The following is a 72089-nucleotide window of genomic DNA, read 5'->3' on the forward strand; positions in this document are numbered from 1 at the left end:
TTATCTTAAGTGGCTAATGGCAAATATTTTTTCTTCGCATCTCTGCTTGTCAACATGAAAGATCTAAACAGCATCGTCTTGCATGACTAAAGACAAGTCTAAACTCTGGTGAAAAAAAGAAATAACTGTTCAAAGCTCTAATCAGAGCTATAAAATGTATCTTGATGCAGTGAGGATTTTAATTAGAGAAGAATTCCCACTGACCATGATTATTGAGACAACAGGGGACAGAAAACATAAACACGTGGCAAAACGAAAACGTCAGCTGCTGAGATATCGCGAGAGAGGCACTGGTTGTCATGGTAACACAACGCAACACAAACGCTCTTAGCGCGGACCGGAGCATTCAGCCCCTGTAAACGTCAAAGATTCAAATACAAAGCGCAAATTATTGTAATAATAGCTCGTAAGCGCATGACAAACTGAAAGACCTATTCTACCAGAATTTGACACGGTGGTAAGCTAAGGGTGTCGGTAAGTATAATATTCTTCGTAGAGTGAAACTTCATTCTAATATGTTTTAACTTCAGCTGTTACGTTAGCACGCATAAGCTAGTTTCATGTTTACTAGTAGCTTTCAGATGAATTTTTGTGTTCTTCACCTTTACCCCATTGTTTGTGAAATCACTGTGTTGAAGCTTTGAAAGCTACTGCTGTCAAGAAGAACAAGCTTCAGTAACGTTATGCCAAAGTGTGTTACCTGGAGGTGTACAATAGATCCTCCTCCCTGTGGACATTTTCACTTGTCATGGCAGGAAAGGTCAGCTATACTGTACTGTTTTACAGCCTGGTGGGCAGAGGTTTCAGATGAAATGTAAAGTCTTTGTTAAGAGCACAGCTTCCAGTAGCTAAAGTCACTTTGCTATCAGTTGAGTTGGCAGCAATGTGCCTGCCTTGCTAGCAATTTATTATATCAGGCTTACTAGCTAATTTCCTTAATTGGCTTATGCCTAAAAGAGTTGCCAGCAATTTGTCAAATGTATAAGTCTTCCAGACACAATTTAAACACACAGGATTGGTTGTTTTAACTGCCTCTTATACATTTGAGCAAATCTGCCCCTGCTGTTTTGCTCATTTCTTTGAGGCAGTATTAATTTATGGCAGTTTGTGATTTAGCCTGGGCTCAGCGTGATAGCCAGTTTTATGCTATTACTGTTGGCTTCTATTGCAGAAGAGACTCTTTGTAACAAGCACAGAGAAACACGCAGGAGGAATACCTGAGTCCACAGAAAGAAGAGACATGAATTTAAATGATTTTGTGGTGCTTCCTAACAACAAGGCCAGATCTGTGAAGCTCAGTGCCAGGTAAGATCAGTGATGTGATTCAAGACCATTAGGATTACTTGTGTTATTTGGATGCCAATATTTTTTCTATCTGTTCATATTCAGATTTTGCCCAGAGAATGTGCATTTCACATTCTTGCATGTGGACTTTTGGGCAAGATTAATCTTGTGACCTGGATTCTGATTTGATTTTAAGTGCAGTGTATTTGCTATCTTTGCTATACCCACTTTAAATTTGAGTCTTTTACTGTACTTTCTCATTTGCCAACAGTTAATTGGCTGAATTGACGTCTGGCTTAGTGGTATCCTGATCCAGTGACTAATTGATTAAAGTATTGATCAGTCATAGAAACAGTGATCTGCCATTAAAGCAGATGAATTGAACATATTTATGAAAAGCAGGCTGTCCAATCTGAGTAGGTAATTTATGTGACTGATTGTTACTGATGTAAGTTTGCGTTTCCATAGGAACCTTCAAGAACTGCATGTGGAGACTGTGACTCTGGCCCAGGAGAGCAAAGAGATGGAAGAGAAACTGCAACAGCTGAAAGAGAGTATGAGTAGAGAGAAGGAGGAGAGAGGGTGAGTATCAGTGTTACAGTTTCTATACTAGAAAAGGAAAACAAAGAGAGAAAGGTAGACATAAGGATATTGGAGCAGAACTATATGGGAAGATTAGAACTGAAGTAAGACAATAGAAAACAGCAGGCAGGCAAGGAGATGAGAGATGAAGGACTTTGTGAAAGAAGAGAGGATAGTCAATAAATATGTGCAAAATGGGGTGTGGCAGTTGTAACAGAAAACATCACAGAGATTCATATTCTGCACAGATAATTTTCTTGCTCCTCGTACTGTCTATACTCCCTCATGTGTTTTTAGTTTCTTGTGATTTGACTTGTGTTTTATATAACAAAACCTTCAAGAAACAGGACTCTATGGATCTGTTCATCTGCCAGCCTGTCCGACTGTCCAATGCTTTAACCTGGAGCTTTAATCAGCGCTTTAATTCAAAACTACAATACATGCCTAATTATGAGAATCAACTGATGCCTGATATCATTAAAAATTTCTGTACAGCCAGTAGTGGTTATGACAGACATGTGTTACCAAGTTAGGAATGAGTTAAGTTTATTCTGTCAGCTTTTGTTCTTATGCTTGTGAAGTATTTTCAGTTGATTCCAATGCTTTCCAGTTATGTTCTTTTGAAAATTCAATTCACTGTTGTTTTCCTGTCTGTCTTTGCCATCAATGCGCTACATTCTCCACTGTAAGCCATACCAAAATAGGCGCTTACCTAAGACAGAACACTGTTGGAAGGTGTAGCCGCATGAAACTGACTGAAGCGTTGTGACAACTTGTGACACCCACACAAGGAGAAATGGCAGATGATAGTGAGTTTTTAAAAAAAAAATTTTAGTCTGATATAAGAAAATAATGGTTGGCTGCATGACAGCAGCAGGATTATGACACCTAACATGTTGAGGTTGCAGTATTTTGAAAAAAGAAAATGCAGTCAAAAATAAAATAGTGGTACGTGACAGATGGGGAGAGATTAAAAGACAGTGGGAGCTCAGAAACTACAGCAAGGGATCAGGGAAGACAGAAAGCAAAGATTGAGAACTGAAGAGAGAAGGTGCTGATGGAAAGTCTATATAAGTAAGAGGAACTGAGGAATGAATGCGATTTGCAAGATAAGAGGCTTAAGATATAGGTGTACAAAAACATTAAGTCACGCATGCAGTAGGTACAGAGCAGGTGAATAATGGAGAGGCAGAATGCAGTCAGCCAGGTAGAAAGAAAGTAATAGAGATCGATGGAGGAGGATTCTAAATGAGAGTGAGGGGGAGGTCAGTGACATCTGTATACCTATAAAGGTCAAGGATGTGTTGCCATGTAAGATGAAGTAGGCTCATGGCCTTATAGTGGACTATTCTAAAGGTCAGCTGAGCCCTACAGATGCTGGATCCTGTCACCTTGTGTGCAACTGTATGCATGTTTTCCCTTGCTGCAATTGATGGCCATCAGTGTTCCCCATGTGTAAAAGACATTAATGTAAAGGCATGCTCAACACAGACATAAGACAATAGAATAATCAGTACACAACAATTTGAAGGATTATAGATACAAGAAACTTGAATTAAACCTTTGCACCAATGTGGATACATATTTATAATATAGAGTATTGTTTTTTTTCTCAGAAATCCACAGTTTACCTGTTTTTTTATGTATTATTTCCTGTATTTAAGTTAGATATGACAACAACAGTTAATAAAGGTTCATTCCTTTTGAGGTCAAAAGTGGACTGAAACAGGAATTTGACTCCTTCCCAGGCCACTTTGTAAATGCAAACAATATTAATAGACAGGCAGGTGGATGGTTGCTGTGCTCAATGGCTGCTATGTGCGTTGCTGAGAGATGTAATTGCGTCTTTTTTGGCACTGCAGCAAGAATGGTAGTCTTGTTTGATGCAAGGATCCTGAGAGGTCTGTTAACCCATCCTGCTGCTGTATTATAATAAATAATAAAGTGAGACGTTATGACTGGTGAAGTTGACTGGCCATAACAGGCAACCAGAAACTTTCCAACGCTCCTGTCGGTATGTCTGCCACTCTTCCAGGTAGACTTATTTTCTGCTATATAGGTCAGGCCCGCATGTCATGAGATTGCCCCAGTCATAGCACAAACTGATCATTAACAATGGAAACAGACTTTTAGTCTTGAAACTGATAGTTAGCAAAATTTCATTCTCTTTCCACATTCTTACTTGTGAAATAACCAATGTTAGGTGTCAGTGTGACAAAAGAGACAATGTTTTGTCTGTTATCTTGTTTTGATGATTAACAGGGCAGAATGCAGAAGCAGGCATGTTTTAGTAATAAACACTGTCTACAAAGTGGATGTAGATAAATGACAGAAACAAACCCATTGTCATAGGGCCACATCTATATTAACTGATTCCTGGGCATCGGAAAAGATGGCTCACAACACACAAATAGTCATGCTTCCATCACTTCAGCCAGACATTACATTGATTTACATTAATTTCCCAGATATTACCTAACGCCTAACTGTAACCACTACTTGCCTAACCCTTACTCTAAACCAAGTTGTTACTTAGTAAAGTTAGTGAGCTGCATTTTGAGATTCACATTTTCAAGTGTACATATACAGTAGTGAACTGGCACAAACAGAAAGGCATGCTACAGCACACACATTTATAGTGACCCAATAGTATTTTGTGTGCATCAGTGTGTGTAAGACTTTTAAAAATATATATATAAAAAAAAAAACTTGCATGGGCATGTTTACTTTAATTTAAAATGGATTGGCTTACTCACATCCACAAATAAAAAGCTGTTTATTTTCTCTCCCCTATTTCATTACATAGTATGTACCTGGCCCATTACTATGAGAATTATCCAACAAATTCAGATTGAGGGGCATCCCTGCCTGTGTGAATAGGAAATTAATTTGCTGAATGAAAACAAACACTGCCTTTTAATGTGATTGTTTTATTCACCATTCCCCCATTTACCTCATGTCATTTCATTAATACAGTAACTCCAATATGTATTATCAAATATGAAATTATAGAGAAATGTGTCATAAGGATGTATATCTGAGCACATAATTCACACAGACCTTAAGGGAGAACCAGAGTACTGTACATATGTTATGTAGAAGCTCCTTTATATAGTAACAGCCGGACAGGGACACGCAAACATGAACACAAACATACATTTACATGTACAGGCAGCACAACTAATTGCAATATCAGTGATTTAGAGCTAAGGTATGATGAGAGGCACTCTTTCCACTTGATATATTTCTGTTGGTTTAAATTCATACATCATCACAAACAACGACTGCATACTGCACATTATAATTGTAGTTTGATGTATTTATTGTTTTAGGAGATGTGTTGTGTATATGTATCTCCTTGTATTCTAAGTGCTACTTTTGTCTCAGTGTAGGCCTAGCCCTAATTAAGAAGCTATAGATCAGAGTGGGGAGAGGCCCATCTTGTCCAGGCAGCACAAACGATAAGCACATAAACATAGTGTTTTGTGTCACACTGAAATACTGCAACATTTACCGCTCCACCAACCCCAAGATACGACAAGGTGTGTGTGTGGCTGCCTGTGTGTATTTTTCACGCGAGTCCTCCATAAATAATGGCACTTGTGATTGTGTGTTTCTGAACACTTTGCAGGTTGCAGGCGGTACTAAACTTTATGGTTATGCCTGCCTTGTGTTCCTTAATCAGTAAAGACACTCATCTCCACTACAGGGTAGGAATCCCGCTTAAACGCCATGTGAAATATAACAGTATGTAAGGTTTTACAGGTGTAGCAGTAGAAAGAATGTACAGCACAACTCCTGTCATTTAGAAAAGAAAACAAGTTACACTTTTTTCAGACAGGTCATTGCTAATTATAATGATCTGTTGATTTGTTTTCATTTGCATTGGTGTCACTTATCAGTCTTGACTGTACACTGACTGACTGACAGTTGTCAAGGATAGCATAATAGTAGATTTTAACACCTTCTTTACTCTGTCACCAACATCAAGTTCTTTGAGACCTGTGAGATGGGACAGAAGATTTCTTGGACTATGTTTATTTTTAACTAAAGCCACAGATGTTTTACAAATGCAGTTTGTGTTGTATATTTGTGTTTTATGTTGGTAGAGGATAGGAAAAAAAATTGATGTGAAGATGAAAATGCATTACCTCAGATTGAAGAGGAGCAGCCAAATAGCAAATTCCATTATTAGGGAGTAAGAGAAACCAGGTAAACATACCCTGTCAGGCTTTTATAGTAGAACTCAACATTTATGTAGCTGCATTTTCCTACTACAACTTAAGTGATGCAGGATGCAGCATTGTTTTTGATGTGAAACCCAGTTTAACAATTTGAATCAATTAGTTGGTACACCTCCAATGAGAAGAAGAAACAGTTTCTAAGTAGTCCCACTCTGAATGACAAGAATGAGGGTTTGGTGCTTCATGAGGTGCTCTGGTGTATGAAGTGAAGGTTACCTGGGTTTTCTCTAGGCTACTACCTTTATCTGCCTTTTCCTCTCAGAACATGTGAGTGTATCTTTGACAAGCGTTTACTGTATATCTTCAAGCTGTGATTTATGCTCAGGCTGTTCAGTCTACTGTGTGTCTGTCTTACGCACCACTCTATTTTGCTCTCTGCTTGTTTCTTAGATCGCAGAGTTCCCAGAGTAGATGAATTGTTCATCTTTGTCAGGCTACACACACACACACACACACACACACACACACACACACACACACACACACACAAAGAATAGGTGGACAAATTCAGTTTGCTGAGAGGAGGTGTGGTATAATCAGTTTGCGAAGAGTACACAGGCGATAATAAAGCCAGACCGGCAGCTTGGGGCAAACGCAGTATATCATTCTCCGTTTTGGCCTGCCCGAGTCACAGATTTAATGTAGCTTTGTCTTTAGGCCTAGATGGGTTACAGACATTTGCTCTGGCCTTATCTAAAAGTACAGTTGAGGTTCCGTTATTTGTGCTTCCTTTGCTGTCTCTCTGCTGTGCTCCTCTTTCTGTTGGCTCTTTATTCCTTCCTTTAATCTGTTTCTTGTAGTTGTTTGAGTTGTTTTATTGGGCTCCTCCTAGCACCTGTTTCAGACTGTATGTCTGCATACACACATATGGGTTGATCCTGACACCTCTTGTGCTGGACTAAAATGGGTTAACATTTGTGATTACAAGATTCAATGTTTAAATGATTTTTTCGCTTTGGTAAGTTTCTCTCCTGTCTCAACCCTCTCTGTTTTGGCCCTGTCCTTTTGTCTCACACTGGGAGAGAGGGATTCGAGAGAAGACAAGCCTACTTTGGCATCTGACTTCAATGTGTGTGTGTGTGTGTGTGTGTGTGTGTGTGTGTTAGTGAGACACAGATGTTCTGACGTTACCCCTTCAGGTGAAACAGGTCAGCTAAAAGTTATAGTTCTGTGTGTGTGTGTGTGTGTGTGTGTGTGTGTGTGTGTATCATCCTTGTATTGGCCAGGCTTGGTGGAGGTGTTTACAGGTTGTGTTGGCTAACATTGAATCCATTTCTTCTTCTTTCATTGCGCTATATCTGTATATCTTTTAAAAATATGAGCAAATATATATATTGCTCATAGCTAAGATTCTGCTAACTGTACTCCTCACAATGTTTTTTCAAATAGATGAAGAAATGTTTTTTAATGAGTTGGCAATTTGTGTCACATTTGATGTTTCTTTTCAGAATGTTTTTCCTTAGTGTAACAGGTTGTAGTGAGTACATGTCACTATTGTTGTGCTGCTGGCTTTGTTTAGATTGAGGTCAACAAAAGCTCTCTCAATTATGCTTCAAATGGTCCTCACATAGATAGAAGTATAGTACACACACACCTCTAGTACTGTAACTATGTGTAACTGTTTGTGGAGAAACACAGACTGTGGGAAATTGTCTGTTTCCAAAAACAACCTAAAACTGTTATTATGTTGACGTGTGTATTTACTCATATTTACAGTATGTATTAAGGTGTAATTAAGAGTGGATCTGTGTGGGTTAGATAATGAGATCTTTTCTAATGCAACATCCACAGAGACACACAAACAGACACTTTATCTCTCTGGGTTACCTGTCCTGAGGGGACACACTGTCATCCTGCACCGACAGGGGTGTGCCTCAAATGTCTCCCCTAGCGACAGTTAAGTTGCCAGTGTGATGTTGCCAGGGTGATTACCTGACACCCACCCTCAGTGTCAGCACAGCACAACAACAGTGTCAGGGTGTTGGGAACTTTTGCCATCACATACACACATACAGAGAGACACACTCTTGCACACACAAATGGAGTCTGAGTTTGTGTGCCTTGACAGGCTGCCAGCTCAATCCAAAATAAACTTCTTTCAAAGACAGCCAGACATCACAATAGCATAAATAGCATAAATAATTCAACAACGCAAGCATGAATAACTCACATCTAAATGAGGATCCCTCTCGACTTCTTCGCTTTCTGCAACTGACGCAAATGTCCTGCATGAATGTGTATGTTTGTGCACGCTTGTATGCATCTGCATTCAAGTTCTTGCATCTGGATCTATGTCTGTGTGTGTTTATGTTAACCTTTCATGTTCTGTTTTTATGTGTGGCATTCAGTAGGCCTCCATTGTCTAGGATAAAATGGAAAACATCCATTTAGTCTTAGGACTGAATCATGTAATATGAAAATTTAGGCCCATATGACATTGTTTGCATAAAATTTTGTGTGCATTTGAAGGTGTGCCATGCTTTCGGTTGCTGTTCTCTTTACAAAACAAGGACCACGTTATCATAGATAACAGACTGAGTGAATTCAGTTATTATCTAGGCCTTTTGCCTTTTTTTTAATTCAGTGGGTCACAGAGAGGCAGACTGGAAATGAGTAAGGCAGAGAGCTATGACAAATGTTTTCTACTGTATATACAGTATGCTACTGTACATGAGCATTTAAGTCCCTAAAATATAAAGCAAATTGTCCTAGAATAATGAACAATCTTGGTTGTTTTTGGCTACCCTGCCCTGATATTGTCTGATACATTTTGGGGATATGAAAAATATATTTTTATGAAAAAATAAGAATAAACCAATCCAATTAGGGGCTGAAACAGATGCAATCACTTTTTCAGAAAAAAGCTGTTATACTATATATGGGCTTTGCATATTATATTTAAAGGGCTTATTTTTCAAGGAAAACTCTTGTTCTCCCTTATATCTCTATTTTTTAGACACTCAGGAGGTTTTCGATGGAAGTCTGGACAAAGTGGTTCTTTAAACAGCAATATTCTTAAAAGTATCCCAAAGAAAAACAAGGAGAACAGACTCCAAAAGGTACAGGACAACATTTTCTATATATCTGTGGATTATATAAGCATGTTGTGTTAATTTATCTGTGTATATAAACTCACATTTGTTTTTGGATCATTCTGTTAAAATCGATACCATATGCTGTGATATTTGTCATTGATGTCTGGTGATTTTTGATCTTGCGTATGTTTGCTTAAACACTTAGTTACATGATAATAATTAATAACAATATTAAAAACTTAAGAAGTGTGCCTGCATCCATGAAAATGAAAAAACACATACATAGCAGGCTTAGTAGCATATTGCCCTTTGCACCATGCCCCAGCTTGATTTGAGAAATGGATGCACTGAAGCTTTGGGGAGAATTCCTAATGTCTTTAAGTTTTCACTAAAAAAGTAGCTCCCTTTCTAAACATTAAAACTGCCTGGAAGTGAAGAAGAAGAAGAGTAAATTTTTCTTTCAGAAGAGACCAACTGTGGTCCTAAATGCCCACTTGTAAAATGTGGTAGAACTGATGAAAAATAGTTAAAATTTCTGAGCTGAGCTTCCACAAACACAAACTATTGCTCCTGATTTCTTTATCCCTGTCTTCTCAACAGCTGTCAGCAGGCAAGGTAAAGATCCAAGTGCTGAAGGATGAACCATTGACAGGTGAGCAGTTCACAGCCACAACCCAGCTTCTGCTGCAGCTTACCTGCACCATGTAGACTTGACACAGATCTTTATTCAAAAAACCTTCCATCCTTTAATACACTATCCTGTAGTGAAATCCTCGACATGGAGGTTAGTATTCAAGAGCAGCACCTAGACTTCTACAGGTTCAGTGTCTTACATACAGTTTCTTTAGTAAGGTGGATACTTGCCCAGGACTGTGGAGGTCTCTTGTTAAAGATTGATCTCTCTTAACAGTAGCTAACATTGGCAGAATTACTCATTTTCTGAGCATGCATAAATTCACACCTTGTATCAGAATGCATCAAAATGTGATGTTACATGTTAAATGTATACAGTAACACATAATAGAATTTTGTATTTACTGTGTTGTTGTATGTAGACAGTTATTCATAATTATAATAGGTAATGCGTGGTTTTTGTTTTGTTTACCATTTTGTTATTGATTTTTACACAAAAACCAGAGGTACTTCTAAGTTGCCTCAAATTATCTTTAAATGTCATATTTTTTGTGTAAAACATATTTCCAATAGTTGTCCACCGGTGTGTGTGTGTGTGTGTGTGCGTGTGCGTGTGCGTGTGTGCGTGCGTGTGTGTGTATTGTTTTTAGCCTCACCTCAGCCACTCCCTCCACCACCAGCCCCCTCTATTGCTCTTCCGATGACAAGGAAAAACCGACTGAGGGGAACAATCTGTGGACAGTGTGAAGTCAAGACTGCTGGGCTAGTATGTACACAGGCAAACACATTAAGTACACTGTGTGCCTGTAAGTCTTGTATCTCTAATGTTAATGATTGAACCATTTCCCTTCTTGAAAGAAATTTCAGTAGCACTTGGTAAATTCTCTCATGTCACTTATTGTCATTAAGGTATTGTCTCCAATACCTTACACTGGCAATGTAAAACTACAGGTGGTCAAATAACTGGACCCTGTCACTTTTCTTGCCTGCCAGTCACTCTCCCTCTGTCCATCTTTGTTTCTAATGCTTTCCTTCTGCCCTCTCTTTTATATTTATGTTCTTTCTCTACTTCTTGCATCAGCTGCTATCACCTTCTGTCATCCAGATGCCCTGTATCTCACATCCTCTTCCCTCTTTCTGCTTGCAGTGTTCACCTGTCTTTTCTTTCACATTTAACACCCTTTTTCTCTTTCCTTCTTCCTCCATTGTTCTCTGCCATATCTCTGTCTGTTCTGTCTTTCTTTCTCTCACTCTCTGTCTCAGCTAATCTATGTTTTTCTCTCCTTTCGCCTGCCTCTCTTTCACTGTGCCTCTGCTGCTGACCGATCTATTGGTCTATCTGCGTGTTTGTGTTTGCACGGATAACAGTTTAGCAGGATCCTTTCATTGATACACAAGACCTCAGAGGGCACCATTGTTTACTCTTTCTTTCTCATCATCCTTTGCTGCTTAGGAGGAACTGTGGCCTGCAACTGTGTGTGTGAACAGATTGGGGGGGGGGGACTTTACCATGTGTATACAGTAAGTGTCTGTGTATAATTGACAAGTGGCAAACGAAGAAGAAAAATGCATGCTTGAGGACCAGTCACTTCAACATTACCCCTTCTAAATCCTCTACTTATGTGCAGTTTCAATCCTATGTCCCTGTAAGGGCAGCAAAGTTTAGTCTTGAGTAACAGATGCTTCTGATAGACAGTGACACAGAGAATGAGAGGAATGGGGGGCAGAGAGAGACTGATAGGCAATGAAGGAGAAGAGGGAGCTGAACTGATTAAGTTGACAGCCACCATTTTTCTGCCCCTTTTGTTGCAGAATAAATGCAACACAAACATTGAGAGCTAAATGTAATGTGGTAATTTCCTTGATAGTGCATTTATTAATGATGGTGCTGAATAGTCCAATAAAAGTCCCAGTGCCCCCAGTGCCCTATAGTGATGGACTTAATGGCAATTCTGATAGTTATCTGGGCACATAGGCTAAGTGCACTCACAAATACACACAATCCACTCACACATACACACCATGTTTTAGATAGCTTTTGTGCCCTATAATGATGGCAATAATGGCAACTTTGTCTTTGCCTTTCTATCTGGAAATGCACTTAAGCATGCAAACACACAGACCCACACGCACAATCATATACACATCTGGGCTTGTTTTCTTTCGCACTATGACTCAAACATAATCAAAAATCAAAATCACGTGCAAACCCTGGAAAAACCTGTGCTGTATTCCAGAGTCAGCCAGGCAAAGAAAGGACCTCAATTCATTTGCAAGGCAAGGGAGAGCACAGCGATATGCCACTTGCAGCCTGACAGAGATGTTTTGTCCCTGGGGAGTGGCTGTATTTTATCCTTAGGCCTGAGAGAGGAAATGAGGACCTACTTTATGATACCATTAAAGGACAATTTCATAGCTACAGGCTTGCATGTGTGTGCACATATAGACACACAGTGTTACAAATAAATGCATTAATTAATAGATGATAAAGAACTAAAAGGGAAAGAACATGAGATAAAGGAGTGAAAGGTGCATGATTAACTGGTGAATCTGCTGCTGTAGAAATTTGTTGATGAGCCACAGTAATTTTTTACTGAAAAATAATTGTTATATATTGCTTAGTTAAAATTTGTACTTCATTAAGCAATACACACGTTAGTAAGCAAGACAGGTAGCAATAAGAGTAAGGTTCCAAGTTGTTAAAATTGGAAATATGTCACTGTTAAATTGTTAAAGTCCCATATAAAAAGCAGAATTTGTACTTTAGTTCAGAGAGTGTACTAAACTTTACTTTTTCAATTTGACATAATATCAATGATGAAACCATGGGGCATAACGAAAATACAACCTGCATAGAAAGTGAATGAAACCAAACATATGATAGCTGCTTCTCTGCTGTTTGTTGTTTCTTGAATTTTAAGTAGCATCAGTCCTTTTCTCTTTCCCATCCTCCCTTCCCCATACCCATACTCTTCCTGGCCTCGCCTGTGTGCTCTGTCCACCCGGTCTAGGCCTCTCTCCCCAACCTGCTGATGCAAGGACTTTTCCCCACTAATAAGACTGGATTCTTGTAGATAGAAATGATAATGACCTCCCTTAAGATGCATTCACTCACACACACTCATATACACAACTTTTGCACACATACAAACACACACCTAGCGCAAATGCGTACATGTATATACAGGAACTCTCTCTAATGGTGTCTCTTTCTCTCTCTTTCAAACACACACACTCTTTCACACACACACACACTTACAATACAGTATCCTGCCAGAGAATCCATTTCAATATTCATCCCTCCAGTCAGAGTTTGTTTGGCAAGGTTGAAGTTAGAGGAAAGGAAGAGATATCTAGCTTTGGGTTTAGCTCTTACTCTTAAATAGTACAAAGACTTGAACTTGTCAGTGTGGATAGATTCATACATATGTACATGCACATGCTGTACATAAACATTCTTATTCACTCTAAATTCACACACACAAACATTCGCTAACTGTATTCTTCACTCTATTTTAGATGTGTGCTGAATGCACAGAGAACTACTGTGTTGGCTGCTTTGCCAAATTTCACCAGAAGGGGGCACTGAAGCTACACAGAATGATCCCTATTCAGGTGAGTGTGGTACCATGTCATTAAGTCTGTCTCCTCAGTGTCTGTTTCCCTCTGTCTGTCTTTTTCGTTCACAGATACTTCCCATAATCTCTCTTCTCTCTTCTGCTTCACTCATTTACTTTTTCATTCCTGACTGCAGTATCTACTTATCCCTGACTCTTTTCTATCCCTTTTTCTGCTTTTGCATTCCATCTCACGTTTGTAATTACACACAGGCACACAATTAACTGGAATGAAAGACTGCACTATACATGCACTATATGTGTGTGTTTGTGTATTATGGTGTTGTAGTTCCGCTGTGTCCTGCTACCCGATAAGAAAATGGATGTCCCTCATTAGCAAATGCCTTATTCACAAAAGCTTATTCTGGTCACATGCACACATTCACACACATACATTTAGACCCAATCACACAGTCTCATTGAGACAGAGATCAACCCTCAGGCAGCAGTCCACCTAAGACCAGCAACAGTCTTCAGTCAAAGATAAGACGGAGAGACAAGACGGCAGGTCAATGGCACAGAGTATAATTAAGCCAACACACTTGTGCTGGATCCACAGCATGGAAAAGGTCTGCATTACACCTGCCTGGAATATATCTATTAACTAGATTAATACCAGTACAAGGTCATGGTACAAGGTGGTATGTATAAATTAGTTATGGTAAAGAAGGAAATAGAAAGTTGATAAATCAGTAGGAACAGACATTAGTATAATGTTGGAAATGTTTGTAGTTATAATAAATATATTGTATGCTATACTATGCTATGCAAAATATGTTTGACAAATGTGACAGTGCAGGTACAAACTACACAAAACCTGCAATTGTCACAAATGTTCAGTCAGAGATAACATATACACAAAAACTCAGCCTACTGTAGTCAGAATAAAATAGAGGAAACAAGCAGCTGTAACCACATATGCACAATCACATGCTCAAACAATGCGTTTGCGTATTTGTAAAACAATGGCCTATTAAACTAAATTTGGATGGAAAGCATTTTTATTAGGGAAAACTAATTTATCCAAAGCTATACCAAGCCCTCATAACAAGATAGAACATGCAGTATTGTCAAAACACACTTTAACTTTATGGATTCAAATTATTGATCAGTTAAATTGAAATCACATAAAATCTTCTCAATAATAAGAGTATTGTGCACATATTACCCATGTTTTTATGGCTTATTTTTCATTGCAAAATCTATGCCTGTTAGTAGAGATAAAGGTTTTTAACAAATTACTAAATATCCTTTTGCCAAATTGAAATCAAAAGCTCTAACATACTGTCTTAAAGGAAAATTGCAGTATATTTCATATTTCAATATGTGATAATCCATCTAAATATGGCTATTGTGACTTTATAACTCATGCTAACTTTGTACTCTCCACCTCCATAGAGATTTATGGAAACAAGGACTCATACTGCTTCCACTCATACGTCTTTATTACAACACACTACTATATATTGGGCAACTACCTTGGTTGAACAATACTCTGACAGAGACAAAAAGTACACACATTGACACAACTCTATGAAACCACATAAGACAACTCTTTCTCTCTTTGTATATCTCTTCATTGTTCATCTTTGCTTCTCTCCTCAATGCAGTATTCAGTAATGCACTCAAAGTTGCAAACACATACATGTATACGGTTATCCAATCACACACACAAAACTGTGTATTTTGGCAGGACATAAAGACTAGGGATAATACACATGCAGCTGACACAGGCAATCTCTCTCTTTCTCACTCACTCTCTCTGTCTCTCTCTCCCTCTCTCCACTACTAATCCTATCTCATTTGCCTTGGAAAAAATGTGGGAGAGAGAGACAGCATGAGAAACCAAAAGACAAAATGAATATTAATTTCATCAGTACGCTGTGTTGAGGATTTCGTCAGTGCCTCATAGGCTTGTGTGTCCAGCCTCACACACTTACCTAGTTCAGTTAATGTTTTCAAAGAGTTCTTGGTATTTGATTGAGCCTAACCTGTGTGGAGCACCAGATGGGTAAGGTATGCTGTATTAAAAGACATTTCATGTAATGCTAGGTAATTTTTAGTACATCTCAAATCTCATTGTACTCACCCATCTCTTTCTCTTTCAGTCTCCCTCTCTTTCTCTCTCTCACACATAAACCGTGTATTTACATAATTAAAGTATTCAAAAACAATACAAAGAAATATTTATTGGGTAACACTATAAAAAAAGTTTATTATACAGTATCTTTTACATGTATACTTATTTTAGTACTGTACCTAAAACCACAAAAACTGTAGTTAAGTTAAATAATAGACAGAGGGTGTGACTGCAAGCATTTAGTTGCACTGCTGTGCATGAGAGACACAAGCACAAACCCTGTCCTTTATCACTTGCATGGTGTGGAGTTCCAAAAGGAAATATTATTTTCCTTTGCCTCCTAAAAAAGCGAGTAAAAGGTGCTGGATAAAATGCTGATCAACATCGTGGAGCTGGTATGGTAGGGGTTGTTCCACTTCAATGCGGTTCATACAACTGCTGTATGTGGATTTTTGTTTGTGATGGTGCACTTTATATCCAGTCTTAGGTGGAGGAGGAGGATGAGGAAGACATTTATTAAGAGGATAAACCCCTTGAGATGAGGGGGTCTGTAATAGATAGTTGAAATGAATTCAAAAACTCAGAAGGGTCTGCCATTAGATAAAATAATGTTAGCCTTGTCCTGCTGTTTTCATTTATGACTGTATTATTTTTATTAATACCTCTAATACTTGCCTTTAGTCATATTAATCTAGGTAATAATTACTTGAAATGAAGACGGAATGAAGCCAAGCCAAATTCGATTTTGCATGACTGTAACAGAGGAAACAGCACGTCATCCTGTATTCAAAAATAGAAGCTCCATATAAAACCTGAAATTTACTGTTTTAACATCTCAAGACTGACACATTTTTCAGCGCTTGTAAACATGTGATGACCTTGAAGACATTTTTCAATTGGCTATATATCCAAAATAACAGAAGTTGTCTGAAAAATTAAAAAACAGAGCTTGAGAGAGCAGTTGAAAGACACACCTAGTTTTACTTCTTCACTTTTTGCCATTGAAGTTGATTGTTTGATTGTATGTTTTCGGAATTCCAAACAATCGTCGAAGTCAACCCTGTCTAATTACGCCATCCAAGTTTGGGGCATACCAAAGTTGTACATGTCCATTAATGTGCGACTGTAAGTAAAGATGACCAAAAGGAAACAGCAAGAACGGTTCCCTCAGCAGTTGCATTGTTTAAATTTTGTGGGCATTAAGAAGAAAGTAATGTCCTCAGCCTTGGGGGGCTGTTTGCACAAAATTACGATTCTTAAACATTTTCACAGCCATGGGCAAGTTTCCTCCCATGAGAAGCTAAATGAACTAATTAAACACATGGATTGAGTGTCTCTGAATATGCTTCACTCTGCTTTCATAACTGATGATACCAGAGCTTTTTCAGACTGAGAACAGGTTTCTGTTTTCACCAGACTGGGCATATATAGATTCCTCATTCTATAATAACATTATTAAAGTGTGAAACTGCTCAACATCATCTGCACAAGACATTGCAGGCATAAACAAAGGACTTCCAAACAGGAGACATTAGACAATACGATACAGTGGTGCTTTGGTCCAAGGATAAATATTTTATTTCTTGTTAAAAGAACTGATTTTATGCTACCTAGGTATGCTACGTACAAATGTATGAAGGTGCTACAGGAACAATCGTTAAAATCCACATATACCTACCATTACAGCACTGAGTTAACCCAGGCCAAACACTGCAAGATGTGGTCCTATGCAGCCTGGATGGCAGTCAGGTTTCACACAAATGGCTAAATCTAGAAGAGTTCTCAGGGATGTGGTTTTATCAGGTGGTTGATCACAAAAGAAGTGAGCTAAGCTGCCGTTTTGACCAGCCGACTGTGAGCTTTTAAAGATTGACAGTGTACAGCTTAATGCCATCAATGATCCATCAAATCTTCCCTCTGTCATCATCCCACATAGTTACAGTATACCATGGCATTGCAGACACAGGAAAATTGTCAACCCAGCCTTCTGTGATGTCAAGGATTTTGTGAACTATGTCCAACTATGAAAAGTGACAACATTATGCACTTTCATCAAGTGTTGTCAGCACATGCGGGGCCTTGCTTCCTATCCAGAGTGGTAACCTGCAAGTTCAAATTCTAAAAGATAAGAAATGTGTGATAAAAATCACACACAGACATGCTGTCTATCAAACCGACATATTGTTCTGTGTCTGGATCTGATAGTCACCATGTGACATGTCACAGCAGAGTGCAATTTCTCTACCCATCAGTAGCTGAAAACATGGCTTAGGCCTGTTGTTTAATCGGCTAGTCTTTTGTCTGCATAGACAAACTGAAGCTCACAGACCAACCTAATGTTAAAAACACAGTCTTTAGTTTTCACTTCACTAAAGCAATACTTATGGAAAGTAAGCCTTTTATCTTTCGCATGGACACAGCTTTTGTTGGTTCCGAAGTGCCGTAAGCCAGTTTCCCACTATTACTTATGTTTCCCTCTGACAAAGATGCTGATATAATGACCACAATTGTCATTTGTGGTTTATGCCTGTGAAAGCAATTGATGATTAAAGAATAAGTGAAAAGACAATAGAGGGAGTGAAAGTGAGATAGAAATTCACCAATAGATGAAACAAGACATGTAAGAAACAATCGTTCTTCATGAACTATTGGAAAAGCTTAATTCTGGTGAAAGTAAGAGAAAGTGGAGTCAGTGAGTGGCAGCAAAGGGAACAAAAAGTGAAAGCCATCAATAAAATGTTTCATAAAATGACCCCAATGTAGTTTTCTAGTAGAGTCTGAACTCTGCATCTGTCTTTCTCAAGTACTGTGTCTCTGGTTCTTCATAATTCCATGACTACATATCTGTTTGTGTGATTCTGCTGGACACCTTCAAGGATCGGATAACAGTCTACAGACAGGTAAACCTCAGCAGTGCTACTGGTCAGCAGTGATTAATGAAACTCAGTATTGAATTCAGCCTGTGGTATAACGAGAATCAATCAACACTTGGTGTGCTTCTCATTTTCTTACATCCTAAAGCTATGGAGAAATCCAGTCACTGAAGTTTTTCAAGAAAACAAAGGATTGGTGTATGTGTGTTGCATTAATGTATTAATATTCTTACTGCTTTATAACTAAAATGGGATTAATGTGAAGACATTTGCCATGAAGTTTGGTGTACCATAGTTTCTTTCTGCATATTTCTTTGTGGTTTCAGTTACATAAAATAAATGTTCATACATTAATTCTGTAAAATGAACATCATTGTGACTTCCAAGGTTATGTCTGTGATGTAGGGATAAGCACTTAAAATGATTAGGTTGTATCCTCTAAATTAACTTCAGCTGTCTGCAGTGGCCTCATCTCATTGCCTTTATGTCATCAATGTATGTCAAGTATGACTTGCTTGATAATATATTGATTACCTCCATTTGTGGAAATGTTGTGACTGACTGTGCTCTAAGATTTAACAATACTGACCCTTTGTTATTGTTGTTGATCACAGTTGAAGGCAGTGGTGACAACACTGGTGATGGCTGTGGCTTTGTTTTCTAACAAAATGCACAGCTTTGTCAGCTGTACAGTGATGTAAACAGTCCATGGAAGATTGTTCATTTCTGTGAGGGCTCTATAAGATGAAGAAGAAATTGATATAGCTGAATAAATTCAGTCTTTAAACTCACCTAAAACTCAAAAAACCCCACATTTGTATCAGTTTGTATTCTGAGATATTTTTAGTCATTGCATTTACTTTGAATAATAGTAATCATAAATTATTTCTACATGTTTTTTGCAATGAGTGCAGTTGACACATTTCTTGTGATTTACTTCATTTCTCATGCTGTTTTTTTGTTTTGTTTTGTTTTGTTTTGTTTATATTTTGGGTAACATGCCACATCTCTCTGCTGCTATTTTGTTCACTAAGAAAAATTTTGATCTAATTCTATTTACTAAGATGCCCTTGTTTTACAGACAGACTTACGGACCCATGTGAGCACTCAAGACGTTGTCAGCTCCTTCCAGAAACAGATGAACCCAGTACAACACCAGTACTATCCCAGTACATCTGCAGTTGTTAATCCCAGTCCTGATTCCCAACTCAATTACAATCACACCTTCATGTCCAGTGAAAGGACCAGACATCGAGACCTGACTCAAGAAAAAGGAAGGGAGGCCGTGACAAAACCTATGCAATTTTACCCTTATACCAGCCAGGTAGGTGGCATCCTCAGCTGTTACTTATGTTCTACTGTTACTCTTTAGTCACACATGCCTTGCATGGGTAGTCAAGGCCTGAGTTCAGGATGAAAAGATGCTGTTGTGTTAAGATACCTTGACTTATATATGATATGAAAGGAGAGCAGCAACTGACAAATACCTTCAAAGAGTGAGGCAAGTCCAGAGAAGTCAGCTGAATCGGAAAAACAAGGTCCGGGCTATCAACAGCTACGCCCTGCTGGCCATCAGCTCCTCACAATGCACTGAGGGTTAAAACCCAAATGACTGTTTGCTAAGCGGGAATGAGGCTGAGGACTACTAAGTGTCAGAGCCTTCCAGGATGAAACAGCAAAGATCCATGAGTACCTCACAAAGATGGCCCCAAGTGATGACGTGTTTACACAATCTCTAAGTTCAAGATCAATAAAGGCTGGGGTCTACCACACCAGGGAGGACCCCAGATGTAGGCTGTGCAAGAGACCCCTGAGACACTCCAGCACATAAGAGCTGGGTGTAAGATGCTAGCAGACAGGCCATACATGGAACGCCACAACCAAGTGACCGGCTTAGTGTACAGAAACATCTGTGCCGAGTATGGGCTGAAAGCCCCAAGATCAAAATGAGAAATGCCCCCAAAGGTGGTCAAGAACAATCAGGCTAAGATCCTGGTGGACTTTCAGATACAGGCTGACAAACTGTAATGACAGTCATGGCCTAATGGATAGGGAGTCGTACTTGTAACCTGAAAGTTACAGGTTTGAGTCTCAGGACTCAGGACAAGTCTCGAATTGTTGGTGGGGCGGAGTGAATAGCCACCGCTCTGTCCACCTTCAGTACCATATGAGGTGAGTCCCTTGAGCCCCAGTTGCTCCCCGGGCACCGCAGCGATGGCTGCCCACTGCTCCGTGTGTGTGTGCACTTTGGGATGGCTTAAATGCAAAGCGCACATTCTGGGTCACAATACTTGGCGACACAAGTCACTTCACTTCATTTGGAGCTGTGAGCCCCAAACTGGGAGAGTGGCTTTATCAGATCTCAGGAACAACATCTGAGATTTCTGTCTGTTTTTTTAAATATATATGTGTGGGTTATTGATGCATCTGGAATGAAACTTCCCTCCATTTATTGTCCACTTGCTGTGACAATACAGCAGAAACATGTCAAACAAGCCTCTGCACTGTGTTTTACCTCTACACCCTGCAAGTCAATTGAAAGGCTTCATACAAACCCTAATTGATGTTATATCCACAGGCTGTATCTACAGGCAGGCTTGTGAACCCCATGTTCCTTTGGACTAAAAAATCACCCCCAACAGTCTAGGTCTGGCAACAGCAGTTAGATTGACATTTCAAACTCTTTATACTACTGAGCTCAGTTGACCTTATTCACACAGCAGTCATTTCAAACGGCTTGGGTCGAAGGTACTGAGAAGATTGGTATACTGTACACATCAAACTAGTATTCATTTTTAGCTAAAGATCCCAGACAGAGCCGAGACCTATCTAAGTCCACCAACCTGAGAAGTAACAACTGCCTGACATAACGGTGAAAATCATATAATTTAAATCCTGGTAATTAGCATTGACAGGCTGAATATGTAAAAATATGAACCCACTGTATCCAGATTGCTGAGGTGTTTTTTTTTTTTTTTTCAATATAAAAATGAGGATACATTTACCCAATTTTACTGTTTTGTATTTGGGTAAATCTAAGCTGTGTGTTACTGTTTTCAGAATAGGGGAGCTTCTTAGCAGTACATCACATTTTTACTAAACCAAGTGAGAATACTCTTTTTGTTTCAGCTTTTTGTTGTGAATCATGGAGAGGAGAAGATGGTGGAAATGACTGAGGGGCACCCAAAAAGCGAGGATGAGAACGGATTTTCCACTTCTCTTCTTAGTGGAGTATACAATGAGGAGGAGTCTGCAAGATCTTTCCAGGAAGCTGTCAGACAGTGGAGACTAGAGAAGAATGATGGAGCAGAAGAACCCATGAATGAGGAAGCGATGTGGATACCTTTCCAACCAGGTGAACCTGCACAGACATAGTCGCAGACACACAGACTTTTACATATACGCAGGTAAAGCTGGGTGAGGGAGGCAGGTTATGTCACAAGCTGGCAACGATCATTCTTCAGTCAGAGGAACCAAGAATGAAATCTTATGTTGGCAAGCATCCACTGTCCCACTAGAATTAACCATACCCAGTATTTTCAGAATAGGATGAGGATATAACTCCAGTATTTTTCTGCTTCTGTCCTGTCCTCCTTTAACTATCATTCACTTTGTCTTTACAAAGGGTAGGGGTTTAATTGTATAGGTACTATGGCAGAACTGTAACTAATCTTTTTCTGTTCATCATATGACCATGCCCTGTATTTTTTCCTTCATTTATATTTCTCTGTCTTATAGTATCATGTCCATAGTATGTTCAGGTTTCTAATATTTAATGAGTTGTTTTTGTTTTGCTTGTAAAAGCAAATTCTACAAAGTAACTATGGCTCTGAAATGAAAACATCAGAGTACAAATTTGACTCCAGTGTCTGCTTCACAAAATACAACACTTCTAAGTATATATACAATAGTACTTGAGTAAATATTTTTTATGTTTTCCTTAACTTGCACATTCCAAACTCCTTTTCTTAGGTCTTCTTCTTTGGCCTTCTTCTCGTTCCATTTCCATCTACTCCTTAGCATTCCTGCTTCCCCTCTCCTTGTCTGTGCTCTGATCTGTTAAGGTCTTATAGAAAGTGCTTACCACTGCAGTAGGAGGGTAATCCATGGCTGTTGCATACTGAGATAATGAGAGGAGTGTGAGGGGTGGATGTACTCCACACCACAGCACTAATCGCCTAAGCTGTGTGTATGTATACAAGCTCCACTGTATAAGGCATTTTTCTACTGTTTCACATGTGTGTCTCTACATGCATGTTTGTGAAACAATGTTTGTGTGTCCAGGTTTATGTAGTTGTGTATTATTAGCACCATTATTCCAGGTTCCGAGTGGTTGTGTCTAGGTGTTTGTGCTTTTTATTAGGCCTCCTATTTTCTCTGCTTTACTGCTTGGACAGGCGCAGCTCCTCTCTCCCTTCGCTCTGCTCTGCAAATTGCTGCTAGCCCCTCCAGCCCTAATTATTTCTGTCAGGCCAATGGCACCAAGGCCCAATTTAAAGCTACCACAGTGGACTGCCAAAGTGTCTGGAGTACAATCATAACATTTCTCTTTCTTATCTCTATCTTTCTTTTTCTCTCGTGCGCTCACTGTGTACCTTTTGTATTGTGTACATCTTTTTCTTATTCCCTGGGGGCTCTCTCCTGTCTGTTTGTGTTTTGGCACTCTTGGCGTGGTGACAAGGTGTTTCCTCACTTCTTGGGTGGAGGTGTTTTGAGGAAGGTGTTTAGAAGGTGGCAGACGATGTTTTCATGCTGTCTTTTCTACCTTTGCCTGTCTTTTTCTTTCCTTTTGGCTATGTTTTCCTCCTCTTAGCTTACCTTTATTTTTGTGTGATCTCCACCTCCCCACATTTCTCCAGTATCAGTGTCAGCTATAGCGACCCAGGCTGACCTTCCTCCAGACAGAGGAGCTGAAGGACGTGGAAATGGAGGTGGTGAAGGGAGGGTACCTGTCAAGGTGAAGTTCACAGAAAACAACCTCACCTACATGGACAGATTGCTTCTCAAAAAGCACCGCAGGTAACACAGACAGACAAACAGACAACAGTGTGCATGCTGCACACTTATATATTCTAAAACATGTAGAGTTTTCTGTCATGGATTGCAAATAATATTTTCTTTGAGAAGTTGTGTTCTCACCCATTCATTATTCCTGACTATCTTTTTGGTTCAAAATCATTCTTTCTTTCACAAAACCAAGGTTGTCCACAATTTTTTTATGATTCCTTCCTTCCTTTTCTTTCTGGTGTTAAGCAGTTGCAAATGCTGATTCACCATGTGGATTGGTTTCAAAGTATGGTACTCTAGGACAGATACGTTTTTTGTTAAAGGATGCTATTTAGATATACATTTTAGCCGACTGAAGAAGATTTTTCACACAAAATCTCAAGTAACTTATTTCAGGTAAAAGTAAGAAAGTGTTTAATATGGTCCACACAAATTAGCCAGGAGTTACAGGTACAACACAAGAGTGATCCCATTGTTGACATGTTGTGGAACTTATAAACAGGTGGGAATAATAGTGTATTTGTTCCTTTGTGTTACATGTTAAAGTGTGAAACTACGGAATTTATGGGGAATAATTGACTGTGAATTTGTTTAGCAACTACTAGATGAAACTACTAGTAATGTAGTAATGTGAAGCTTATAGTGGTCACCCTATCCTAAATACTGTTTAGGATAGGATTCTTTAATCCTTATAAAACAGATAAAACCATTGGGATGTAAATTAAACTGTACACATTGTTTAAATTTTCTTCACACACACACACACACACACACACACACACTCTTACACTGTCAGTTTAGGTCAGTACTACTACATCCACACGTGCACCCACATACAGTTTTCACATCACACATAGCTTTTATTGCCACCACCAGCCTACATAAGCCATCAGTGTACAAAGCAGTTTCTCAGCACTTACTGTGCAGCAGACCGCCTGAGGGCCTGGCTTCAGTAGGTCCCATTATTACAGCCCTTTATTTAAGCAGTTTCTTTTGGGCTGAGTAGACCACTGGAGAGCAGGCCAGAGGAAAGGAGAGCAGAGTGCAGTTTTAGGCCCAGGCTGACTGCTTGAGCTGGAATGTGCTAAGTCCCCAGCTGTAGCAGCCTTTAACTGTGGAATAGACCGCAGAGCCAATCTAGAGTGCAATAAGCCTGCAGCGTTGATGGTAGCAGAGTGACTGACTGGCTGGCAGAAAGAACGAGTGAGAGGTTGGATTTTAACAACCTTCTATAATAATAGGAGAGTAAAGGAAGCAGGGAGTGTGGATGAGGAAGGAGTTTTAAAGAATTTGCTAAAAGTGCTCAGCTATATTAGAGTCGTAAACTCCATCACCTTGTTAGATTTGTGGGTGGCTTGCGGGTTACAAGAAGCAAGCCTTTGACCAGGGGTGCATTAGTCTGATTTCCTGAGCTGGCTGTGCAGTGTGGGTGGAGTAAGTGAATACTCACTCTTCCATCAACTGCCAGAGTCAAGGTATCTGTGATCAAGGCACCGAACCCTGAAATAAAAGTCTGCACAGGCACAGAGCTGAGATCCGAAGTGGCCTTATCCACAACTGTAAGACCTGACCTGACAGTGCCCAACTTGTACTGCCAGATATAAAACCCGAATTTGACCCAATGTGACATTTTATTTTAGATTTATATTATTATTATTATACTTTTTACACTTTGTCCTTTAGTGTACAAGGTATATATTTTTGTTTCTGGGAGCAACAACAGTAGACACGTAATAAAGCAAGGTGGTCTGCATGCAGAAAATACACAGTTGCTTGCAATGACTATAGAATGGCCATGTTGTACCATGTGCCTGGAAAAAAAAGAACAAATGTTGGGGGGATTAGGGAAAGAGAAATCAGATCTTTTTTTTTAAAACTTGTCCTGTTTGGCAGCTTGAGAGCACAAAATAGTAGGTCTGAATGCCTTGGTGTGCCAGACAGAGTTACTCTGTAGGAGTAGTCTCCCCCTATAGCATGTTATTTATTTATTGATATATTCATTGAAATACACAGGCCAGGTGGGTTAGGGAAGAGAGAATAGGGGAGAGGAAGAGTATAGTTCTGGGGGGACAATACAGAACAATACAATACAAACAAAACAAAAACAAAAATGATAACAAATGCTTTAACCAATGGTTTTACACAAACCTAAAAACATAACAGTCATAATATAACTGTCACATACATTTGTATATGTATGCTTAATAACTGTGTGTGAGCATGTGCATCTGTGTGTGCATATATGTGTGTGTTTGTGTGTGTGCGTGCGTGCAGACCTGTGTGTATGTGTCTCCGAGTGCATCCTTGTGTGCTTTATGTGTGAGTTTATACACCCAGTGTGCAGTACATCTACAGGCAAAGGATAACAAGCAAGACCAATGCACCAGAGCTATACCAAGCCCACCTGAATTGGAACACCAGACCCATTTGTGCCACTATATTCTAGTCAGCAAACATACCAACATTCCTTCCAGGAACCGCAGTGTCTCAGTGGGAGTGAGCCCCTCATGCAGTTAGTCTCATGACAATATCTGTTGTTCTTGCAAGAATTCAGCATCTGGGGCAACAGCAAGCCCAAATAGAAAATCACAGCTACACCTGTCTTAAGCAACCGGCAGTTGAGGCACCGAAAATTCAGAACAGCCCTAATCCCCCAGCAGCCAAGGACCCAGGCCAAACTCCAGGGGGAAACCAGGCACATGCCCCGACGGACAAAATCACGTGATGGCCTGGGAGGAAGCCCCAGGAAGAGAGCACACAGAAGACCCCAAGGCCCACCCTGAGGCCGCCAAAGAGAAGCCCAGCACCCCTAGAACCCCCCTGGGCAGCGACTCACGAAGGGGCAAAGCACACCCACCACCACCAAATGACCCTGAAGCCCATCAAGAACCAGACCAACAACTGGAGCCCATGCAAGTGCCCAAAACCCAACCCTAAGTGAGCCAGAACCTCCATGATGGTACCTTCCACCCTAAATGACCCCCCTTCATATTTCAGACACACACATAGAATTTTAGAGTTAGAAAGAACATTCAGACGCAGTGTGGCACTTGAGCATTTATAGATATCAAAATGCGTCTAAACAACTCAATGACAAAGATGTTAGATCTACTCTTCACCCTGGTTATAGAATAAGCGGGTGTAGATACCAGATGATAGATGGATGCTAGATCCAGTGGATTACTTCCTTTTTTGTCTCAACCATTTTAACTATTTTTATATTCTTTCTTTGATGAGACCATATATGTTCACGCTTGTCTGAGTTGTTTATTTTTCTTAATACAAGTTGCCAGTTGTGTTCTGAAGTACAGACAGTACTGACAGATCTGAAGCAGCTAATTTGACCTGTGCCATTGAGTTACTAAAAGTTTTAGCTTTGAGGACAGAAAAAGAAACTTGAATAGAGTGATGGCTTGAATATCACCTCTGATAGATTTTGGTGACTTCCATTAAGCACTTCTAGCACAAATGTCAAATATGATTGCGCTAACCTCTGGACACAGAGCAAATATAGCAGCAATCACAGTCCGTTTGAAGCATTCTTCTCTGTTAAAACCCAAAACCCATTATATCACACCTTTCCATTTTACAGAGATGTGTAAATAATTTGCCACTGTATTAATTACTGTATGAAGACTCTTCTTCTTTTTTTAAACCATGGATCACCAGTGACATTAAACCAGAAAAAGAGGGCATTCCAGGACAGGGATAAGGAGAAGCTGAGGAGTATACAACAGGAGCTTAAAAAGACACTGAGGTGAGCTAAGGTGGAGTACAAGAAAAAGTTGAAAAAGTTGGAAAAACAGCTGGAGAACAATAATACCAGGGAGGTGTGGAGAGGAGTGAGAACCATCACTGGCTACAAACTGAAGAACTCTCAGTCTTTGGAAGGTGATGTGGAGAGAGCTAATACCTTCAACCAGTATTACATCAGGTTTGTCAATGTGGCTATTTCCACCAATATCTCTGCAGCTACTCCCTCCACCACCACCCCAGCGGTTGCTTCCTCCATCTCTGTAGCTTATCAATACACCTCATTCTCTATGACTTCTCCCTCCACCTCCACCTCTGCTGCTGCTCCCCGTACCTCCATCTCTACAGTTGCTCCCTCCACCATTATGCTGCTGTACATGCCCCACAGGGCATATGCCCATGAAGATGTGCCTAGTTCGAAAGTGAGGATTATGTTCTTCAACTTTTCCAGTACTTTCAACACTATACAGCCTCCCATACTAAGAGATAAGCTTCTAAGTATGGGGCTGGCCCCCTTCATGGCATGTGTGTGTGTGGTGGACAGGAGGGGGAGTACAGGGATGTAGTGGAGGCCTTCACTGACTGGAGCAAAAAGAACTATCTTCTCCTGAACACCACCAAGACTAAGGAGCTGGTGGTCAGTAGTGGTCAGCCAGTCAGTCTGCATTGATGGTCAGGAGATTGATGCTGTGCAGATCTTCAAGTACTTAGGGGTGGTATTGGATGAAAAACTGGAGTGGTATGCCAATGTGGATGCAACGTACAGGAAAGGGGGTGGAGCCACCTCATCTTGAGATGGCTAGGTTCCTATAATGTCTGCAGTGACATGCTGTGCATGTTCTACCACACTGTCATGGCAAGGAACTGTTCTATGCTGTTGTCTGTTACAGGAGTAGCAGATATGGAGGAAACCGCTTGCTATAATGGACAATAATAAACACCCCCTCCACGGCATCCTGACCAAACAGAGTAGCAGCTGCAGTGAGAGGCTCATCTCATTGCGCTGCAGAACTGAGAGGTTAAGGAGATCCATTGTCCCCACAGCCATTAGGCTTTTTAACATTAACTGTTGATATTGTGTATAATGAAATGTCTGTGTAAAGTAAATATTAGATCTGCTGGACAATCGCAATTTACCCCATGGAGGATGAATCTATCTATCTATCTATCTATGGCAACAGGGTTGTTTGACACTGTGGATACTTAAACCAGGCTAAATTGAATAAAAATCTCTATATCTTCCATTTTGCTCTTCAAAATATTTCACTGTTGTTTATAACATATATTTTGTATTATGATAGATTCAAACACGTGTCTCCTAAATTAGGTAAAAAATGCAGGACCAGAGGGGACCAAAAGAGCAACATGCCTCTTTGTACTTCACTCTGGCAAAAGCCTAGATGCAAACAGCCTAGGGCTAGTGAGGCTTCTGCCTATGAAGGACTGTATATGAAGAGAAAAAGAGATGGATGGATGGAGCAAAGGGATAAGGAATGGGATATGAGGGATAGGATTAAATATGACCCACTGGGTACATTAAATAGACAGAGAAAATTTGCCAAACTTTGCTTGGTTTGAGGATATGGGCTAATTAAGAGTAAAGTATATGAACTGCAAGTAACTTCCCCTGGCCACCCCTTATGACCAGTCTAGAGCTGCTTTTAAAGTCTCTCTCACTAGCCCTGCACTTTGGCCAGATTAAACTGGGAAGGAGGGAATAGTGTGGGGGTAGGGGAAAATGGATAAAAAAGGGACAGTTTGAAGGACACATGTATGTGTTATTTAGGTGGGGCTATAGTAGTAAAAAGAAAATATATATATCCAGCAAATACTTTCATCCATCCGTTCAAAAACCCAGGCTTCTAGTATAAGGGAGTAGAGGGCTAACAAGATGCAAATTAGACAGCTGTTACTCAGCCCATAATTTTTTGTGTCTGGGCAAGTGTCTATAGTTGTATGTTTTATTTTAAACTGTATTTATATATATGTTTTGTTATCAGAACACCATTTGAAACCTATCATACATCTATGGCCTTGGATACAGATTTAAAATCACTACCTAACACAAGCACTGAGGAGGACACTGCAGGCACCCTAACAGGTAAAACACATGTATGTGCACAACCATGTACGTCTACACACATCTGTACATCCATGAGCACCTTTTGACACTAAAGCAGAATGCTGACATACAGCCTTGACAGTTGAACACACCACCTTTCTAATACACATACCCAAACTCTCAGACCAAAGAAACAGCTAAGAACAGAGTAGTTTGACAGATGACCTGCACTCACACTTGCAAGCACGCACACACACACACACACACACACACTATATACTAACACACGATAGCAGAAGTGAAAAAACCTCTCCCTCTCAGCGGGCCAGAAGTATCAGTGCCTGCCCATTCATCCATGGCTATGTGACGGGTAATCACTGGCTGTGATTGTGTGGGCAGAGGTCTGTTGGAGGCGGCTCATGCCTGACAGGTTGCACTCTGCCTGGGTAAGGAATGGGGCTGGGAAAGGGGTGGGGGTCAGCCTGTAGTCTGTAGGGCCTGGAGCTCATCAGTCAGGGGAGTGTCCTGGCTGTCTGGCCCCTGGCCGAGGCTGTCAGGAGATGGGTAGTCTGGAGTTATCTCTCCTCTTCCAAACCTCTGGACCCTGGGGCTGTCACCTGCCTCTCATCACATCAATCAAGAATCACTCCAATCCTGACCTTGTTAGGATCTGCAAGGCTTTGCTTGCCCCCTTCGCACAGCTGTCTGTCTCAAATAGTTGTTTCTTTCAAAACCTTGGACATCAGAATAGTGCCCCCTTCTCTCAAAAGACATGTTTATTTTGTGGTGAGGCAACTACACAATATGACACAGTAAACTGGAGTATTCACTAATTTTTCTTAGTAACTGTCTCTTCGTATCTCTGCTCTTCCTGGTCTAATAAATCATAAATGATGTGACAACCATTTGAGAAGTAACACTATACTGCTCAAAATAGCTTGTGTCCCAAGTATTACAACTTTTATAGATTGGCAGCTTTTCATTTTTTTCACTTTTTGTTCCCTTTCTCCCAGCATCTTCAATAATGCTTGTGCTTCAACCACAGCTTGCACTTTTATAAATCCCAGTCCAAAAACAAAATTCACACTCTCTTCCTGCATTCTAGACAAATGTTTAGCTCCTAGTATGACCTGAAGATTTCATTACACAGCAATGAGCTTTTAAGTGAATTCCTTGTTTGTCGCCAGACACACAAACTCCATCTCATGATCTAGTTTAGTTAGTAATTACCCAACATTGTCCCTGAAAGTTTTTCAAGAAAATTTTTTTTAAAATGTGTATTTCTTACATACAAATTCAATTTTACATGCCAACACACAATTTAATGAACATAATTGTTGATACAGTTAGTTATGGTTAAATGTTTTGCTTTTTTGTGTTGACTGCTCAGTGTTTACCAGAAAGGCAAATACTACAGCAGCTTTACGTTGTACCCAGGCAGCTTGCACGTTTATGTACAACACTTGAAGGCAAGTTAGAGATTCACACAAGTCAGTCACATCTCTGTGGCTTTCTTGAACTGTTCAAGTAGTTATTGTACTCCAACTTTTAAATGTGCCTAACTTTGCCTAAGTTATTCACATTAAGACTTTAATATCTTTGTTCCTAATTTAATAATTGATTCTATTGTTTTAGTGATATCCAGAAGTGAGAAACACAGCAGTGTCTTTGGGGAATGTAGATCTCTTTAGCAGCTGATAAAGTATTCTTTCCACCTGCTCTACACTTTTCTAGTGCATACCAGTTACAACAGGTTGCAGAGTTTCTCCTCCTCTCCTGACTTTGAATTTGAAAGGGTGTGCTACATGTGTCCATGAATAATAAACAGTGTTTTCTGACATTACATGGGGAGTGCTTCCTTGTTTTAAATTCTCATTTTCCTGAGCTGTCAGACCCCTGTAGTGTTAGAAGGATTGTTAGCATGAGAGAGAGAGAGGTACAGTAGGTGGCATAAATGGGTAATGTGCAGTTGTAAAAACAATGATAGAAAAAAATTAGAAAACAAGGAAAAAAGATCTCACCATATTATTATTTTCATTGACAGGAAGAAATTGTTAAGTATTATAGGTCAAATTTGGAATAGTCAGTATGCATTTATGTGCTTATTCAGGTAAGACATTATGAATAAGCATAGAAACTGAAATAATCAGATATTTGTCTGATATCAAAACGTACACACAGATAATCACATAGACATAGAGGAACTGGAGACCACACGTCTGCTGTCCTTTGAGCAGCAGGGTAGTGTCCTCAACAGATCACCATTCATCTTCTGCTCTGTCGGCAACATCTTCAAAATGAAACAAGATAATAAATTAATACAAACCCAGACAATTGGCAGCTCTCTCTGACCCTGTCCTCTTATCCCTGGAGGAGAAGGGTTTAAGAGAAGATATTTCCCTGTTGGTAACCAGACGTGGCCAAAGTGATAAGAGGTATTGAAAACAAGCACAAGTTGATTTCATTCTCATACTCATTTTTAATAAGAGCTGAGTTCAACATTGGCCATTCAAGTTTGAACTCGGTCACCTTCAGTGCTGCCAAAACATAATAAAAGTTCAACTGACAAGTTGGCTAAATGCCGAAAGTTGAGAGAGGACCTCAGGGTCAAGCACAACGCTGACGTGTGGTTGGCATGCCCTGTGATTGACACATTGGCCAGTATGCATGTTTAATGATAAATGCACCCATCATTGTAAACGTTAAATGATAAATGCCCTGCACAGTTGGGATTTCTTAAATCAACTGTAATGTTATCTTTAAAGCACAAATTAATCTCCTTGATTATACATTATATAGTGATTCGTTTGTTAAGTTTTTGTGCTTTTCTCACAGTTGCTTTAAACATAAAATAACAAATGCTCATTACAAGTCTTTCACATTGCAACACATAAAATGACTTTCTCTTTCCTGTCTTGATTTGTGTGTCTGAGCACTTGCAGCTAAGGAAGAGGATTTTCGCCGTTACTGTGCATCATTGTTTGCTGTCCCTGTCAGCAGGGGCAGGATTGAGCCTCTGATTACTACACCTGAATCGTGTCTTGTCATACATGTCCTGGATGAGGTGAGAATGATTGAAGCATTTTATTCTAACCGGAATGTTTTACATATATGAATTCACAAAGTGAATCTGGACAGAGCAAACGGGTGTAGACACATAGTGACATAATCCTGCACACAAGGTTCCACAGACACCAGGATTTTTGTCTGTTTCCATTGCTCTCTTACTGTGTTATTCACATATGTAACAACCCTGATACCTTTTGTTTTCTATAGATAGTCAGAGACATAAATTGAATCTATGTTGCTGTATGTAAGACAGACAACAACATGAAGTAAGCCTCAGTTTTAATAAAAATGTATCTACGGTGACATTACAGATCCCTACCACACTCCCCAGCAAGGGAAGAACACTGGTGCCCCAAACCACCTTCAGTCTTCAGGCTGCACAGCCCGAAGCAGCTCAGAAGCTCCATACGTCTAAGCCTCAGACTTCACGAACAGAACAGTCAGTGAAATGTAAGATGTGTATGTGTATTTTTTTAAAGACAGAAAAAGAGAAGCACTTTCTCAACACTTGCAGCTACAGTGTTAGACTGGTGCACTCAATCCAATCAGTTTTGACTGATTTAAAGGAATACATCTAAACTATGTAAAGGTGCACTGTTTAAATATAAAGCAGATTTTTTACAGTATAAATACACACATCCTGAAATCAGTCATATTGTTGCACAAATAGACATATTTGAAGCTTACTGGGTAAAATGATGGTTTTATTTCAGTAAGTTTAGATGCATCAGTGGAATGATAGGCTCTTTACCTCAGAGAATAGTAATTTCATGTAGTTTTATGATATTTACTAAAATTATAGAAATTAGAAATGACTTAAAAGTTTGGCTCTTTATAAACTTTGATTGTCTCTGAAGAAATACTCCTTTAGGTATGGTTATAGGCTGAAATTAAAGAATTGACATGTAACCATAGCATGTTATAAAGCATGTAAAGTAAAGACAGATGGCTAAAAGAGGTATGTGGCTGCAAAATCAGTATAAGCCTAAAAATTAATTTTTACGAAGCCAAAGAAATGACTGTGGCTCTATCCATTTTGCATTAATCTAGACTGTAATTCATGAAATAAGCACTTAGAAACAGTGGCGGTGTGTAGCGACACTGAGTTCACATTTGTTATGAGCATTGATAATGGTGATTTGATTACATGTATTAATTATTGGCCACACTGAAAACATAATGAAAAAATCTGGATATTAATGGTAAACCTGCATAGCTTGTGGGTGTGTGTTTTTTCTTTAGATTAAAAAGTATGACCACATGCCTGCAAAAGCAATTAAAGTCTGTAATATTATTTGTATCTTTTGCACAGCACTGCCCTCTAAAAGTAAGCCACTTGCTTGCTCTACTGCTGAGACTCCAAGGACTTCAAAAGCATCAATTATGGCACCAACCTCAAAGTCACAAAAGTCTAATGTCTCTCCCATTGCTCTCAAATCAAAAGATGACCATGGATCACCACAGCTTTTGTCTTCTCTCTCATTACCACACTCCCAAAATGAGATCCCGAAATTCTCACACTCCCCTCCCACATTTTCGGCCACTGTTTCTCTTGTTCAAAATGGCTCAGACTCATCTCTGTTGCCAGAACCTCATTCTCCCCAGTTATTCCCAGAAAAAATGTCATATCCAAAGTTGTCTCAGTCACCACTATGCAATGTGGAGTCCCCAGAACAGTCCCAACATTTGTTGTGTGTTCCAGAGTTGCTCCCCATAGGTCATGAACTTGAGCATCATCTGTCGCTTGAGTCTTCTAAGCCAAACCCTCAATCACAATCACTGGAACCAAGTGCATCAAGTTTATTTCTCTTTACTGAGTCTCCTCCGGACGTATATTCTAGATATAAGTCAAGTCCAGAATATATGGATGCCCCAGTTTTTATGTCATCTACACCCACATCTGGTGACCAAGAAACAACTCTCTCCCATCAGGATACAGGCCATAGCCAATCACTTCCATTACATCTCTTAAATCCCATCCAGAATCCTCCTGCAGATGAGAAAACAGAAATGGAAGAGATAGGGGTGTTGTCAATAGGTAAGTGAATTTTTAATAATGATCTCTTTTTGTCCATGTGTGAATTGGTGACAAAAACACCAATTATTCTTGCATGTGGTTTAGAGTCTGTTCTCATTATGTTTGTGCTAGCATACTTACACTTCTTAACTGTATGATGCTCCACTGCTGATGGTGGTTTGGATTGGACTTCAGCCACAGATGTTGAAGTGCGCGGGCCAGCGGCTACAACTGCAATATCTTTCCTGCCACTAATAGTACAGACAAACCTTCTCATTGTTTGCATAAATAATAACACATGCAGAATTGCCAGAATTGCAGCAATAACAGTAATAACAATGAATGCAGTAATCAGTCCTCTTGCATTCAAGTTTGTTCCAGTGGTACAGTTATCAGTTGGTTCCTCTTGAGGTCCAGTTCTCTTTATTGAATATCCCTAATTTTTCAAAAAACATTTCCATGTACATTTCTTATTGCACAGATTATCATGGCAGTGTTCTGGTATAATTTCACACCACACTATAAAGATGGAAATGGGAGGAAACTGTGAATGTGAAAGTGTCTAAAGAGGGATGCATGAAGATTAGCTTCCAAACAGCCAGTTTAAAATAAGGGCAAGTCTAAACATCCTAATTTACTTTTGCATATTACTATTTTTACACGTAGCAGGCTTCCATCATTCAGTCCATTTGTGGTAGTTTCTCATGCATTTGGTCCATTTTGCATTTCAAGACAGTTGTATTTTGTGAGATTCCCAGAGACAAAAAAAATGTATAAAAAATGCAGATAAGAAGAAAGAAACATATTCATGTTTATGGATGGGTCTTTGCAGTAAAGCGATTCCTGATAGAACACTTTGTCATGCTACATTTTGCCTGAACACAATTCTCAGTGGCCAGGCAGTTTATATGCATAAAATGCTTGTGGATCTCAGCAGTAATGGCTTCCTTTTATTCCTCAGGGCTGTCAAAACCAATTTAGATCCAACCATAAAAAGTGTTCTTTATTTTATTTTTTTTTAATATTGATTAGGGTTTTAAGTAAGAACCTGACATAATGCTGCAACAGACAGGAAGGCAATTACACTGTAAAGAATAACCCTGAATTCCCTTAGTATACAGCGTATACACACATTCATCCCTCATGAGGACTTTACACTGACTTTGATTCATTTCCTGGAGACTTACGCTACCCTTAACAACTTCTTGCCTAACCCTTAACCCTAAACCTAAACCAAGTCACTGCCTAACAGTTCAGTGATTTACATGGTGGGAATTAGAATTTACTCCCCACAGAGGGAGTAATACCAGGTACAAACACACACATTGTTCTTTCCTTTTTTGTGAGCACACTCACTGACGTAATGTTAAACTAAATTACTAACTTAATGCCAATTCTACCATTAATCAAATTCTAGGACCTATGAATGACTCACAAAAGTGATGCTGAAGCAAATTTTGTCCACACAAACATAGGAAGACACACATCCACACACTCTCTAGGATTCATTCATACAGTATCCACAGGTGTGCACACACTCAGACACAAGTACTGTAGATACACATGAGAGCAATTTATTTAAAGTGTTTTATTTTGATTGTGTTTTGTTTGCACATATTTAGAGTGTGTGTTATTAGTGAGTGTATGTGTGTGTGTGTGTGTGTGTATGAGCTATGGTTTCGAAACATCTGTGAATGTATTAGTGTCTCTGCAATATAAAAATAAAAATGTGCTAAAATGTGGGCTTTAAAAAAGAATTGTACTTCTTGTAAATTGTGATGACCGTTCAAAATTGCTATTTCTTCCTAACTTTACTTTTACTTCTCCAATTACCATTTGATATCATCTATATATTCTGTGATTTTTGTCATTTCCTTCACTTCCTAAACTTTGTCCAATCTGACTATGAATGTCTGATTTATCAGCTTAACATCTGGCAATGTTAAGAACACTAACATCCCACTTTAGATTTTTCTTTGAATGTTGGTGTTGCAAATGTTGCTTCAGTGGTTCAAAGCATAACAAAATAAGGACAGCCAATGTCATCTACAATTTACCTTGAAAGTCGAAACATTGAGACATATAAATACAAAAATTGGAAACTTGGATTTTTTTTTTTAGATTGTTTTGTCTATTGCGATGAGAAAAAGTCTATGTACATCTTGAATTATTCAAAGTAAACCTTTCATGCTTTAAATGTGTGTTTATGTTTTTCATGTAGACAGTCCAGACGAAATGTCCAGTGATAGTCTGGGGCTGGCTCAGAATGAGGGAGACACTTCAGATGAAGAGACACAGATTTACAGGCATTTAAAAAGAGAAGAACAAGAGAATCTTGCCATATCTCATCTAGGAGATTCCTTTGTTACGGCAGATAAAGAACAAGAAATAAATTTGCAGACTGATGAGCCGGAACAGCTTGTGGAACCATCAATGGTAAATGTTTCCATATTCCCACTTGCTTTTTGCTTCGTGGAGGGGGAGCCTTGGTCTAGGGAGCTGCAATACCAAAATATTACATGTAAAGTTACCCTACTAAATTAAAACTAAAATTTTGTCCATTCGGCACTTTCAAAAGAAAAGGAAACCTAGTGAAGTAAATAATAGAAAGCAAGGAATTACCGTCCCTGTCTATTTCAGTGTTATCACATAGTTCAAGTGCACTAAGACAATATTTGTCACATACATCTAACATCCCCTACCCAATTGCAACAAGTGTCTTTGGTTTATGATTTAGAGGTGTACAATGCATCACTGATACAACAAAATTACTAGGCACACATTTTTTGGTAACATAAATATTGAATGTCTTTTAAGAACAGCAAACTTTTTACTTGATAAAATATAAAATTGAGTTGAGCAGCAGATTTTTTACTTGATAAAATATAAAATATATAAAAATATTCCACATTATTTCAATGGTGAGAAAAATAAAGTTCTAATCTCAAGGCCAAGAAATAAAAGGGATAAATGGAAAAGTTAGGGAACTCGACATAATCACATAGAATGAGAAGACTTCAGTGACATACAGCTAAGTTTTTATTGCAGCTGATCTTATCCATTAGATCATATTTGTATTATATGAATTACTTTACATTATTCATCTACTGCACAGAGACACCTTAGGCTTGGTGCTAAAGAAAAAAGAAAGAGAAAAAAGAATTAAAAAGACACCACTTTGAATGGTCCCAAATGACCTATCAGCAATTTAATGGTATGAATCCTTTATACTGTGACAAAGAAATGAAATAAGGGGGGTAGTGCTTTATTAAAAAACTGAAGCAAAATGAGGATTGTGGTTGTGAAGATGGTGGTTATCCGTGGCCTCTAGACCTGAATCAAACTGCTCCTAAAATGATTAGATAGTGTTTTTTTTTCTAGCTCTGTCTCTCTCTCCCTCCATCTTTGGGCCCAGCGTTTTCTCCTTTCTTGTTTTCCATGTAAGGTATTTCTTTTACTTTCTCTACCTGTCTTTCCTTTGGTCGGTCTTTCTGATTCTGTACCCTGTTCTTCTGCTGTTTCATCTTTTTGTTTTACATTTACCCTGTAGTTCAGGGAAGTAGTCAGTAGCTGCATCTTTTTTTTCTGTTCAACAATGTCATTGTGTTGGGTCACTTGCTATTCTATTGTTATAGCTATATCAGCTGCCTGTTATTGCTGTATTGTGTTGTGCACCTATAGACTGTTGCTATATACTATAATTATTTAAGACAGTACAGTACTGTAAAAGATAAACAGTAACTTGATGGCATACAGTTGCCTTCCACCATCATTTATTTAAATCATTGTAATAAGTATTGACAATTACTGTTTTTTATCTTTAGGACCAGTACAACTGGTAACTGGCAAAGACTGGTTTGACTGACCAATGGCTAACAGCCATGAAAGTGTAACAAAGAAAATCATGTAGATTTACAGTGAAATCAATCTTTATTTTGTTTTTTCTCTTACTGAACAGTGTTCCAGGGTACATGTTGGTCAGGAAAATAGTACAAAGTAACCCAAACATGATCAAAGTAATCAGACATAATGGGCAACAACTCAAATGAGAAGAGAGGCTCATAATCAGCAACATAAAAAGAAAATGAAATGGGTAATAGATCACTTATATAGAATGAGTGTTTCCAGGAGGCTGCAGCAGAATGAGTAGACTATAGAGCAGTGTTATTAAAAAATTATCTTATCTTCTAATTTTGTCCATCAAACTATCAACTATTAAACTTACCAATGACCTCTGAGAGATTTTTTTAAACCTCTGGTGTAATGAAATGATACAAATCAGCTGGGCTCTGTACTTTAGGAACAAGCATGGCAATCAATCACAATGAAACTTTGACAAGACATCCCCTGAAGAATGAGTGAAGATGACTACAGTCAACTAGAGTCCATCAATCCTGTGAGTGGGACCTATAAAGTCTCACTGTTCTCAAGAAGAGTGAAAAAATATGTGTCCATTTTGATAAACACCTTGTACATGCATTATTAATTTGCATGGTTATATGGTTTCTGACAATTCTGACATTAAATCTGCTTTAAAATATATTGTCTATGTCTCAGAGTTTAAGGAAATGCAGGACATCAACTTAAAATATAATGAATAAAAAACTATCTTCCAGTACTATTGCTACAGTACCATGTTAATGCATCACATCTAATCCTAGCTAAATACAGCTTCCCCATTTTAGCCTTGTCTCACAGGCGGTCACTTGTATGGGGATAAAGAGCTAACTTTGCCATCAGACTCCACAACTGTCACTAAATTTATTATTGGTTGCCTTTGTATTCATGTTTAATTAGACTGACACATCTGACTGACTCACCTTACTGTTTTATACTCACATAGCTGTATATTATTTCTATTATGTCTTATTATGTCTATTGTATTATTATCTTTTTTTGCTTACTGCTGAAACACCTGAATTTCCCTGCTAGGGGATCAATAAAGCATTATCTAATCTAATCTAATCCATCACGCTGCTGTGAAATGCTCTCACCAGCTCCAGGGGTTAACTAAAAATCAATTCATCAAATAGAAACAAAGGAAACAGGGAGACAGGGAAATCATCTCCAGTGAAAGACACTGGTCGGCTTATTAATTTGCATTTACACAGTTGAAAATGGAAAAATACAAATTTTAACACTCTTACCTTAATAAAAGTTAAATAGATATTGAGTTTCAGCGTGTCTTTTGAATTGATTATATTAGTATTGAAATGAATCTCAAGCAGTGGAACTAAAGTATTAATTCCGTACTCCCCTATGCTCCTTTCATTCCATTTCCATGTTTCTCTTTATTTCCACCTCCACTATATCTCTACCCTCCTCAACCCGGTTTATATTCTGTTTATTATTTTCATTTTTTTTGGCTTCTCTTTGCATATCATCCCTCCATCTTATGCTCATATCGTTTATATTTCTGCCTCTTTCCCTTTCTCCCCTTTCTTCCATCCATACTGCTTCCCCTGCATCCCTCCATCTCTTTCACTTTCCCCTTAGATGATGTATAACCAGTGTGCCAGGCCTGAATCAGAGCAGCTCCATCATCTGGGTGGGTTAACGCCTCTGGATTTGGACTTAAACTCTGGTCACTCTAACAAACCAGAACATGCACACTGTGACCCACAGCACACATGCCAAACTTTGCTACATGACTCAGACCCAGCAGGTACGACAGCTACTGTATTTTAATGTGTATGTTTGTCTGCACATTTTTATGCTTCTATTTATTGAGATTTTTTTTTTTCTTTAAACAGTTCATGTTTTCCTATCAACTAAATCAGAAAGTGCTGTTGCTGTTTTTGTGCTTCAAGAGATTAGATTGTGAAGATTACCCCTGTGTCCAACTTTTGCCTGGAGATACATTCCAATTTGCAAGCGTTATTCATATCACAAAGGCCTCATAATAGGATTTAGAACAAATATGTAAAAATGTAGAGCTTACAAGAGAGATGAAAATGAGTTTCAAACCCAGAGGAGTGCTGGCTGCTTGGTGGAAAACGAGAGATGGGGGACAACACTGATAATTTACTACTGGAGGGTCCAGGGGGAGCTTTCCTGAGATGCCTTTTTTATTGTGTGCATTTTCACCAGCACATTCATTTAAGCTTGTGTGCTTCTTTTCCACAGTACCTACATTTAATGCCTCCAATTTCTTAAACTGTAAGTGAACATCATCTCCCTTTCTGAATGAACATTTTTCATAATTTAATGACAGACACGTGCAGAAAACACAGCCATTCATTGGCCACTCATTTCTTTTTTTTTTTTGACCAACTGAAAGGTACAGATAAAAATGCCCTATATATACACGTGTCTCAATAAAGTAAAATATCGTGGAAAAGTTCCTTTATTTCAGTAATTCAATTCAAAAAGTGAAACTCCTATATTACATAGAATCAGTACACAGAGTGAAATATTTCAAGCATTTGCTGGACATCTGTCAAGTCAGCAGTCTTCCCTAGGATTGTGTAGCTTTTTGGGTTTTCATTAACTGTAAGCCATTACAAGCAAAATGAATAAATGCTTGAATATTTCACTCTATAGGCACTGAATCTATATAATGTAGGAGCTTCATGTTTTTAATTGGCCTACTGAAATAAATGAAATTATCCACAATATTCAGATTTGCCTGTAAATCCCCATTGATTGCCTTCCAGAAAATGCAGACATTTAATTTAATGTTTTTGCATTTTTTTCCTCCTGCTTTTCTTTAATTGCCAACTGTCACCTTGAACTACACCAGACAACTACTGCTGTTATGTTTTAAAGTATTCTCACATTAAGTGCGTGTTAGACCAAGCTGTACCTACTGAAGTGTATGAAAGGTACATGATAAATTTCCATGCTGTGACTACAGCATTGGCAGTCAAAATAATTTTTTTAACACTACTTATATGCAAATGGTTATGTTTTTCTTTCTACACAGGATAATGGAAATAGAGTAATAATATCTGGATTATTCAGAGGAAGCCATAGTACCTGGAGAGAACCCACACAGACATGGGGTTTGAACCTTTTTGTTGTGAGGTGACAGTGCTAACCACTGCTCCACCATGCTGCCCTCATTTTCTTCATCAGGTCTTAAAACCCAGCTTTCCAATGTTTCATTGTCAAGCCTTTGTTTAATGACGTTGACAGTGAGAGAATCCCACAAGGGCACCACTACCCTCCTCGCACCATGCAGCCAGCCGCTCATCAAACCCCACAGTCTCTTCCACCATCGTTAAGGCTCCAAAGTTAATGAGAGAGAAAGGTTAGAGAGGAGGAATATCACCTTGACAACACTCTACACTCATTTATGTCCCTCCATCTGTCTCGCCAGTTTTTCTCTTTTTTTTTCCCAGGCAGGGCTGAGATCCAACAGGTTTTATACATCACCTGCTCTACCTTTCCACCTCTCTCTCCTTTCTCCCTCTCACCCGGTCAGTCAGAAAATGAGGTTGTTAGTGTGCAGTTTCTGTCTCTGGCGTATCCAGTCAAACAGAAAGAGAGAGACAGACAGGAAATGACCACAGGGAAACCTACTGTATATACAGAGAGCGTGAGAGCGAGAAGTTATACAGGCAGCTGTATGTGGACGGTAGCAGTAAGATGTGCTGAAAAGCAGACAAGTGAAGATAAAGGAACAGGCAGAAAGATGTGTAGATGAATAGACAGCCACCCTGAAAGATAAAAGGCACGAAGAACAAAAGAATTCCAGTGGTATCTCTGTATGCATTTTAAAATCTGTTTTGTTTTTGAAAAGAGCTTCAACCCTCTCCATTTTCTTTAAGAGACTTTAGAAGCTGGCAGTCTGATGCCTCTTCTCCCTTCCTCCTGTCATTTGCAGCTGATTTACACTAGTTAATAGATTCTTTATCCAGTCAGTGGTATTAATTGATTGGCTAACCACTGGCAAGAAAATATAAAACAGCAGTAATTGCATTGCTGTCAGGATTGGCTGAACAGACTTGTTTTAGCAGTATCAGTTTGATACAGATGCTCCTGCTGGATGGAAAAATGGGTTACAGCAGCAAATGTAATTAACAAAATTCAACTGAATTTTATAGTTATTAGCATTAGTAGGCTATTAGATGTACTGTATAATGTAGATGAAATATGTCACAGCCATAGTTTTTACTCCTTTCATGAATTCTTTGCTTTAATTTACACAGTCTTTATTTGTAGATCTTAAAAATTCTGGCTTGTGTGACTCCTGCTAGTAGACTTCAAAAAGAAACTGAGTGACCCTAACTCCTGCTGATAGCATAAAATCACTGATGCACTATCAAAGTCAAAATGTTATTCCATATATTGGTTCTGTATACTTTTTTTAGGGTCCAAGGCTCATGGGCCACACAGCAGTCGCAGTGCCTACAGTGAGGAACACCTGGCTTTCAGATTGATGCAGGACAGCCACATGCAGCCAACTGGAATTAAGAGTCACTCAACCACACACACCAGGAGAGGAGAAATATCAGCCAGTGCACTACAAACATCTGGTAAAAGTGTGCGTGTGTGCGTGTGTATGTGTGCATGCATACTAGTATATTTATTTTTTATGTGCCTCTATTAGAATTACACTAACTTCTGCTTCTTAGTTATTTACTGTCATACACACAGAGGTCTACTTAATACATATCATTTTAGCCAGAGTTTTGGATTTCTTGAAGAGATTATTCCGCATAACTCTTAAACACAAACTCATCATATACAGACATACTGTACACATGCACGTCCAGGACTGGGAGTCGGTCCAGGAATACAAACTCTTATCACACTGCAGTAATCTGCTTATGTTGATACGCACGCGCACACACACACACACACACACACACACATACACATATATTGGAATTTACACACACATACACAAACGGAGACACCTGAGAGCTTAGAGATAATCTGTTTTACTATGTGATATATCTAACAGGCTTAATTTCCTCTTTTCCTCCTCACAGAAACAGCAGGGTTTCATTACTATTTCATTCCTCCACTTTCTTCTTAGCCCTACTGTTTATAGTGTTCTTCATGAACCTTACCTATTCTTATTTGCCACATTCAAATGTTTAGTTGTTTGTTGATTCTTTATACACTTGAAATAAAGAAAACCATGACGAATAGTTTACTTACCTAAGCACAGAAGTTTTTTCAAATTGTGTGCCTCATTGTCTCATCAGTGTGCCGCTTCAGTGTGCTCTATGACAGCACACTGAAGAAGGCTACTCACCACAACATTTGTGCTCAGATGCCTTTGTGCCATTAATGAATATCTGGAAATAGCTTTGTGATCCTGAGTGTGTTTATGAGCAGGGAACTCCTTTAGGAGTTCTCAGCATTTGGTTCACCCTTTGTTTTTCTTAAACTTTATTTTAGCTGTGATGATCCAAAGCATGGGTATTGCATAATACATGGAACATATCATCCACTGTATGAAAAACAAGCATATGTTACCGCATCTTAATATGACTTGAAGCTATAAATATATAGAGTGCATGCAGAAATACTAGACTAAATCAGATCTTCATAAGAAACTCTTGAGGGACGCCTTTTGGATAGTTTAATTTGCTCTCATTTTACACTGAACATATTTCAAATCTTGGAGCTTTATCAGTACCAGAAATGCAGATATTTAAAATTGAAGTAACCCAAATCTATGAATATGTGTATACGTGAGTGTACATGTGTAAGCAGCACTGTGTTGTGTGCATCATTCCTCCCATGCTGTTTAGTTTGACATTGCAGGTGGCTATGAAGCAATAAGTGGAGGTTTTGTGCCAGTTGAAAGACAGAGAAGGCGCTGAGAGGGGAGGGAGGGAGTGAGTGGGAGAAGTAAGGAGACAATGGAAGATTGAAAGAATGAGAGACTTAACACTGGAGCTGAAACTGGTTAGACAGCACGTAGCATAAGGAATTTGTGTGCCACACACATACACACCTACACCATCATAGCTTCTCAATGGGGGCCACGAAGTAATTTACAGTGAGCAGGTGGGGATGGATGTTCAATCTGATTCAATTTGATGTGGCTCGCAGTGTAGTGGGATGAGACACCACTCATTCTACTGACTGTTGTGGTGGTCTCTCAACTTCTGTCCCTGAATTCCAAGCTGCAAAACCCCTCCGCTTCTTCCTCTTACTTGTCTTCCTCCGCATTTTCTTTTATTTTTCTTGCACTCACAGTTTTTGCAGAGGTTTTCATAAAATAAACTTCACTCTGTCGTCATACCTATTGTTACAACCATCCCTCAATGCACTGACACAGCCATCTCTTTACATACAGTATCTCTGTCTCCATTTTAATTTTTATACGCTTTATCACCCTGCAAGGACAAACTCAAATCCTCACCCTGCCTTTGTCCTTCCCTATGTCTCCTCCTTTCTCAGCCTGCCTGTCTTATCCCATGTTGGGCTCTGATTTGGGTCCAGCATTTCGTCCGTTGTCCCGGGCAGCCCGAGAGATCATGGAAATCTGCAATGTGGACCAGACAGGCTGCGAAGATCCTGACTTAGACACTGACACAACTGCTCACGCACTCGATGGTTTGGAGCAGGAGCTCAGGTTGATAGCAAAGGGTACAGACACAAACAGTAAATAAGTTATGCATGTGCACACATTATTATAGAATGTCCAACACATAACCCATTTGATTATTATTACCCATCAAGGGTGTGTTGATGTTAATTACAGTGATGTTTGATGAATTATGAGCTATACTAGTGATGATGGTTTAAAAATAATGCCACAAGCAATGACCTCTCTTGATATATGCTTCAGAAACAGCAACAAAGACTTCAGTGACTGAAATAGTAAACAGTGGAATTCAAGATCGGCAGGGGAATCTGCATTTAACAAAGTTGGTAACACACACACACACACACACACACACACACACTAAACCCAGTCCCTCATAATAATTCTGGTTGCTTAAGGCAAACAATATACATGACCTCGTTGTCAAGGGTAAACTCCTGTCCATATGTTATTGTTACTAGACCTGGAAAAGTAAATATTTTAAAATCTACACTATTTTGGACATGTACATGCAGTATAGAACTTAAAGATCCTAGTTGCTGCTTAGGCAGCTGTTAAGGTTTCCACTCTAATTTGAGCTCCGAGGAGCCAAACAAGCCCTTTTCTTTTTGAGAACCTGAATGCAGTCGTGTAACTTGCTGTTTTCATACTTGTCTATTTCTTTACACCATGATCAGCATATAATCCATTGCTTTCTCACCCCAACACTTCCCTGCATTTCTTTACCATTCCAATGGTCACGATGGGGGGTAATCCTTTTGTGTGTGTGTGTGTGTGTGTGTGTGTGTGTGTGTGTGTGTGTGTGCCATCAGTGCCTCTCTCTGTTGGATATGTGGAGTGTGTAATGGATCGTTAGCCAGCAGAACGACTTTAGCTTTGACAGCATGTTGGGTATCGGGCCATAATGTGCTGCTTAATGTGTGTATGTGTGACAGAGAGAGAGTGTCATTTTTCTTGTATATCAGAAACTGAGTGTGTGGGTGTGTTTGTGTCTATGTGTTGTTGATGTTTTGTGTGTGTGCGTGTAGCGGGCATAATCTGTGCTAGAGGCCTTGTGCTGAGCAGAGCACTGTGAATATCACATTGAGACGTGTAATAACCGGATTAACACATACTACATAGAGAGCTCCCAAAACAGCTCCTTACATCCTTCAAACATGACACACACGCAAACACATGCACTAAATTGGACTATTTTGGCAAAGCTGTGCAGGTATTATTTTTTGTTTTGAATAGCCAGTAGTTCAGTAGTTCCACCTTCACTTTGTCATTAATATGACTTTTCCTCCCATAATGCATTTTTTGATCATTGTGAAAATGCTCAGCTGAAAGAATAATCAAAAAGATGAGGTTCTTGGGATAACAGGAACTTCCATCCAAAGAATTATATCAGTTTTTATAACATCATCAAAAGAGGGAAATACAAATGACATTTCCATTAATCTATATCATATACATAGTCCAAATGTTTTTTACTGGTGTTACAGGTGAAGCCAAGAATAACTTGTACCATATGGGCATTCAGTTGTTTTCATTTGTCTTTCCTGTAAGTACAGATGGCACATTTAATGTTGCAGAAGTTTTATTCAAAATATAGATTCCCTGTGTCATTCTGGAAGGACACTTCGATTTTATCCTCATCTCACCTACCAGATTCTCACAGAGGCACAATTATTTTACAAGATAGCTGTTCTTTTTAGACTATCATGAGTGGTGACTGCAGCGGCACTGTACAGTAGATGTTTGATAGTGAAGTTCTACTGTACGGTGGTCTACCATCATATAGAGTAAGTGTAATCTTAAAAACTTCAGTGGGTTTATAATTCAGTCTATAGCCTTAAAAATACCTCAGTTTTAGTGAATGTTCTTGTCATAGTACGTGACCACTTTAAAGTACACATTCACAACGCACAAGTCAACGATGTGACGCAGTGTGTGTGCATTTATTTATGTGTGTGTCTACTTTGACCTGGCATATGGTTACCTCATACCCAGGGAACTATTCATCATCTATCTTTGGTATGAATCAACTCCTTCCAGCTGCCTGGCTGTGCTCTAGTGTTGCCTCAGTCTATTGGCTGTCTTTGATCTAACCTTGTGATTGCATACTTGCACAGCAATATCATATTAATACTGGAAAATGGACATATTCTGCATATCCCATGTACATTTGAAACATTGCGGGACTTATACTAAACTAACAAGAAGTTGGTTGAAAAGGCTTAAGTACAACATCTAAGACTGACCATTATAAGCTAATTTTTATTTGCTGGCTTGGTATTGTAATAATCAGAATGTGTTTTACATTCTTCATATACTGAGTGTGAGCATTGAATTTGGACTTTGCTAATTTGATGAACTGTGCTTTTATTATAATAACATTTTATAATATTATAAACATGAACTGCTTTTGGTCTTTCATGAAGATTATGAATCACTTCATGTAAAATCTGAATGTAATCTTCTGCTCTTTTGTTAGTGGTTACATTCCCAGCTGGGAGTCAGTCTGTAGCGACACAGTTTGAAGCCTAATGGGGGTTAGTTGGTTTGTACAAAATCTGCAGAAGTCTATTATCTTAGTTACAATAGCTGCAGCTCACTATCCATTGAGAGGAAATACTGCAGGTTCAGTAGATCTTAAAAGGCACAGGTAAATTGTGATCAGTGTAAGATGTAGCAACAAGCTCAGAAATAAAGGAAACAAAAATGTAGTAATGTTTCAAAACACATACTGATTATTGAAGAAATGTTATGTAAAAACTTGTAACTAACTCTGGGATACCAGTGTCAGATCAGATGGATGGCAAGGCTGTCAAAGTTTTAATCCAAGTTTTTTTTGTTTGTTTGTTTGTTTGTTTTTTGTCTTGCTAGAAGAGGCCTCTCCCAGTTGTCTCAGTAAATGAATGAAAATTGTGCAAGTGTTGTCAAATTCTTTCTACTTTTCTTTTTCAATTCCTGTAGTAAGGATCAAACAACTTAAAACTGGATTCAGATTTCATAAATTGCTAAGAAATTTTAGCCCCTGGTGATGATCAATGCAATGTCAGATAGTGTGACAAGTCACAGATGTTTCTGGAGTAAAATATGTAATGTCTGTATCTGAAGGTAGTTACAATAGGCTTAGTATTTAGGAGTAGTGCTTTGTATATTCTGCCTTTGATCGGTGAATTTGGTCTTTCAGGGGCCATATGGATGAGGAGGCAAAAGAAGAAGAGGAAGCCAAACAGAGAGACTGGGAGAGTGTCCTCTTACTACCCTGAGACACACACATACACACATTAACATTACTTGTTAAAATAGAAATGCTCACACAAAGTAGATGATGAGAAACTAAAGTAAAAACACATTGTATGTAATCCTAATTGTGGTCAAGTGGTGATGTGGAAGCTTTTTAACCTATAAGACTAATTCTTCTGGGAACTCTGGTGTAAATAGATGAAACTATAAATGTAATGCTTTGAAAATCATTGCTGGGAAACGATTAAATGCTGTTTTGATCTGAGTAATGATTTGTCTCTTTTTCTGTGTCCCTGTTTTTGTGCAGAATTTATGTTCCTCATATATGATAGTAGCTGTGACATGCTTCCATGCAATAGCTGAAGGAACAGAACAAAAGATAAGACAGGCAACAGATGAGGACAGGAAAGGAGGTGGCAGAAAGAAGAGTGGTGACTAGTTTAACTCCCAGCAGGATCCTTTTGATTGTGCGTTTGCCAGTGTGTGTATCACTGTGTGTGTCACATGTGTTAAGGGACTAGCATTAAGGGACAGTTGGCTGCGGTGCCAATTTTACCTACAGGGGTTAAGGAGAACATTTTTCTCTGTTGTCATCACCTTGTTTCTTAATAAGGTTAGAGTGGCACTGTATCAGGTCAGACTGTCTAAACCCCTTACACACACACACACACACACATTGACAAACATGCTGAGGAGGCTTCTGCAGGTGATAAATTATTTTTTGGAAGGGAGCGAATAAGGAACTGTGCCAATGGCTGCTGCTGCCATTTTCTCTGTACAGCATGTGTGTGCAGAACTGGTATGTTGTCTCTGTGGTGAATACATGTATTATCATTGTGTGTGTGTGTGTGTGTGTGTGTGTGTATTTATTTTTCAGTAGTGTTTTGCATCACTCCACACAGTTAGTGCTAATTACCATAGCGGTCAGTGTCTACAGCTCATCATTCAGTACTTTATCTCCATCTGAAGTGTATGTGATGGATCAGGAATTTAATATGAAGGTTAATTTGCTCACTACATATGTATAGTGAGTAGGTGTGCATGTAGCTTTGCTCTTCATTCATTGCATGTGGAGGGATATAAGGGAAATTTATTTTGTCCTGATTTTAATCGTTGGAGGCGGACAGCAAAAGCCCTGTAATCCAACACCAATCAACACAAGACTGATTGATAGCACCTGGACAGAGAGAAAGACTGAGACCAGGAGACGGACAATGAGAGAGAGAGGTGAAAAGGTAGATCTTTGTTATTGTGTCCTTCACCGAGTTTATCACGTAGCGTTTAGGAGAGGAAAATAACAGAGACATAAATCTGATGGATATCAAATCACAAGGCTTAGATCTGTGCAGTCTCTCCCTCTGTTGTTCTTTCTCACCGCCCCCTCACACACACATACATGCAAACACAGGAGAGCAGAAAAATGAGCTGACCTTTGTTAGATTTGGAAGCATGTGTGATGGTGTTGCTGTCAGAAAGACAGTGAAACCAGAGGAGTTGACATTTAACTCCACTATATTAACTGACCCTTCCCAAGAACTGGAGTTCAGACCGGGTGTGTTGCACAAATCCAGACAGAGAAAAATGCTGCATTATGAAACTAACTTTTGTTGTAGTCAGGAGTGAATTAAGTCAACTTTAAAAAAAAAAAGAATTCTCTAATAGAAGACAGTTCTCTTCATTCACTAGTGTCACTCCCTGTGCTGCTCTAATTTTCACCATTGTAGTCCTGATGTTTTTCTTCAGGTTTGGCATTTTCTTTGACAGCAGGCTGCATGATGGAAACATTTCAGTCTTCTGGCTACATGTGCGTTTGTTTCCTAATGAAAACTCATTCATTGCCCTGAAAGGATTCCCTTGTTTGCGCTGTCTCATGAGTCACCAACAGTGAGCCGCGAGGGACAGTGGCTGCATCCATGTGTGACAATTTGAGTCCACAAATAAACTGTGAAATGGGTAAAGTGGAAGTAAGGGCAGTCCTAATGTAGACAGGAGTTGTTTCTGCTGCTTCCTTTTTCACTGAATGAACTTGCAATCTTCTGTTCTTCACATGGAGCTAATCTCTATTTTGTTTTCAGAGTAAACATAAATAAACATAAATGCTGCCTGGATCATGTGAAGGCTACAAACCATGTTTGTGCTAGTGATTTTTATGAAATAGTAAAAAACAAACCTCTTTCATTAATTCAGCCTTGACTTTTGATTGAACCAAAGTTATGCACTATAACCTTAACAAAAGTGATTAATCAAAACATTTTCATAAAATTAGTGTCAGTTGTTTTCAGGTTCACATGTAATGATGAAATGAAATACTGTGATGTTTTTTGACGTGTAGGAAACTTTCAGACGGTCTGTTCTGTAACTGTACTGTTTCTTTTATTGTCTTAATCTAAGACCATTTCCTCCGGGCTGTCTCTGGTTTGACTGGCAGCAGAAAACCGGAAACAGAACTACGACATAATGAACGAACCTGTGCGGACCGGACCCTCATGTCTGCGTCACACAGCATGTGTCAGCTCTGCTGCTGGACTCTGAGGACCATGACGGGAACTATTACCGCAGCGAAGCGACTTTTGCAGGTAAGATTATTTTACATGTTGGTTCATTTGTTGCACCGGAAACTGTCAACTAGCGTGAAAAACCTGAGCAGCGCAGGCCCGTTCAGGTGCAACAGGTGAGTCCGTGTTTGAAAGGCAGAATGTGGGTTTATCACATTGTGTGGCTTTTACTATCAGCTGGATGGAAACAAACAGTAAAGCTGAAATGTTAGGAATTAATGTAGAGACAGGGCTGGACTGGGACAAAAGAAAACTGGCCCTGGATTGATTGATTGATTGATTTTGGATACCAGTCAAAATAAGTAGCCTTATTGCGACAAACCACTTGCTGCTGACTCGTTGCCAGTAAAGGAAACGAACCAATGAGTTGTAGAAAAACGATTAGTTATATCGGCCATAGGGATTAGATAGGCCCATATGACAGATTACCAGTCCCCTATTGGTGTGAAGGTGTGTTTCTGAAGTGGTGCGACTGTATTTTTCAACTAAAATTGAGCTTTTATCTATAATCAGTAAAATTGTATTTTTCAACTAAAATTCACAGTCTAAAAGTTTAGGCCACGTGGAGCCAAGGATTTGACTTTGTTCTTAACTTTATTCTCCATGTGGTGTTTTGTTTTAATCTCAACATTTCATCTTTATTTTCAAGATTTAGCTTTTATTCTAGCCTGGGGGCCTAACCCATGTTGCTCAAGGGTCACTACCTTACTTATTTTCCAGCTATGCCTCCTCTAGTCACTGCTGATTACCTGGAGCAGGTGTGTTCAATCAGTCAGAAGCTGGGAGATACCAATTCACCCTGTTTCCTCTCTTTCACCCTCAGATGATGTTCCAGCTGCTGATTGACTAACAAGTAGCACAGTGACCCTGGAGGACTGGTATTAGGTGCAACCCTGTTCTTGACGTTTTGACTTAACATTGAAAAAAAAAACAAGCAAACAGAAATTATTTATGTTGGGGAAAAGCTGATATTATGGTAATCAGGCAGAGAATCATAGTCACTCCATAATATTACTATGCCAGTCTATCTACATACACACACATAGTGTACATGGCATTGTCCTCTCTGCTGCTCATGATTGGTCTTGACCTGCACTACACATCTGGAGGGAAGCGTACACTGTCCGTCTTTTTGTGCTTTCCCCGTACATCTTTTCAATATGCTATGCACATCACTGTGAATGTATGAGTGACTGGCTTCTTTCCTTCTGTGGTTGTCAGGTTGGAGACATATTTGCAGTGGATGCACCATCTAGTCATGTCCCATGTTATCTATTGCAGCCCTGCTGATTCATTACAGGAGAAGGAGAATACGTGATGTGTCTCATTGTGAAACATAAAAATCCTCGTTCTTAGATTGTGCAGTATGTCTCTACCCTATTATTCCCAGGCTGTGAATAGATGTAGCTGCGAGATGTAATACAGGTGTTGGAAGCTTTTGCTGGCAAATAGAGAAAGATGATAATGGGATGTCTTGTTTGGGCACATATGAACATCACATGTATGGGTATAAAAACACCCCAAAGCATAAGCTTAGTTATCTTAGACTATAGATAGATAGTCTCAAGCTGCACTACTTATTGCCTCAAACCTCAAAGGATCCAATGTGTCTCTTGCTTTAATCAACACAAATCCCTGGATTTGGACAAACAGCATTATTATGTCTCCTTGACTACATCCCTGAAGCTTCCTCACATGTTGCAGTCTACCCTGCTTTAACTTAGTTGAGGCTTGATATTGCTTTCAAGGTTATAGCCTTGTCTATACTTCAGTGACCCCATATGCTGGAAGTATATTATGTTCTGGACAGAAAGTTCAGATGAAGAAAGTTGTAATGGAGGGGAGGAGAAAGGGAGATGAAGTGAGGAAACATAAAGAACAGAGAGGTTGTGGAGGTGTAGGATAGAAATTAAATAAATGTGAAGGGAGGACATGAAAGAAATGGGGCGGCACCAGGAGGGAGAACGCTATCTAGTTTAATAAGAAAATGTATTTCTCACTCTTTTGTCTTACACTTTTTTCATCCTCTTTACTTCTACCACTGCCTTTTCCTTCACACTCATTCTTTTTTGTAATTCAGTCTCTCCTTTGCTTCTTTTATTCCTCCTTTCCTTATGTGTAAATCCTTTGCTATCTTTTTTGTCTTCCCATCACTCACTTCTTTTTTCTGTAGTCCTTCTATTTGTCCCCACTCCCTCCTGTTTGGTGGCAGGTCCCAGTGCCCTGGCTGAGCCACCGGGACCTGCTGACCAATCGATACATCACTGTAATTGATTCTGTCAGGGATCAAAGTGTTTAATGAGCCACCCGCCTCCTTTTCCTCCACCTCCTCCTTTCTGCCCATCGGCTTTGGCGCAGTCCAGGTTTAATGGTCAATGAAGCAGAGGCATCCATATGCAGCTGCAGTGCTGCAGGTGGTGGCTGAGGGAAGAGGGTTGGGAGAGGCAGGTGAGGGTTTCAGGAAAGGAAAGAGAAATATGGGGTCTTGAGGGTTAATCAGAAACTTCCCAAGGTGATGGAGTCGGCCAGCTGGTAAATTAGGACAGGTAGGGGTTAGATGTAAAATGTCTGTCAGGAAGAACTATGTGCCCCAGAGGAAGTAAGTGTTCTTGCATTGGTGTGTGCCCACAGTGTGTCTTTGATGACTGGATTTTGGTAACTTGGTGGCTACAGTTTGATCAATTAGGGTCTGTTCTGCCTTTGACCCACTCCTGCAGTGGAGAACCAGAGGCACACACGCTTGCACACAGATGGCAGGATTAACATTAAGCAAGAGTAAACCTGCAGGGTTGAGTTAGAAAGGGTTGTGTTAAATAGAGAATACAAACAGAGAAAAAACAAAGCAGAGGCAGTCGAGATTAAAAGATAAATCAGTTTTTCAGCTGCAGAAGAAAGAGAAGAGAGACGAGGGAGAGATAGAGGCTGATGCAGAGCGTTTGGGAGCTGGAGCTTGTTTTTCGTGTGTGTGTGCAGAGCAGGGATGAGGAATCTTACGGACAGTGAATCATTAATATCAGCAGCCTGTAAGACACTAATGAATAACACGGGAATATATCAGCTCATCGTTTGCTTCTCTCCCCTTCACTCTTCACACACAGCTCTCTCTCTGTGCTAGATTCGTTTTTTCCGGCTTTAATGAGAAACACCTGTTAGAGCTCCTCGTTAGGCATCCCTTGTTCAGGCCCCATTAGACATCCAGTGCCTCTCCAGTGCGCGTGTGTGCATATGCTTACCTCCTATCTTTGATTCAGTTATAGAAGTATAGCAGTTTTGAGAATGGCATTTTGCAGGTACAGAATGCAGAAGGTGAGGTTTCGGTTTGTCAGGTTGTTAGTGGAAATTTTAGTGGATGGAAGAAAAAATATGTCTCGTCAGTGCTGAAGAAGCACTAGTACTGGCTTCATTTTGTATATACAGTATTATGCAGTAAATTTTATGTATATAGGTATTTGATATCATTAAAAAGTGTAAACATTACAGAATGTCATGTGCAGTGCAAACTAGTGCAGATATTTCCATATGGATTTATATACATGTCTAGGTACATATGCAACACAACTATAGAGATGAACAAAGCAAAAATAATGCAGATATGACATTAACATGTGGAGGATGAACTGAGCTCTAAGAATGTGTGTGTGTGGTTATGTCACAGTGCATCATGTTAAGCTAGATATAATCTGTAGATACATCTAATATGTAATGAATAATTTTACATCAGTTTAACTCTTGGGTAATTAGTAAAGTACTGAATTGCTTTTTGAATAATTAAGTAATGAGCAATTGATTACTTTTTTAGCATAACATGTCTGACATGCATGGAAGTGTATTTAATTATAAGCGTGTGTGCGTGTGTGTTGATACATTGAGATCCTGCTCCTAAACCAGTGGGGTTCATTAACTTCTTTATGATGATGAATGTTGGACTGTATATAACATATGCATATAACAAATGCAGCAGGATAATACCAGAAACATTCAGTTCAGTTTTTATTCCTGTTTTACTCCTTTAGTTCTACATTTTGCAGTTTTCCAGCCCTTATTCACCTCTTCCCACTTCAGTTCATACTCTGACACACCTGCCCTCTCACTGTTTTTCTGCCACTCCCATCCCTTTTGTGATTTTCATTTTCTCTCTTTTACTGTCTTTCTGTCATTTCATTCTCTATCAAAGTTTCTTCCACTGTGCTGTTTTTCTGACTCTTACTGTCTCTTCTACCTCTGTCCTCATGTCATGTAAACACACCTCATCTGACTCTTAAACTCGGTATATGCATGTGAGGGACTGCGAATGAGGTGATTAATGGCTTGTTTGTTTGCCTTTGTGACTATATCCATTGCGCTAAGCCTAATTAAAGATATTTCTGCTGATTTGGCAGGACCCCACCCGTGTAGCTGTGTTTATACAGCTGATTCTTACATAGCGGTTCTTGCTGAGGGCTGTTAAACTGACCCTACAGTAGTTTGATGTATTTCTCTAAAGTTACTTTGGAGCTGAAGCTGCAGTAGCAACAGAAGCGCTGTAGATACACCACACACATTCTGTACCATTTTTACACAATTTTATCAGATAATCTTAGTTAGCCCACCTTTTTAAAAAAAAAAAAATCTTGAAAATACATATGCACTTTGAGGGGCTAATCAATTTGGATGTGTTTGCCTCATTCTAAGTCTTACTTTTAAAATGGATTAAAACTACATATTTGTTGTATATTGTGAATTTAAAAAAAAAAAAAGAAAACTTGGAAAGCTTTACTCCATATGAAATCCACAGTGACTGAAATGCTTTCCCCTCAAATCCTTTTGACTCGCCCTTCTTTTTTATTCTCCTTCTTATACCACTTATTCTTCAGCTGGGCCTGTCTTTGTATGTCCTAGGTGAGAGGGAGGATGCACACTGGACAGATCAACATGTACACACCATTCATATTTTTATGAGATTCCCAGGTGAGGTTTGGGGCCTTTGCAGAAGTTACCTCAACTGTAGAGAGGCTGTGAAACTAACTTTTATTTGAGTGACCTTTATGTTTGTATTTTATTATGTTGTTTATTTTCATAGTAGAAAGCCTAGCCTTTTTTATATGCTTTTCTTTGCTGAGTAAATTTATGCTGTTGTTTGCTCTTAATGCAAGCTTAACTTGCAATGCAATATTCTGCATTATATACATACTTCTGTTTGAGAGGTATGAGCACGCTGTGAATATGTGTATTGTGGTGACTCCTTTGAACTGAAATTGTCTTGACTTTTTCCAGGCATCGCGGCTGAAAACTAGAGCACATTTCATAGGAATCACATAATTGATTCTGTATCTCATCGTCTTTACGTTTAAGGCGTTTAATATAGAAAGTAGTGTGTCCTTGATGTAATTTTGTCAGTGAGAAGTATGATGAAAAACATTCCTTGACCTATTTTTCCAATGTGAAAATTAGATTAAAACAGAAAGTGTTCAAAAGTGAAAGCTGTGACAAAACATATTACATGTTAAAATGTAAACTAATATTATTTACCATTCGGAAATTGAATTTGTCACTTGACTTATTGCATTGCTGTCGGTATCAAACATGTTTGATATTTACTACTCAAGATTGGAGAGGCTCTGACTGGCTCAGGAGCTGTGACATAAAATAAGCATGTTGACGTCATACACTTCATGATTATTTAGACATGATTGTCAGTCGTGAAAAGCCTTAAATTGGACCATACCCCCACAGTGATTGGGGGTGGCAAATTGGGCTAAAACGGAGCATGGAATTGCATGCTCCCAGCCTAATGAGCATCTTCAATTCAGTAATGTTCTTTCTGTCATCTGAGTTTAAGACGGAACGAGGCAAAAACAACAACAAAAAAAAAGAACAGCTGCGGGCAGCATGTGCTGATATTTTCCATTTTATATTCCACTTTTATATTTTCCATTTAACCTTTATGTGTTTGGCCAGTGGGATGAAATCCAACCAAATACATGGAAAACATGCAAATACCACACTGTGTATCCCCAGCAAGCCTATTACAACCCTAGTACCTTCTTGCTGTGAGGCGACCCCCGCTAACCGCTGAGCCACTGTGCCGGCATCTGCACAACACAACAGTGAGAATGCACCTAAAGACAGTAACACAGCTGCAAATCAAAGAGAGTGTGTTTCTAGCTCCCAGACTGCATTTTAAACAGAGAAGGACTTCTTGTGTTTAGTCTGTGTGAAAGTGTGCATTGAAGCCACTGCATGCCTATGGGGGGCAATTTTGTGGAATACAGTATGTGTTATTGATGCCAAGTCTTTTTGGGCCCTGAACCCAGTGTGAGTCTTTCAGCATTGGGTATCTGCTCACACAGTGTTGAGTCTCATTTAAATATGTAGGTGATACATTGAATCCACCTATTTTCAGTATGGTTGAAAACTTTCTCACAAGTTTCTAGATTTTAATTGTGAAGATGCAAATGAAAAACTATTAATTTTATCAGCTTAAATTCTTGATATGTAAATTAAAGTTTAAATGGGCCACAGTAACTGCTGAAACTAATAAGAGAAGATCTGCTTGAGAGAAAACATTACAGAAACACCCCTGGTCCGTTCTTCAGCTGAGTGCTGAGAGCATTTTAACCTGTTTTTAATTTTAGTCTCTTGTCAAGTTTATTGGTATTAATTATATTAACAGCTTGCAAATAAAGTCCAGTAATGAAAGAAAATAGATTTTTATTTTAGCCAGTATCTATCCACTAAAATATGCCTGGATCGGCCCTGATACTGATCTTTAGAGTCAGCTCAGGACACCTCCAGTATGTGTTCCTGCGAGAGCACCATACAACTGTGTTCGGTGCAGCACTGTATCTAGCTAAACACACTTAAGGCCAAGCAATCAGAGAATAAAATTTCTTTGCTTCTGTCATTAAAGCTCCACATAAAAGCTTAAGCTGTGTTTATCCTTCTAAGGAAGAAAGGGAAAATGTCAGCACATAATTAAATTAGATGAAAGGAGGGGAATTAGAGACTTCCTCCTCTTTAAACACAAATGACTTAATCAGAACCCTGGGCTAAATATCTCTTACCGTCTGTTTGTCCGCCTCTCTGGATCTCGCTTTCTCTTACCCCTTTATCTAACCCCCATCCATATGTTTGCACAATCTGTCAGCAGTATCTCGTCTTCAATCAAAATAATGCACAAGCATCCTTTTCCAATATTTATTTCTCTCCCATTTCTCTCCTGTTCACTTCTTTAACTGCGTTTTAAATTTAATCTCTCACTCACTTTCCCCTCAGCTAACTTTCCCCATTCATTCCTTCTGAGCAAAACAACAAAAAAAGCTGGACCTTGAATGCAGTGCCTACAGCATACAGAGTTTCAAGTGCTAGAAACTGTTGGCCCCTGATGTATAAGCCCTTATTGATTCGAAATATGAAATCCATCATATCTGACATGGAACTGTTTCATCATGTACACCTGAAGGTCCTTTTATAAGATCCTCATAAACAGTGGTTTGACGGAGTGCATGATGCAAGTGAGTGCATCAGAAGAGAAAAGCTTCTGAGATCGTGTTTGTTATATTGAGCTCTGCCTTTAATGTCTGGGTAGAGTTTAAGTCTGAAATTAGATCCACCACTGCCTCAAACTGACACTAATGGATGTTAATGAAGTTATTTGCTCCCAGAGGAAGGTTTTACACTTTGCATGGTGGGACCTTCTGTACAGACAGAGTATTTACAGTGATGTAGGAGTGAGGTTTATTCAATCAAATTGTACGTCCTTTTGTAGGTCCAGATGCATATGTGTTAGAGCATCAGGGGCTGCACCTTTCAAAGGAAAGGTGGAAACGCCAGGTGACTAGGAAATCCTTCATAAACTAAGCCACCACATTTTGGTTCAGCCCATCGTTTGGCCTACAAGGTCTACAAAGGCTATAATCGCCACACCTTAGAAGGATGAGCCCTTGAACTGAGACATGGCTTAACTATGCAGATTGGATATGGAGAAAGGCCTAACATGGCCTACCAGCAGCTCTAAATTTGTGTTTTTCTGTTCCTAAAGTTGCCACATCCAAACTCAAGAAAGTGACATGACCAATAAATAGGGTGGTGGACTGTTTCAGCCCTGAACTATTCTAATAGGGATCTGACTGGAGCTTCATATGTACCATGCAGATCTGGGTGTGGTATTGATCTTTTCCTTTATTTCTTGGTAACAAAACAAACAGGCGATGTTGAACAATTCCCTTTCAATTGAAAATGAAGAAGCTTGTGCCGTTTCTTTCTTTATTTTCCCAGTTTCCCTATGAAGCCAAGAATCAGTTTGTCTATATTGATTATAAGCTTATTTCTCAGTACCACATTCACACATGACTGCACCATACAGTTATTTCCCAATGCTTATTAATGTTACCCATACGCAGCAGACCTCTGTGCCACCAGTGTATTGTAAATATGTCTCTGGAAACACTGGCTGTGTTTAATTTAGCCCACAGCAGCCAGGGAGGTGAGAAAAAGAATTTCCAGGGTTAACTCTATTCACCTATTTGCAGTCCTCAGGAGGATATGAAGAAGAGGGGATGCAGAGCGGACCAGAGGGGTGGAGAGAGAGGTTACTTGGGAGTTATACAGAGAGTATTACAGGGGGAAAGATCGGCAGATGGGAAAAGCAGGATGCAGCTATCGTAGAATGAGGGTAGAGCTGTGTAAATCAGAGTGATTATTTTCCAGGATAGGTACTGTAAACTACCACGCATAAATAGCATTAAGGAAGAAAGAGATGGCTGTATTGAAGTTGAACTTGCGTGATAAAAGTTGTCCCGCTGACTACACAACACACCCCAGCACTGTGTGCGTGCTTTGTGTCTATGTGTATGTGCATTTCTGTATGATAGCCTGTTGTACCACCAACTTCACTGCAGACCTGAGGGAAGCCATGAGACTGCTAATTAGCAGCACAGAGGGAAGCAGCCCTAGCGGCCAATCAGATCTGCTTTTGAAAACGGTTCTCCTGAGACACCATGGAAACGGGGCGACTGAGTAACCAAGGCAATGATATATGATGTCATTTACTTAGGGGTGCAACATAACTTTAATTTGTATCTAAAATTAAATAATTGTGATCAAATGTGAACATGTCCTCCCTGTTGCACTTACTTTTTTTTTTTTTTTTTTTTTTTGACAGTGACTGTTTTTGTGGCTGCATTTGAGCTCAGAGTGATAGGTTCATTCAGAGGACTGTCTATACTCCCTGCCTTGGAAGTGTTGGAAGTGAAGTCAGGCTCAGAGTAAAAGAGTATTGCTTTTGGTCCTAGTTATATATGTAAAAGGAGATGAATGGCACAACCCACTTAGAGCAGAGACACAGTGGTACATCTACTTTGAAGGAATAATAAAATAATATTTGAAATAATTGAATGGTTGAAACATGTTGTGCTGTTGTGGACCAGGAGGGCAGCTAAAGAAAGAAAGCAAGATAATGTTGCAGTGAGATAGATTGATGTGTTGTGAAGCAGGTTCGTCTGAACACTGAATGAGTTGTGTGCACATGCATCTGTTTATGCTCATGCAAGTGTGTTTGTGTGTGTGTTTGCATTTACATTAACATGTCAGGAGTCAAGGAATGGATCATTTCTGAACACAACATCGCTTCAATTTGGTCTGCATCTGTTATTCATTCATTCATCCCCCACTGCAAAGGACAGGACAAACTGTCTTCATATGTTCACAGAATGCAAGACCAATCTTCCTATTACACAGCTTGTATTATTTATTTAGTTATTGACACTTAGTGACAGTATATTCCAACCTCTCTCTCAAACACACAGGTCGGTGGTCAAATTACATTGAACTCAGCAGTGCCAAGAGGTTAGGATCAGTCCTTTTTACATAAAGAGTCTAAGTGGGACATGGAGATCTTGTGATTTGCTGTTACATCATAGGTTCTTAGAGTTTTTAAAGAAATATTCACACATCTTCTACAAAGATTTAGATGAAGAAATATCACTTGTGAAGCAAAGTGCACTTTGGACAATGCTAATACTGACATTTTGCACATGCTTCCAGCTAAATTAAGCTAATTAACTGTTGGGTCATAATCTATAGGTAGCACAGAGTCTTTAGAGTGGCAGTAATCCTCTCCTCTTAACTCTTTGTGAGAGAGTAAATAAGGGTATTTTCCAAAATGTCAAACTAACAAACCAAGGTCCCTGGTATTTCCTCTTTTTTTTTTTCTGCCTCTTCTTGGTTGAGTTATGGAGAAAGCAGTGGCAGTTATTAAGGAGAGCTCTAATTAATGAGAGCTCTGATCCCATTATTAGCACAAGTTCTCAAGGCTCATCCACCTACTGAGGATGGAGACCCACTGGGAGAAAGAACACTGAAATCTATGGATAATGCCAATGATAATAAAATGCATGCCATGTATGTCAACGTGATATAGACCATTTATTCTTTAAACAGGCTTGAACCACAGTTCTTGGTTATACATTAAGCTACGTTTCAATCATATATGGAGAAAGACAGACTTGTTTTATCTGTTATGATCGCAGTGAAGATCACAGACATGAAGAGTACATTTCTACATCCAAAAGGTCACTAGGTAATGCTAGTCATAATTAAATTGAACTTCAGTTTTCTTGCGTCAGCCCCCACTGAGCCAGGGTTGCACTGAAAGATAGTTGTATAACTCTGGCCCTGCCAGTTGTTTGTTCATTAACTTTTAATACTAAAAATGTTGGCAGCAGGATGGTCATGTAGCACCAAGGAAGAAGAGAATCCAAATGGTTGAGGAGCTCCCTGCCTTTCGCTGTGTGCTGTTTGGGCTTGGGCAGGTAGTGTACAGTTGATCTGTCAGAGCATTTTCTGTAAACAGCTGTGTTTGCTGCTGGAAATGATGGTGTTGAGACCGAACAGTAAATACGTATGCCGTGAGGCTAAACCAATTAGCAGGAAAAGGCGAAAAAGTTCTATTGTGAAAATGCAGATTTGGGTTTTTGTAGTATTTCAAAACTCTTTTCACATTTCATGCAGTTACTTGATCTGTTTTCAGAAGCTTTAACCTGCACAGACTCAAGTATTAGAACTCAGAAGTTGCAAATTTGAAGCTGTCACAGATATTTTCCAAAAATACTGCTTAAATGAGGTAAAAAGATGTGTATTACAAAATGGTAGAATTTGATCTCGTATCAGTTCAGAGACCACAGCAATTGGTATCTTGCGCTCTGCTGTGAGGTTTTTTTCAGGCCTGACCAGTTTTAAAATGTAGTGACTCCTGTAGCTGAATGCTGGCTAAATGCCCAGATGGAGGGCTTAATCTTGATGTGCAAAATTTTTAAAAACCTTTCCCTAATACTGAATTGTGCACAATCCATGTCTTTGTTGCCTTAATCCTTATTTATCCTGTCTGCTCTACTTTACCCACATCTCTCCTTTATTATCAAAGTGGATTTACGGTAAAAAGGAAAACAGGAGCCACGTGGATTCACCTGGTCAGTCTATAGTAGTTTTCACTGTCAGTGTATGTGATGATCAAACAGCTGGGGTCTTCTACTTAGCAAAGCAAGTTGTGGCTGTTCAGCTGTGAAAAGCTCCAACAAAGTTGAAGTGTGTTGGGGTGTAAAATGAGAGAACCACTTTCATTTTCACATTAAACAGTTATGTTGCGCTTGGTGTCAACCAGCTTTTTGTTTTGTACTTTCAAGTTCAAGCCTTTATGTTCAAGGTGTTACTACTTTTCATAACTTCCAAGGCTTGAGTCCTCCTCTATCCTCCAGGGCCAATGTGTGAAGTGGTGGGGTGTGCGTACAAGTGTAAGTGTGTCACTAAGGTGTCAAATGTCAGTGTTAATTATCTCACAACTAATTGTGCAATATGTTCAGGACAAGTACACCCTGCAGATATGACCGCATCTTGTGTGTTAGTATCATTGAGAGTCTGATTGGGGAATTAGCATTTACAGTAATTAACTGCATCTACCTTTTCTTACAGCATAGCAGTCAGCAGGAACTGTCTGTGGAGTTGTTGACAATATAACATCAGTATAACAGCAGCTACCTAAGAGGAACTACAGAGGACCCTGTGCCTCTAGCCAGTAATAATTTACTGATGGTTTGATAGTGTCACAGCAATCAAATCAGTGAAAGTGCGTTAACCTGAAAGCACATTGACTCAAGCAGAGCATAAACACAGCGTAGGAGTCTGTGTAACAGCATTACCATCAGTATATGCATCTGTTATATTTAATGTAACCTGATTATCATCCACATCAATAGCACATGCTGCGGCTGGACAGCTCATGCTGTAACATCTGTCACTGCCACAGTCCACTTATTGTTCAACTCCCATGATTCAGGGCTTCTGGACAGAAGTCACCCTGGCACATTTACTATAAATGATTGCTCTCTTGACTAATCCTGAGCTTCAGTACCATTACAATATATTGACCCTGGCTGTGATAAGCGGTGTGAGGGGAGACATTGTTTTAATAGTGGTGACAGTAGTCTTTACGCACTAGTGCTTCATTTGCTAATATATCTGTTCCTTTTTCTGGCTTCTCTTTTTTTGATATACTGTTCATACAGCTGTTCTATTCTGCTAGAGCTTTGCCCACTGTGTGTCCGCTGCATCCCATGTTATAGGTTGTGGGCGAAATGGTAGGAGTTGGAACGATTGCCATATTGACAAGTTGTTGTGTTCATGACACTGGACAGTTGCGGAGTTGTTCAAGGGTTAAAAATAGTGTGCATTGAGAGTTGACCCTTCACTGCTTTAAATGTAAGAATTTCTAAGACTTGAAAGCTGAAAGGATGAATATTTTAAAGAAAGTCAGAACTAAGTATAGAAACTCCTAAGTGAGATGAGCACAGTATAATGGTGACTTAGTTTGTAAAATAGTTAATAAAGGGCATGTCTAATATTTCTTGAAATATTGGAACATATATATAAATTTATATATGAATTGATGCCTGTGTTGTTTATAAAATTTGTAGTAGCAGTTGTACAAGGTGGGTGTTTTTTATTTTATCATGAAAAGCAGTTGAGAGAAATAAGTCAGTGACAACATACTAAACAAATGACTGACGATCACAATTGCAAAAGCTTAGAGCAGAAACCGGTGAGATAGCAAGACTCCTTGACACAGAAGACTCCTTACACTTGTATTATGTCTAGGCCACTGAACGTAATTTCTGTCATTATTTGTCCCTCCTGTGGTAAAATTTCTAGCTTGGAAAATGTCTGAGCTTTCTGCCTGAATTGATTTCCGATCCTGTTTGTCCCTGACCGGAGCTGATTGTCTCTCGCTAAAACTCTGTTCTGGAATGCTCTTCAATGTTCCGCTTCCGTTCTTCAGAATCTCTCCCAATCTGTTTTTATTTTCCACATCCAGCCACAGCCGTGAATGCTCCACTGGGTTTCCAAGTGCTGGGGAATGGCACCCCTCCTGCTAATGAATACGCCTTTGTGGGTATGTGATGTGCAGGAGCCCGGTTGAATGGTTAGATGCATATGTCTCAAACAACAGCCCTGTGATACAAACATACACACAAATATGCACAGTTGGTATCCTTTTAGGAGGAACGTCCTAACTAATGAAGGCTCTTTCTTTTAATGGCAAGTCAATGAGCCATTCAAGTCTAAGTCAGAGATTCGTGTGTGTGTGTGTGTGTGTGTGTGTGTGTGTGTGTGTGTGTGTGTGTGTGTGTACGTGTGTGTGTGTGTGTGTGTGTGTGTACGTGTGTGTGTGTGTGTGTGTGTGTGCATTTGCTGTCAGTGAAAGTTATGGTAACAGTCGTGCCACGCTGAGAGAAATGAGTATGAATAAAAATGTTTCTGGTGATTAACAGAGAGCACAGTGCCATAGGTCAAAGGCCATCTGCTATGTAATAACCAAGCATTGCATGTCCTGTGTTAGACCTAAACAATAACTGCTTATTATATGCCCCATTAATAATTACTGTTGCGATTATTGTTTTTATTCAGATAAGACAGTAACACAGTAGCAGTTTTAAACACAGTAAGCCAATTTTGCACTACAGGAGCAAGTGCTGGACTGGACACATGTAGAGGCAGCAAAGCTGAAGTGCTTAGTTTTTTTTCACAGATGAAATGCCGCCCATCTATACAGATCTCCTAAATAAAGGCTTTGCAGAAGTGTTGGACAAACATGCATCGACTCAAAAGTAAATACCCACTTGGCAACGTGCCTTTATTCCAAAATAATTCCATATGAACACAACTGAAAGCACTGCTGCGTGAATCAATATATTGCATCTCAGAAATGTAAGAATCCAGAGAAATCTCTTCTGCAACAGCAGCGCAATCCCTTTGTACCTCCTCTCAAACTGAGCCCTGCCTGTCACCTCTAATCGGGGCTACAACCTACTGTGCCATTATCAGTCTGAATTATAGCTTCCATCCTTGTTGATTGCCATGACACACAATTATAACCCATTCAATTTACCCCACAACTATGGAAAAGACCAAGAGAGCACTAATGATATCCCTGGACACTCTAATTGACACTTTCAACTTTAATGCAGAAATTAAAACCACTGAATTGGCAAAGTGGATAAAATTTACTATGACTAGTATATAGATTTTTCTTTTTTTTTTCTGTAAAGCCTTTAGAAAACTTAGCTTCTTTGGCAACTCAAATAAACAAGACACAAATTTTATGTTCACAGACTTGGGAGACATGTTGCAGTCTTTGATGGAGTTAGCTGGGTGGACCCTGAAGCTAATCTGACCATTAGTGCAGGAAGGGGGGAGGGAACAGCTGCTGCTGGCCAAAGTGATTCACAGTGGAAATATTAGAGCATTTAAAAGTGGTTTAAGTAGAGTGATATTAAGAATTGGTAATTTTGAAGGATAAGACACAATTGCCAAACATAATTGACAATATCAAATGCATTGAAAATAATGCAAAATACCGTATCCTCACTTTAAATACTCCACAACTAGTTAAATAATACGTTTTATGGAAAAAGAGGACAGAGTGTCTAGTTGAATTAGGCTGTTATGCTTTCTGTTCATCCACAGCTGCCTACGAATACTGTAAAACTTGTGTTTTGGTCTGTGTTGGTTTTGATGCATACTGCAGAATTTAGCCATACACTGGTGAACTGGTACTTTCCTGGTCCACAGTTTATTTCCTCAGTTTAGTAACTTGCTGTGAACCCCAGTGGGAGGAGAGCTGTGGGGGGAGTGTGTGGTGATGCCAGTCCAGTGGCGTACTGCAGTCTGGGTGCCAAGAGTGACTGTTTCCTGCGGTCCAGTGGCCGTTTGCTCAGAGCAGGTTGAAAGCTTGTCACACTTTCATAACTCGATTCCACAATATTTTGCTCATCGGGTGAAATCACATACTATAATCATCACAAAATTCCCAACCCATTCAGTGCAGTTCTACCTGTTCTGCTCATGTTGTGATATGGACCTGTGTCTTATAAAGCCATAAACTCTGTTTGATTTTTCAGAAGATAAATTAGTGCTTCGTTCAAGTTTAACAAACATAAAAAAAAAAAATCAGTTTTTATCTCTGTACTTTTTTTTTTGTTTTAAACTGAAGATGAATTTATTTTTGATTTGTACTGAATTTTTTTGATGTGATTTTCTGAATAATGTTGGCCCCAGTGTTTGTCCTGAAAAGGTTATTTAACCCTGGTGACAAAAGGTACCACAAGGTACTATTTTAGTCCCTGATGTTGGTTAATCTTTGCTCAGCTTGTGCCGTCTAGTCAAACTGACTGCCAAACTAAATGTAATGGCAAAGCAGTTTAGAGCCACAGAGGAATGTATCATTAAAAGACAGACATTCTATCATTTTACAGAAAATGATGTAATTATATAATAAGGTATAATAGTTTACAACAAACACAATAACATGATCACTGTATAAAGGAAACCATAAAGTAACAGGCTGCTTCAGCAATTAGCTGTTGTGTGGTGCAACCTCTCCCAAAATATTTTGGCTGTAGGAATCTCAGTCATCTGCCCAAATAGCTAATTAACATGCTGTAAAATGGAGTGTGACAGTGTGTGTGTGTGTGTGTGTGTGTGTGTGTGTGTGTGTGTGTGTATGATGAATATTTGATGTGCGGAGTCTCACTACATGCTCCACTCTCAGATCATGACATCATGTTGGGACCAAAGATAATTGTTGCATAATACATGAGGTCAGACACTCATCAAATCATACTGTGACTGATTCAAATCCTTGACTTCATCCTCTACATGTCCCACCCTTTCTTTCTCCTTTTTAATTTACTGTGCCATACATTTGTGAGGGCTTTATATCAAATATTGAACGCTTTAGGTTAGGTGGAGACTTCTAGGGAGAGAAGAGGAAGTAGTAGGACTCATATAAAACACCTTTAACAGGTTTTCATCATTTAAACAATACAAGGTTGGGGACCAATAGCCCCCTTAGCGCTTAGTTTCCAAGTGAGAGTGTCTGTGGTGTCTGTCAGGTGCCATGTTGTTGTGTTACAACTGCACCGAGTAGCAATATGTCAAGTGATGAGGATAGTTTAGATGCCTATTTACTGTATATAGAAACTGGATTTAGTTAACCCCTAAAGGGCATAGCTTCCATGTAAGATAAATATTATTGTCACTTTTCCCACATTGTGGTAGCATTTTATTGTGGAAATTACCTGTGGATTCTGGGCTACAAGCTACATAGTTGAATTTGAGACAGGGTGCCACTTTCCTTTGTAGATATAATCGTTCAGAGTTAAATTAAACCCAGCTCTTATTTTCAGGTGATTACACACTAATCAACACATAATTATAAATACTATAATCCATTTCTGCTGTTATCCATGTAAATCTTATCTTTTTACAGTGCAATGTATGAGGTACATGTATATATACTCTGCATTAATTTATTTATGGGTTACTGTTTGTCAGTACTAGCACTGTTAGTATTAGCAAGTTGATTTCTCTGTGTACTGACAATCTAAACTGGGAATGTGTATCTGAATTAGGTCATAGTGCATAAGCAGTGACATTACCAATTTTATCAGTGTTTTACTCAAATTTACAATCATGTGTTAATCAGGATGAGGCATGAACCACAGCTTCTCTAAAAACTTAATTTCCACTGGAAATTTTTTTAATGAAACTTAATGATATCTTTTGTGCGTTTAAATAAGTTTTATGACCGGGGGCCTTTGAAATACTTGAAAGTGGGCTGTGTAATTTGAAAACATTTATGAATGTCAATGATAAAAGGACCTTTTGTCATTGGAGTTGGTGGAGATGTTGTGGGTTCAAGTCCAGTTTCTACCCTCCATCTATCATTCCTCTCTGAACATTGAAAGCAGTAAAATGAAGGGCAAAGCCACAAATTGCATGGAGCACAGTTCAGCCAACACACCTTCATGCAAAATAGAACCAGGGAATAGTAATTATGTGTGTGTGTGTGTCTTTGTGCGTATATACATATATGTGTGTGCGGCTTGGCTGCTCAGACCCCCAACAGAGAAGCAGAGTAGAGTTTTCGAAGTTGTCCTCCCTCCTTCCTCTCAACATTTCACTCTTAACAACATGCAGGAATCAAGCTGTGCAACAGTGTGAGGAGGAAGAGAAAGAAGAAAGAGGGAGAGAGAGAGCATCAAACATTGTAATAACTGGCCCTAATTAAGACCAGGGGGAATAGGGAAGTTATTAGCTGTCATAAGCAAGTTTATCAGACCCAGAGAGATACAAGTGTGTGTGTGCGTGTGTGACTGCATTTGAGCTGTAATAGTCAAGCGGTAGTATTCCCTCCAAACACCCCAACTGTTATTAATATGTATGCAGCTTAGAGAGATACCCTCTCATCTTCTAGCTCATCAAAAAACACTCACAAACACATTATTATCAATCCCCACTCTCCACACACACATGCACGCACGCACACACACAACCATCTATCAGCAAACAAATAAGTGTTTAATGCAGTCTGAGACACTTTAGTTCATTTCCATAAAGAGTAAGCTCTTTAACTTTGGTGACTTATTGTTTTATTTCCAACTGTTTGTCTTCTTCCAGTTGTTTGGGTTTTATGTGGGCGCGAGGACATATATACGCAGAGGGATGGGACAGTACACCAATATTTACAGTTTTGTAAATATTGTGTTTAGTTTTCAGGGGCTTGATAATATGAACATTTTGTGCTACTTCTACTCTGTTGTTATTAGTTAGTTTGAAATTAAATTTAACACAGCAACATATGATCAGTTTAGTAATGTGATCATTTTTACTATGGGAGGTATACAATGTAGATATAATTGACATCACCCTGACAGCTGCTTTAATAAAGAGTAGTGGTACTTTGTTGCTGTATTGTTCCATGTTTGCATTAATGTATTTATTTTTTTAATTTTTCTTTTCATAACTGTGTACATCATTTTCACATATTAGTTTAGCATGTACCTCCATATCTGGCAAACGTGGGGCAACATTAGCAATCACTGATTCCAGTTTAGACTTAGCTCTATGTTTGTCTCCTCCAGCATCTAAGGGACATATTTGGCAACTATGTTCACAAACTCGCTACTGACCATATCGTTTATACTCAATAAACGATATGGTCAGTAGGTCAGTATGGTCAGTGGCTATTTTGAGTCCCAGTTTGATACTTGTTTTCGTAGATAATACGTTTGCATTGCACACTTAGAGTACATTAAAATTATTCAAATCAGTCCAGTGCATGTGCTTAACATTTGAATAGCTCTGCAGTACATTAGAAAAAAACTGCCTGCATCTAACGTGTCCTGTAAGTGTGGAAGTGTCCTTCCACTTACTGCAGAATTCTAGTAGTACAACTAGACCACTCAAAATTAGCAATCCCACTTCAGGTTGTGTAATATCTTAATTTTAGCATCCACAGCAGAAACAAATACCGTATTTTCCAGACTATAAGTCGCACGTCTTAGTTTACTCCTCTGGCTTGTAGTGCCACCTATACGTGTATTTACAGTCATTTGTAGGAATAGTCATTAACTTGAGATGGCACTCTTGACTCAACTGAAGATATTATAGTGCTGAAAAACCAAAAGCCCTTCTGTTGATGCTAAACTCTAACTCCTAGTGTAACACAAGTGAACATGCCACGTAAAAGAAACAGCTATACTGAAGACTTTAACGTGTAGGGAATAAAGAAATATCTGGAAAAGTCTGGGAATTACGGTAGCTTAGTGTCTTAGTGCTGATACTGAGATACTAGAGTTATCTCCACACCTTTGGAGTTTCACTTCACTTAAATGAAATGTGATAAATAAAGAGTGATTATTTTTTAGGTGTACCGCCTTGTCAAATGCCTGCACTGCTGTAGCTACACAGCTGAGTGATAATTCTCTTTGGGTTTATCAGCAACCCTCTTCACGTTGTACTTCATTTTCCAAAGCTGTTTATAAAAGATCATTAAGATATTGATTAGCTCACATTTTTTAATATTTATGCATTGGTATAATTTACATAATTATTTTTTAAGTTAAGGGTACATTAGAGAGCAAGGTGGGCAATACAACACACACTGTGCTTACTCAGCATATTGAACATATCTGTGTTTGTCATTAGAAGTAGGGCTGTGGTGCTGTTATAGGTATTTATCTTAGAAGCATTTTGTAGTGAGTGAACATTTCAATAACCCCACAATGGGTTTACTGCATTGTTTAATACAATTAAACTTCAAAATAAAAGTAAGGTTAAAGAAGACTCTGTTTAAGTTAAAATACAGCATGCTGTTCCACTACTGTTATAATGGTGAAAACATCTCTCAAAGTCTAGTGGAAATAAAGGCAGTGTTCATTGACGATAACCAGACTCCTGTAATTTAGTGGGTATGAGTCATGTCTGCATCATATTGCTGTCAGCAGCATTCACAGGTTGGATAAATTAAGAAGAAATATAAGAACTACCTGAGCTGAGGATGTATTCAGGAGCACACGTTTTTCTTGCTTTTTTTTTTTTCCATCCTTTCATTTTTATGCAAATAAACACAGACGCACACAACTGTACCTGCTCCCCATGCTGTTTTCTTTCCCTATCTTTGCTCTGTTTTTGTCCCTCTTTATCATTCATTTTCCTCTCAATGGAGCCTGTTTCCCTGTATTGCTTTTCTTAAGCCTCACAGGGGGTTTGAACAAGCTCAGTAAGGCAGCACAATTATACAGAAATTTGCCTACACTGATAAATGACTTGCTTATTTTTTTTCTATAATACCTAAATTTACTTTTTCTTTCACCTACTTCCATTAACTCAAATTCCTCCACTTTTTATTGCACATTTTCCTCCATAATGTAGTTAGTTTTTTTTTTTTTTTTTTTTTTCCCATATCTTCCATATTTTTTCCTTTTCTTCTTCTTTTTTTTTTTTTTTTTTTTTTTTTTACATTTTTCACCTCTTTCGTCTCCCTTGGCATACATTTACAACTTTTTGTGTTTGTGTGCTATCTCTCCACTCACCCATCCCCTCTGCTTCTTCCTTGACCATGTATCCCATTTCAGTGCAGCCTCCATTGATTTGCTCTCTGGCTGAAGTGCTATTGATTACAATACATGCTCCACTGCTACTGAGCTTAGGCACTACTGCTGTGCAAATATCATACATATACACACGCACATACAAACACACACACATCTCTCAAACACACCATTGCTCTCTGCTTTTCTTCTGCTTTTTGCCTCCATCACATATCCACTTCAAAACATTTGGCAATGCACAGCATGGTTTTTAATTTTTTTTTTTTTTTTTTTATCTTCTCATCTCAATTGACACTGAGTCTCCATACTCATCCGCATATTGATTGGCTCGGCACTACATACATCTTCATGTGCAATTCCTTAGCCACTGTTTTGGAACAGATTGTTAGAAACTAAGCTGAAGGAGCTCGACACCAAGAGAGTTTTTTCTCTGAAAAACACACATAGGAGTTCTGTGTGTTTGTGTTTTTAGAGCAAAAACAAATAGAATTTAATGTATTATGAATTTATGTATACCAACATGCTGAGTGCAAGTGCTTTTTAATTAGTGAGGGAGAGAGAGGGATTGAGAGACGATGGGGTCTGATGAGGCAGGAAATGTCCAAGCCTTTGTGTCACTGGAAGTATTCACATTCTGTCAAGTGGCAGAGGGAGTTTGCTGATGTGGAAAACTGCTGACAAGCTCCCACCACATGGACAAATCCATATATCAGTGTTTGAAAGCGCTATTCAGCAACCTCTCACACACAGATCTGGCTGTTTTCAACTGTTTTATATGTTCATGTGTTTTATATGTTATTTAGTTATAGCTCCTCTTCTGCTAATATGATAAATTTACATGCAGTGAAAAGAAGTAAAACTGTTAAGCCATCTATATTGACAGTTTGATTTTTGTAAACTATATATAATACTTTATATGTAAATTGTCTCCAGAAATTCCACATCATAGCATATTTTCCACGAAAGCAAAAAGCTTTGTTTTCAATAACTTTAGGACATTTGGTCCTGGTTTGTTTGTGTGTGTGTGTGTGTTTCTGCATTCACTCAGGTATAAATCTATACAGCATCTTGTGTTAATGTTTTTCTGATAAATGCATTCAAA

At 39.1% G+C, this 72089-nt stretch overlaps 1 protein-coding gene across 2 annotated transcripts; it reads left to right on the forward strand.

Moving 5' to 3' along the window:
* Positions 1–320: 320 nt before the first annotated feature.
* Positions 321–48271, forward strand: zbbx (zinc finger, B-box domain containing). Of its 2 annotated transcripts, XM_026294280.1 has the most exons (21): positions 321–474; positions 1172–1305; positions 1753–1866; positions 9067–9169; positions 9746–9797; positions 10429–10544; positions 13298–13393; positions 19430–19672; positions 21478–21703; positions 23208–23367; positions 29109–29209; positions 32104–32234; positions 32551–32689; positions 33552–34277; positions 36478–36692; positions 39753–39921; positions 40383–40415; positions 42572–42736; positions 44622–44810; positions 45013–45091; positions 47951–48271. In XM_026294280.1, the coding sequence occupies exons 2-21, from the start codon at positions 1241–1243 to the stop codon at positions 48027–48029; spliced, it is 3201 nt and encodes a 1066-aa protein (XP_026150065.1). In that variant the 5' UTR covers positions 321–474; positions 1172–1240; the 3' UTR covers positions 48030–48271. The 2 variants fall into 2 exon arrangements, with proteins under 2 accessions (XP_026150065.1, XP_026150073.1); XM_026294288.1 differs by lacking the exon at positions 40383–40415.
* Positions 48272–72089: the final 23818 nt, after the last annotated feature.

This window comes from Mastacembelus armatus, chromosome 13 (genome assembly GCF_900324485.2).
Source record: "Mastacembelus armatus chromosome 13, fMasArm1.2, whole genome shotgun sequence".
Lineage (NCBI taxonomy): Eukaryota > Metazoa > Chordata > Actinopteri > Synbranchiformes > Mastacembelidae > Mastacembelus > Mastacembelus armatus.

Bases quoted from the DNA above. Each gene is read 5' to 3' on its own strand.
- zbbx (XM_026294280.1), top strand. From the start codon at position 1,241: ATGAATTTAAATGATTTTGTGGTGCTTCCTAACAACAAGGCCAGATCT. The intron at 9,798-10,428 runs GTGAGCAGTTCA...TATTGTTTTTAG, and splicing joins GAAGGATGAACCATTGACAG to CCTCACCTCAGCCACTCCCT. The intron at 19,673-21,477 runs GTAGGTGGCATC...TTTTTGTTTCAG, and splicing joins TTTACCCTTATACCAGCCAG to CTTTTTGTTGTGAATCATGG.